This window comes from Macrobrachium rosenbergii, chromosome 13, assembly GCF_040412425.1.
Source record: "Macrobrachium rosenbergii isolate ZJJX-2024 chromosome 13, ASM4041242v1, whole genome shotgun sequence".
NCBI lineage: Eukaryota > Metazoa > Arthropoda > Malacostraca > Decapoda > Palaemonidae > Macrobrachium > Macrobrachium rosenbergii.
The window spans coordinates 43,788,258-43,851,412 of record NC_089753.1 but is presented as its reverse complement, the minus strand read 5'-3'; the positions used below and the strand labels follow the sequence as shown (position 1 = coordinate 43,851,412).

At 36.2% G+C, this 63,155-nt stretch overlaps 1 protein-coding gene across 1 annotated transcript; it reads right to left on the bottom strand.

The window, feature by feature from the left end:
• Nucleotides 1–2,811: 2,811 nt before the first annotated feature.
• Nucleotides 2,812–8,473, bottom strand: LOC136845255 (uncharacterized). The gene is made up of 2 exons (XM_067115370.1): nucleotides 7,212–8,473; nucleotides 2,812–5,160 (listed from the first exon to the last, which is right to left on the bottom strand). Exons 1-2 carry the CDS (start codon nucleotides 7,389–7,391, stop codon nucleotides 3,676–3,678), a joined length of 1,665 nt encoding a protein of 554 aa, XP_066971471.1. The 5' UTR covers nucleotides 7,392–8,473; the 3' UTR covers nucleotides 2,812–3,675.
• Nucleotides 8,474–63,155: the final 54,682 nt, after the last annotated feature.

Genomic DNA, 63,155 nt, shown 5'->3' with positions numbered 1-63,155 from the left:
AGGATTTCTCCGAACTCTGAAGGATTGTGAAGGATTGTTGCACATATTTTTGTTCACACGCTTATGAAGAGTCGATTAAAACATAATCGAGATGAGCTGTAATATGAGATAAGGGCTGCTTTGCAACTTCAGGCATTTGAGCATATCGTCCATTACAAGGCACTGATGATTGTTGTAGAGATTGTACATAACGATACTTGCATGCACACTAAACATTTATATATATATACATACACACATGCATATATATATATTAAAAATATATATATATATATACATATATATATATATATATATATATATATATATATATATATGTATATATATTTGTACTGTGTATTTGTAATATATACTAATACACACACACACATATACTGCATGTATATATATATATATATATATATATATATATATATATATATATACTGTATTTATATGGGTATATAAACACATATATATGTATATATATATGTATATATATATATTTGTATATATATAAACACATTCATATATACATTACATTATCTGAGTATAAGGGAGTTTCGTTAGGCGCACTGATCTAAATTCTCATCCATAAAAAGAGAGGTAGAGTAAAAGGGAAAAAGAAGGGGGAGAGAATTTAGTGTGTTCGCACATGTTCACCCAAATCCTGCCTTTTGAGTAACTGTATCACGTGACATTTACCAAGAACTAAACGACCTTTTAAATCTTCGTACTTTTGCTTGTTCTTGACGCCAGGGGCAACGAAGAATTTGCAATGTCATGTTAATGCCTTCCCTTAAATATAATTTATTACATTAAGTTATTTTATTCGAGTTTAAGATGTCAATTGAGATATTGACTGAGACTGAATAAAAGCAATGTTATGAAGACATTCTGATTTAGGATATTCTAACCGAAAATGAAGGTAAGAAGGACGATAGACGATAATAATAATAATAATAATAATAATAATAATAATAATAATAATAATAATAATAATAATAATAATAATAATAATAATAATAATAATAATTATTATTATTATTATTATTATTATTATTATTATTATTATTATTATTATTATTATTATAAAACGGAAAGAAAAAATACCTACCCTCGGTCTACGTCATCGTTCTCGGGCGAGAGCTGTTAGTCAGGATGCTACTCTGACTCAGACCTTCAACTTTTCAGAAATACGAACTTCTTTTGTGGTTGCAATACCTCCTTCCTATGTTTTTACTTTTTTAAATAATGTCTCCTGTCTCTCGTTTTTTATTGTGGCCTTCCATTTTCTACTTAACCACTTTTAGTAATGTTCCCTCTCCAATTATTAGCAATGTTATCTTTCACCCAGTTTTACCAATATCCTCCTTCCAATACTCTCACTCCTGTTACTGGCATCATCAGCCTACTACTCTCAATTATAGCGCTCCATTTCAAATAGTGATACTATCAAACCTCACCAAATCCATTTGATATAGTAGCAGTATCAGAACTCACCGGGCTCCATTTCAAATATTGTTACTATCAAACTTCACCAAGTAATTTGGATCTTAGAAAGACTGTCTTCACAATTTACTTACAACGAAAAATAAATAAATAAATAAATAAGGAAATTAATAAATAAATTTAGTACGAGAGGAATTAGCTTATCTGAACATCAGTGATAAAGCGTGCTGGCCCTACGAAATCCCATTCCCTAACATGACACATGCTCATGCGTTCTCTCTCTCTCTCTCTCTCTCTCTCTCTCTCTCTCTCTCTCTCTCTCTCTCTCTCCTAGAGATAAGACTTCCTTTCGCAACACCAACATTTCGTTTCCTTTGTAGCAGTGGACGAGCGAATTTGTTTCTCTCTCGTTGAGCCGCTGCCTCGACCGTTGACGGTTGAAAACGAATCAGTCGCGAACAGCATTCTCTCTCTCTCTCTCTCTCTCTCTCTCTCTCTCTCTCTCTCTCTCTCAGGCCCAAGATTTCCAACTGGTTTTCGTTTTTAGGTAATCTCTCTGTCTTTAACAATATATATTTTGTTAATGTTTCTACCTCCCAATTAGACTTGTACTCTGGCGCATGCCCAGAGCTGACATGATTATTTCTAGGACGTTAACTAAAACGTCTTGCAAGCTATGACGTCATACTATAATTCAACGCAATGACGTCACACTGACAAGTCACATGTCTTGATGATATGCCACTTCTGGAAAGAAAGGATGAAAACAATGTCACCGCGTAAAAATACAGTAAATGTAATTAAAAAAACATCAGCCATTGTAATTATCATCGAAGGTCTGGCTAATTAAAACATTTTGGTTCATTCCTCAATGTGTACTAGTGTTTATATGAGTAAAGACAAATATTTAAAATATTTCTGATTTTTATGAATAAAGACATAATTGAAATATTAATTTCTATTGAAAAATATACCTAAAGTGCGTAGTTATGAATTGAGAAATAACTAAGAATACTTATTTCGAAGAATACAGAAATATCCGAAACATTTAGTTCTTTCACGAAAATAAATACAGGAAAAAACTGAGTACTTTTATGAATAAGGTAAACTGTGCAGGTATTTATTTGTGTTTGTAAAAAATCTAACAATACTTTTAGGGTTTTTCTTACAAAAAATTAAAAATATTCATTCTTTGGCGTGCAAATAAATATCGAATATTAACTGATTAGGTAGAGGACAAATTAAACTGTTGCAATACTCAAATTACATTTACTGCAACAGATAAATTGTGTCGTTCTTTAAAGTCGATATTAAAAATCACAAATAATAAATATGGTACCATCATATATATAAGGTATGAAGTTCCACAAAACTCACACATCTCTTAAGTATTCTTTATTCAAAACAAAAGGCACAGCGTCAGTTAGAAATCTAAGCTACCTGTTCAACATTTTGAATCACTATGCATTTTTCAAATCGACTATTCACAAATATCCATAAGTTCCTTTGTATAAAAATTAAAAGCACTGAAAACTTAGTATGATGTTATTCATTTCTGAAGAATATCATTCGGTGACTCACGGAAAATCCAGTCACCAGATGAATATGGTAGTTATTCATTTAGTAACAAAGAGGTCAGCAGACTTTATTGCAACATTTTTAGGTCATCGTTCCTTAGCTCACGACTAACATATTAAATCCGGCATAGAAAGGACACTGGTCGTAATGTAGAGAAAGAGGTCCCTTCACTTCCTGTGAAACTATGAACCTTTTTCTTTTCCTTTCTCCTTTGTTCTTTCACCTTACTTTCCTTCCCCTTCTCTTTTGAGGTTTGCTGGGACATGTGAGGACATGTGTTTCCAAGTCTGGTCAGCTTCCTACAACGGGTACGAAAACTTTTACTAGAATCACTCTTTCTCAGGTTCATGCAGCAACTATCATGAGATCCCAGCCCGAATGGCAATAGTACTTGATGCATAACTTTGGAGAACATACACTGTCTAACAGATACTTTTCTTTCACAAATAACTGTCGCAGTTTTTGAACTTATTACTATAACAGAATATACAGGTCATTAAGCACATTCCTTAATGCTTTCAAGACATTTCGTAGTCTTCTCTTCAATGGCAGTGATTACACTCAAACTTTGCTTTCTCACACCAATAACTGGAGTAACATTGAAAAGCATTTATCATTTATCGACACAAGGAAGCAAAATCTATGACTAAGATCTTTAAAACAATCTCACTTCATTGCTACGTAAGTATTCTCCCTCGCCTGGGGTGGCAAAGTCTCTACCTCTTCGTAGATGACATTCTCTCGCGTGCAAGCAATTGGGGGTACATGAATGAACACACTGGAATCAGGATTGCTGCCTGAGGTGCGATCCAGATCATCGAACTGCTTGGAGGACGACTGCCTGCGTTCGGCACAGGCTGTGTAGGAGGCGAAGGAAGAGGAAGTCAAGCCGGAATCTTGTCGGACGAGGTCTGGGTGGTGTGGTCCAACGTATCCATTGGCGACCTCCTCATCTGTCACGCCAGATCTGCACCGCCTCTCGCGCGCCACAAGTTCGGAGAAGGAAAGAGACGACAGCAATTCATTTGGCCTCTTCCGCCTTCTGCTGCATCTGACAGCGCAGGCGATCACCATCCCGCTCACCAAGCCTACCGCTAGCATCACCGGCATCCAGTACCAATCCAGATTGACGAAACTTTTGGAATCTTGGCTGTTAGATGAAGTGTTTTGGTGCAGACTTACTTGCACTCGAGTTTTCTGAGTGGGTAAAACGTGAAGAGGATAGACAGGCCACTTTGCATTGGTAATTGCTAGATCCAGATGGTCTAACGTCTCCCCTCTCAGCGTAAAATTCTTAAGACTAATGCTCGCAGACCCGCGAAGGACTAAACAAAAATCGGGACCGCTTCCAATTTTGACGTTGTTCAAGGTGGCCCTTCCTCCTGCCTCGATGGATATACCCCCAGCACCAATCTCATTAATGGTGACACTATTCATGACCAAGTGGCTACCGTTGACTACGATTTTTCCTGTTTTCAGTGACCCAATGCTCAAGCCTGTCATCTCGTGAGGAGAGGGGTCGGCTTTTGAAGGGTCTTTCACGAACTGATTAAGAACTATGCCAGGAGACCCCACAACGTTCATGGAACCTTGTTGGACCTGGAGGCTGCGATCAACTTTCATTTCAGTGACCTCCGCCATTCGGGTCTCTTGGATGACTAGATTGTCGGCTGACCCGGAAAACTTCTTGACCTCGCACTGCTGTTTGATGAGGAGGTTGGGAAACAGCCCGTCGATGCTCTCCACTTCACTCGACTGAAGAAGCACCATGCTGAAACCCCCTTGTAGGAGTCGAACCTTCGACTGATTAACAGAAACATTTCTGTGGCAAAGCTGACCGCTGTCCCCTACCCGTCTGGCAGGCTGGTGACCTGCCGTAGCAGGTGCCCCGTCGGAAGGAAATAATATCGGCATCTCTTGGTTAACAGTCTCTACGTTTCGACTGCTTTGTCTGCTGGGGTGAGCAATGGTAGACGGCGCCCTGGGAACGAACGTGTTGACGTCCTCTTTTGGGTTCGATCCCAAGATTGTGACGTTGGAGGAAGTCCACATCACGAGGTTCGTGTTGCAGAAAGAGACCCCTCTGAAGGTTTTGGCAGACTGGACCTTCACTCCCTGGATTCCAGCGTCTATATCTTCCAGAATCACCGGCTGGAAATAAAAAATAAGCACATGAATGAGTATTCCATAAAAAATGTTAAATATGTGTTACTTATCTAACGTTACAATGTCCCTAAGAGATACATTTAAAAAATAGTCCTATATGCAAACAGGCGACTTAATCTATAATGATAATTATTCTATTTACGCTTCATTCACACAAGATAAAAACATTAGTTCTTTCTAAATATATTAAAAGGAACTTATTTAAATATTACATTCAAATGCCGAGGTCCTGAGATATTAAACAGCCACTAAAGGACTATTGTATTTATTGTTGGAAATTAGTGAACGGATAAAAATAAAGAGATAAAGTAAAGAGATAAAGTGCTGTCCAATAATATTGCAACAAAAAATTATTATCTTTTTCTTTCTAATAGCTGTTCTCTTCTCTCTGTATTCCCTGTTATCCTCTGTGACTTCTTTCAAATTAGCACCATATCCTTGGGAAGCCTGAATTTCAGGCCAATGGCCCCTGTGGGGTTCATCCGTGTGAATAGGGGTCCATCATCTGAATAATAATAATAATATTATAAGGGATGCACATCATCAGCTGCCCGTTACCAATAATAAGACAAACATACACATACGAAATATTCATCTTTTACTCTACGTATGCCTTTTCACACATTCACACACACACAGTAAAACACAAAGTATTTAGAAAGTAATCTGAAATACAGAGCAATATTAAGAGAAGAATGTATCTGGGTACAGGGAACAGCAAGAATTCTAATTCTTTCTATATTTGATTTTTTGTTTTCAAAAATTCCACAAATCTCGGAGCCAAATTCGGAGTTTACGCTTTCCACTGACTTCTTATACAGCGGAGACACTTTTAATCTATATGTAAATTTTCGGTTGTGTCTCTCTCCCGACGCAAACCCTTTTTCTTCACTGACCATTTTTCAACACTTTCTCGGTCAGAGCAGATTTGTCAAATATTTCCAATCTATTCAACAAGATTCATTTAAGGTAATCGTTACGTCAAATCTGACTTTTCTTGACTATATCTGAGTAAGGAAAATTAATGAAAATATTAAAAATCTCACTTCTCTTACCTAAATCTGGCCGTGGGAAACTAAGGAAAGAAAAAAACAAACCAGTCTAAGCTACAGTCACCAAGCGACTAATAACAGTTATATGAACTAAAAAAAAATGAGACCTAGAAATTAACAGTAAGACAATACTCAGGAAGCTAAAAGCTTTACAACTGTGGTTGATCTCTTACCCGGAAATATCTACATGTAAACATACCATTTGAAAGGATTATGCAACATGACGGACATAAAAAAAAGGAAATAAATTTCAAAACAGCAATTAACTAGTTGGAAAGAGCAACTTGACAGGATATTAACACTTGTTATATATATTACGATAAAATGAGTCACTTACGAAGCCTCAGCTCTAGTTAAAGTTGGAATGAATGTAATATAAATAGAGAGAGAGAGAGAGAGAGAGAGAGAGAGAGAGAGAGAGAGAGAGAGAGAGAGAGAGAGAGAAACAACATCCATATTTTTTTTAGGATACATAACTGGAGAACGAGAACTTGGCACTCAGATTTTTCTTACGTCTGGTAAAATCTCTCTCTCTCTCTCTCTCTCTCTCTCTCTCTCTCTCTCTCTCTCTCTCTCTCTCTCAATTATACAAACTCTTATAAATATTTCCCTCTTTCTCTCAAATACAAAATCTCTCATACATATTCCTTTCTCTCTCTCTCTCTCTCTCTCTCTCTCTCTCTCTCTCTCTCTCTCTCTCTCTCTCTCTCTCAAAAAGAAAAATACAAAATCTTAAAAATATTTTTCTCTCTCTCTCAAATATAAAACTCTCATACATATTCCTCTCTCTCTCTCTCTCTCTCTCTCTCTCTCTCTCTCTCTCTCTCTCTCTCTCTCTCTCTCTCTTACACACAGCTACACACACACACACACACACACACACACACACACACGTAAAGACACGCAAAGTCTCAAATGAGATAAAAACAGAATGAGTAGTAAAAAAGAAAAAAAATGCAAGTGATCTAAAATCAAAAGTCATACCTGATCCGTATTCTTGAAATTGCAGTCCAGCCTCCGCTCCGCCCTCTTGCAGAAACCCTGGGCTTTCCCCACACGAATAGGAGAAATGGCAGAGTACACAGAGCTGGGGAAACCACTTGCCAAAAGCAGTAAGGTCCACCACACTCCGACCCACGTTATCTTCTTCATGATGATCATCATCAGCGTCGTTGTCGTGGAAACACTCGCTTGTTGCTTTAAACGTCTTAGGAATTCCCTTATCGGTTTTGATGTTATCGTCTACCAGCTTCCTATGAGTGGCTTGAGGCTTCACGGAACAGCTACGCTCGTGTGTAATAATTTTAACCTTGTTATAATATTCTCATGTTCTTCACTTCATGTTCTTTCTATTGTTTCCGCGGTTTCTTGTCGTCTCAGTACTCACTGATTTGCTTAGTTTTATTTTTTTTTAAGAGCGCGAAGCAAAATGTTTGATGTCTATACTTTACATAAATGTAAATAATTAAAACTTACTCCCTATCACCAGCAAACTGCATTGTGACATCACTGGGGCAGTATTTTTTTTTTTTATTTAGCGTCTTGAATATTAATTACACAGTCAGGTTTGAACCAATACATGCCTTCTTTTACATTATATGAAGATTATCCACTCAAAGGAAAAATATTACCTTTAAGATTCACAAACGACATTCAGTCAACAAAAACGCATGAATAATAATGCAGTCAAACAAGAGAAGCGTTATCAAGACTGCCCAGGAACTACCTGTTTTTATGTAAGACCACAAAGTTCAAGAGTCTACCCTGATCTTTTCTTCACATAAATGGTTCCTCAAGCCAGAGACCAAAGGTCAGTTGTTCAGTTGCGCAGAAACGTATGCCATGCTCACACACCATAAAACCTTTTTTCACAAGCAATGGAGACCAGTTCTTCACGCGAGATCCTCTCTCCATATACCTCTTTCTAGTTCAAGACCCAGGAGTGGTAGATGGTATTCAAGAGTTGGAAACGGAAGGTTGGTTCTCAAGCAGAGGGGCGAACCGAAAATGGTTGGTCCTACTTCACAGATAGACCTCGGGCATGTTTCTGTTGCCAAAATCTGAAGGGCACATCCTCGAGCAAAGCACCATACGTCCAGCGAACTACAGCCAGCCTGCCTTCTAACTGTAAGAAAATATATCCTTCGCTGCCATCGCCGAGTGTCGCCAAGAGGAGCCCTTTGAACACGGGAGCGAAACTGCGTCTGGATTGTCCCAGCGGATACCGCGTGTCCTGAAGATGAAGTGACGTGATGTGTCCTGTATCTGACGTAGGTGTCGACCGATAAAATGACTCATTTTCAACCAACGGAAACACGCGGATTACCTATCTTCTGTCGGTCACTTGCGTCGTCTTAGAAATACGTTGAATGCCAGCTGGGCTTATCGTTAGGTATTAAAAAAAAAGGTTAAAAAAAGGAAACCTTTTCTAAGAACTGGTAAACAAATAATCTTCAAAATATTTACTCATTCTGCTTTTTAGAGAAAACAAGGCCCTTTACGAAATGAAGTTTCTATTTCTGGTACTGTGGATATAGAACAATGCTGATTCTTCTACTTGTCTATTGCTGAATCAGAATATCCTTCAGAAATCTGTTGAGATTCGACCTGAAAATTGATACTCTTGAATTTTCTTCTAATTAAAGTAGAAAAAACTTGCTGCTTCTCCATTTGGAAAGTAACATCTCTTCAAACTTGATCTTCCTGATGAAAGTTGCTGAAAATCCTCGCTACTGACACTTGAATTTGCACACTTGAAACTCGGAAACTTATTCGTATTCAAATCAGTTGATTCTTCCTGAACAATGCAGCCTCTCTTGGAAACTCAGCTGCGCTAAAGCTAATTTCTGCTTTCATAAGTCTTTTACCACTTTTCTGAAGCACCTCAGTTGAAAATTTTAGGTAAAAGTGGACGAGAGATCAGAAGTCATTTCAAAAGTGGACGAGAGATCAGAAGTCATTTCAAAATTTAGACAGAATATATAGATAGACCATTCAATTCAGGACGAAGGCCAACCTCTGGGACCTATGAGGTCATTCAGCACTGAAAGGAAAATTGAGAGCAAGGGGTTTAAAAGGTGTAACAGGAGGAAAACCTCACAGTTGCACAATGAAACATAGGTGGCTCTCGTCTAGACTTGTTCTTAACTGAAAGATGCAAATTCTCAAACAACACAGCGATTACCAACTCTCTCATTTTCCCCGATGGAATCGGGAATTCTCCTTTTGCAGATTACAAAAGTAGTGATTCTTTTCTTGAGAACTGGAGATTCTCAGTCGAAAGTCAGACTTTCCTGTGAAATCTGAATATTCTTTCAAACAAACGTGAAGAGCATTATAAATGTTTCGAATCCATAAATTAAAAAATGACATTTAAAACCTGAAAAAATTGTCTTCGTAGAGATTCCTCAATGATACGGGTCACGGGACTTTCCATCTCGATTTCAGCACGAAATACAGTCCTGTGTACTGAACAGATTACGGTTCGAACTTGTGAACGGATATTGCGAAATGACTCAACGTTTGGCTGACAACACAAGTACTTTACTCGACAATGTTGTTGTCATTTGAAGTTTAGATTTTTTGGTAACACCAGGCCTATTTCCCGACTATTTTTTTTTCTTGATGTTTATCTAGAAACCAAAACTCACATTCTTCTCTGCAACAAAACGTCTGTATATATATATATATATATATATATATATATATATATATATATATATATATATATATATATATATATATATATATATATATATATATATAATTTATATATATATGTATGTGCATATATTATATATATACATATATACACTCGTACACATACATACACACGCACACACATAATTTGAGTTTGTTTGCTTTGACATTTGAAGTTTGAGTTTGTAAACTATGTCAGTTTATGAGAAAAAGAAGAAGTATAGACTGATTCAAATTCTTGATAAAAAGAAGATAGTATCTACAAACAATGACAATGACTTCAACAGATATTGCATAAGAGAGAAAATAGCCCAAATAGCATATATATATATATATATATATATATATATATATATATATATATATATATATATATATATATATATATACACACACACACACACACACACACACACACATATATATATATATATATATATATATATATATATATATATATATATATATATATATATATATATAAAAGGCAAATGCCAAGAAGGAAAAAGAAACAATGGAGTGGTTGCTAGGCCTTTCGACACACGGTCCTTTACTAGCAGACTGATGAAAATTATAAAAATAAGTTTACAAGAAAGCCCGTATAATTGACAGATGACGTAAGGATATCCCTGAGGGTGGGGATTGTGAGGAACAGATGCACCTGGAATCCAACACAGCTAAAGAATGAGTGGACCTACCAAAACAAAGGTAAATCTTTTGAGAGGTTTTACAAAGTATTAGGCCAACTGACTCAAAATCAGGGCTGAGTCAATTAAAGGATTATAAAGGGGAAGAGACTAACCACCAGAAATGACCCTGGAATGAATAAGCTGAATTGCATATTTATAAAAGTACAACACATTTTCTCCTTTTGGTAAACAATAACATCCTTTGCAAAATGAAGATTTAAAAAACTATTAAACATACAAATTCATAGAAAAATATATAAGGTAACTAATTAGTAATTAAGTCAGTGATTTTATCTTTAAGGTCATTCTTGAACATTTTACTAATACAGGGATCCAAATAATACATGCAAAGACTAAGGGTGAAATTACAGCTAGAAGGAAGCTGTATAACTGCAGATTCTAAAAGATTCCATGAAGAGAAATCTTTCCCTTTGGCAATCACAATCACAATCACAATCAGTCCAATTGATCCTGTGTGAGTTTTCACTTAAATGAATGAATATTGCATTGGATGTTTGTCCAGTTTTGACAGAATACTTATGCAGCTTAATTCTCACCTCTAAATCCTTACTGGATTGACCTATATAAAAAGAAGAGCAGTCTAAGCATGGAATTTTATATATTATGTTGTTGCTTTCCTTAGGGATCTTTTTTTATTAACATTCCTGTTAGTGTGTATTATGGGAGAAGCAGGTTGACATTAAAAGATTTTAACAATGATTTTATAGTTTCAAACCACAAAAGTGAGGCAGGCTAAGAATGCTCTTAGGGGTTTCTTTCTCCATGTTACTTTCACTATAAAACTTTTGGGGGGGCTTTATTATAGGAAATATCTAGTATATGTGAAGGGTAACATAAACCTGTTCCTATTTTTCGTAACTATTCGATTTCTTGGTCCAAATACTGGGGACTGACAATGGCAATGCTCGTAAAAACATAGAAGTAAAAACGGATATTTTGATATTGGCCTGAATAAAAATGAACATAAGTTGTTGGTTGGTTTCCTATAAATACTGAATTTGCATTGAAATGGTTCTTTGTATTAAAACAGCTAAGAAAGGGACAATTGCCTTTTCTAATTCTAAAGTAAACTGAATGGATGGTACCTGCTGGTATTGATATAAATGATTTACTCTCTAATTCGAATAACCAGGTACCATGCATTCCATTTACTTTATGTATTTTATGTATTTATGTATTACAATTTAATAAGTGTCAAAGTACTTTTTTGATAAAATTATATTGATTGTGCCTTTCAATACTAGGATCAGAAAGACATTAATCACACTGTATCCATTTCCCATGTTGGTTGATAACCAACCCATCATTCAAAAGGGAACAATCAAATATTTTGCATTAGAAGAACACGGTTTGAGGAATGAATTTTGTTAAGAGAACAGAAATATATATGTAATTTTGATAACTAGTACAGAAACACTAATGCATATCCATGTATTCAAGAAATTGTGTTAAACCAAAACCAAGAGAAAAATGTATGTACAACAAAATTTGACAAAAATTTTGAAACAACCATTGTCGATCAGGTGATTTTTGTGTTTTCAATAGAAAATGTTGTAGCTAAAGTTAAATGTCACAACATTACGAGTACTACAGAAGTAAGATTTGAAAATGTTAAATCTTTTACCACATCATGTCAGATAGTTATAGCAAACCAGTTGTATTATTAAACAAACATGTGCCATATAAGGATTACTCACACAAAATTTATGAATTTAAGTTGTCTCAGTTAGAGTTAAAGAAACTTGAGAATATGAACTATGCTGATGAATATTTCTACTATAAAGAAACTGTCTCTCCAGTTTTATCATTGTTCAATCTGATACTAATAGGGGTATTTGCTGTTTTATCCATAATTATAGTAAGAAATCTTGTGATCAGAAAAATATAAGAGATTTTGACAATGTTGGTACGTGACTGAGTGATGTAATGATAACTAAGAATTCTGAATATTCTAACTGTTAATCAAAATAACGAAAGAGAGAGAGAGAGAGAGAGAGAGAGAGAGAGAGAGAAAACCTTCCATTGTTAGACACTGATAATTAGAGAGAAAGAGAGAGAGAGAAACGAGAGAGAGAGAGAGAGAGAGAGAGAGAGAGAGAGAGAGAGAGAGAGAGAGAGAGAGAGAGAATTTCAAAACATCTCTGTGTTTTGGCTATACAGTGATGACAAGGCCAGAACTCAGGAACGCTTAGTCAACCTGAAAAGCACAAAGAGATGTGTAAACTCGCGCTAGAAAAGCAAAACCTGTGTTATGATTATAAAAGCCAAACTCAGGTACGTGTTATGATTATGTTGTGGTTACGAAGCGAATATGACTGTACTTAATCGAGCTGAAAATCAAGAGGAATTCGTAACTAAATGCATGGTGGTCTCAACTGAAGAAACAGCCGGTTCCGGTGACGTCAAAGCACCTCCTTTGAAGGCGGTGCATTTTCCAAAATCCACCCAAAAATGGGACGTCTTTAGATAACTTCAACCAATTAAACATCTACCAAGACAGGACAAACGCAGTTTCCACCTTCGATGGGTGGGACAATCGACTTAAGAAGTCCAATTCTGAGGGGGAGCAGCAAATAAGAGAAGGTAGAAGAGAAAGTAGCGGAGAAAGTAGCAGAGAAGGAAAGACTGCAGAACAGAGAAGAGAAGAGAGAAGGGCATGAGGTTGTAAGCCTCACCGATTGTGTTGATATAAGAAAAAAGGCTTACATTGCCTCACCCTATATTTTGTATTGCAAATTACCTTGTACATCTATTGTAAATTTATTTCTTAAGCCTCCTGGGAAAACTACGCTACTGCATAACGAAAGTTAGAAAGATCAACATCTATAAAGAAGTAATCTTCTTAAACGAATAGCAGATGTAAACAGAAGGAAAGAATAATAATAAAAAGAACATTACATAAAAAGTTTCCACTTCCAGACAAAGGAAGAAATGGATAACGCCGCTTCGTTGGACGGATCAATTAGGGCCTAAAGGAACAGGTAGGTGATGATACGTAGCTTTTCCTTCTTATCTCTCTCTTTCCCCCTTTATGTAGAGAGACAGAAAGAGAAGTGACCCAGGGTAGGAAGGGAGGGCCCCGACCTCCCTCTCTGTCCTTGGCTTCTTTTCCTCTCTCTATCTCTCTTCCTCAGGAATTTCTTGTTTCAGTTATAGTTTTATTTTGTGTTAATTTGATTTTAGCGTTATTTTCAGTTTTAGATTTATTTTAATTTTTAGTTTTATTTTTATCTTTTATTTTTATTTTGATTATTTTTATATTCATTTTTATTGCTTTTGTTTTTATTATTTTGTTTTTATTTTTATTTTACTTTTATTTTGTGTTATTTTGATTATTATTTATTTTTATTCATATCTTCATTTATTTTTATTTGTTTATATTTCTATCTTTATTATTTATATTTTTATTATATTTATTTTTACTTTTATTTTTATTATCTTTAGTCAATTTTATTTTTAGTTTTGGGTTTTAGTTTTATTTTTAATCCTATTTTTAATTTTGGTTTTATTTCTAGTTTTAGTTTTGCTTTTATTTTGAGTATTATTTTTTTATTTTTAGTTTAAGCTTTATTTTTATTTCTGTTTTTATTTTTAGCTTCATTTTTATTTTGTGATTTTTAGTTTTAGTTTTACTTTCATTTTTAGTTTAATTTATTTTCTAGTTTTATTTTCTAATTTTAGTTTTATATTTAATTTTATTGTTATTTCTATTTTCAGCTTTATTTTTAGTTTTATTTCTAGGTTTATTTTTATTTTCATTTTTGGTTTTATTTCTATTTTTGATTTTATTTTTAGTTTCATTTTTGTTTTTATTTTTATTTAGCTTCATTTTTGTTTTATTATTTTTAGTTTTACGCCTTAGTGCTCCTTTTAGTATTTTATTTTTAGTTTTAGTTTTATTCTTAATTTTTATTTTTATTTTTATCATTTTTATTTTTTTTATTTTTATTTCTTTTACTTCTATTATTTTATTTTTTCTATTTTTATTTTTTATTATTTATATTTTTATTATCTTATTTCTATTTTTTTATTCTTTTTATTTTATTTATATTTTTATTTTTTATTTTTATTATTTTCTATTTAATTATTTTTATTATTTATTTTTATTTTTATTTCTACTTTAATTTCTATTATTTTATTTTTTCTAATTTTATTTTTATTATTTATATTCCTATTATTTTTATTTATATTTTTATTTTATTATTTCTATTTTTATAGTTTTTGTTTTTATTTTTATTTATTTTTTATTCTTATTATTTTCTATTTAAATTATTTTTATTATTTTTGTTACATTATTTTTATTTATATTTTTACTTTTTTTAGTATTTTTTTAGCTTTATTCTTAATTTTGGTTTTATTTCTATCCTTAGTTTTATTTTAAGTTTTATTTCCAGTTTGTTTTATTTTATTTTTATTTTTAGGTTTATTTTTAGTTCTAGCTTTTTATTTTTGGTTTTGTATTTAGTTTTAATTTGAGTTTTAGTTTCATTTTTATTTTTAATATATTTTATTTTTACTTTTTAAATTTTTATTTGTATTTTTTTAATTTTTATTTTATTATTTTTTTTATTTTTATTTATTTTTATAATTTTAGTCATATTTTTGTTCTTTTTATTTTTAATATTTTATTTTCTATATTTTTATTATTATTGTTTATTTTTTTACTATTATATTTAGTTTTAGAATTACCTTTTCTTTTAGGTTTTAGTTTTGTTTTTCATTATTTTCATTTTTATTTATTTTTATATTTTATTTTATTCTTTTTATTTCTATTTTTATTTGTATTTATTTTTATTTTTTATTATTTTTGTTATTTTTATTTATTTTTATAATTTTAGTCATATTTTTGTTATTTTTATTTTTAATATTTTATTTTCTATATTTTTATTATTATTGTTTATATTTTTACTATTATATTTAGTTTTAGAATTATCTTTTCTTTTAGGTTTTAGTTTTGTTTTTCATTATTTTCATTTTTATTTATTTTTATACTTTATTTTATTCTTTTTATTTCTATTTTTATTTGTATTTATTTTCATTATTTTTTATTTTATTTTTATTATTATTTCGTATTTGCATTTTAATTTTTTATATTTTTATTCTTATTATTTATATATTTTATTATATTTTAATTTTACTTTTGTTATTTTTAGTTAAGTTTTTAGTTTTATTTTTATTTATAATTTTATTTTATTTTATTTTTAGTTTCATTTTTACTTTGTTTCATTTCTATTTTTAGTTTTATTTTAATTTCATTTTTATATTTAGTTTTACTTTGTTTTTATTTTTATTTTAATTTTAATTCCCTTTGTTTAATTATTTTTATTTACTATTATTATTTTATCTTGATTATTTTTATTTTATTTTTATTTTTAATATTTTTATTATTTATGTTTTTATTTTTACTTTTATTTCTATTATTATTAGTTTTTGTTTTATTTTTAGTTTTATTTTTATTTTAATTTTATTATTTATGTTTCTCTTTTATTATTATTATTTTTTTACTTTCTTTTTATTTTTATTAATTTTGTTTTTATTTTGTTTATTTTCCTAATTTTCATTTATTTTTCTATTTTATTTTTATTTAGATTTGTTAGGAGCCTCGATGGCTCGGTTGGTAGAAGCAGCAACCTCAGACTTCATAGAAGTCTATGGCGAGGGTTCAATCCCCGCAGCCGACCGGTCAGAGAGGTGGACACTTTGCTCTCCGTGTAGACACCCCGGGATTACGTATGTAATCAACGGATAGGTTTGCTGAAAGCAAATGGGTGTTACAGATTAATACACACATAAACAAAGCCACTCCAACACCTTCAAAAACATAACAGACACCTCACACGTCTCGAACTGTTAACCTACTCGCCCAGTTCTCCTCGCTGCTGGGAGAAAGGGAGCTGGGGATTTCGTAACATGTACACATTCGCTACCGGGGTCTAAGCGATGTCAGGCAGGGCAGCCGATCGAGGCTACGGCCTACCCCACCGCCAAATCAAAGTCCTTCAAAATGAAGGCATCGTGCTTACCCCATATAATAATGGGAAAAATGCACGTTAAAGACGAAGAAGAAGATTTTTATTTAGGTTTGTTAATTTTTATTTTGTATGTTTTTAATTTATATGTTTACTTTTATTTTTATTGTTTTTAGTGTTAGATTTTATTTTTAGTTTTACTTTTAATTTTCGTTTATTTTTAATTTTAGGTTCATTTCTATCTTTCCATTTGTATTTTTAGTTTCATTTTTATTTTTAATTTTAGTTTTATTATACCTTTATTTTTATTTTTTAGTTTTGGTTTATTTTTTATTTTAATTTAATATTCAGTTTTATTTTTATTTATAGTTGTAGCTCTAGTTTGATTTTTACTTATATTTTTAGGTTTTTTAATTTTAGTTTTACATTTACTTTTAGTTTTATTTTCAGAATGTTTTATTTTTATTTTTAGTTTGAGTTTTATTTGTAGCTTTAGTTTTTGTTTTATTTTGATTTTCAGTTTCATTTTTATTTTTCCTTTTATTTTTATTTCTAGTTTTTATTTTAATTTGGTTTTATTTATATTTTTAAATTTTATTTTAAGTTTCATTTTTATTTTTTTTTTAGTTTTACTTTTAGTTTTAGTTTAGTCTTTTGTTTTACTTTTTAGTTTTCTTAGTGTTACTTTTAGTTTTATTTAATTTTTATATTTTGATTTTTCTTACTTGTATTTTTCTTTTTATTAATTTTATTTTTATTCTTTTTATCTTTATCTTTATATTTTTTACCTTTATTATTTTAATTTTATTTCTATTATATTTTTACTTTAATTTTTATTATTATTAGTTTTTATTTTATTTTTAGTTTTAAATTTATTTTTGTTTTAATTCTATTTTTCGTTTTATTTTCTCATTTTATTTTTAGTTTGATTTTTGTTTTATTTTTATTTTTATCGTTATATTTAGTTTTATTTTCAGTTGTTTTATCTTTAGTTTTAGTTTTTGCTTTTTATTTTTTATTTTAGTTTTAATTTTACCTTATTTTTACTTATTTATTTTTATTTTTACTTTTATTGTTTTTCTTATTTATGATTTTTATTTCAATTTTTTTTATTTTTATTCTTTTTATTTCTATTATTTTAATTTTTATTACTTTTTGTTCTTATTTTTATTACATTATTTTTTTATATTTTTTTGTTTTATTATTTATGTTTTTATTATATTTATCTTTACTTATATTTTTATTATTTCTAGTTAGTTTTACTTTTAGTCTTATTTTTAATTTTGGTTTATTTCTATTTTCAGCTTTGTTTTTATTTTTAGTTTTACTCTTAGTTCCAGTTTTATTTTCATTTTGCTTTATTTTCAGTTTTATTTTTGTTACTTTTATTTTTATATTTAGTTTTATTTTAGATTTACTTATAGGTTTAGTTTTAGTTGTAGCTTTTTATTTTTGGTTTTATTTTTAGTTTAAATTTTAGTTTTAGTCTCATTTTTATTTTTACTTTTATTTTTATTTTTTATTTTTATTTCTATTTTTATTTTTATTATTTTTCATTTTTTTATTTTGATTATTTTTTCTAAGTATTTTTCTTTTTTATATTTGTTTTTATTGTCCATATTTTTATTATATTTATGTTTACTTTTATTATTTTTAGTTAGTTTTATTTTTAGTCTTATATGTAGTTTTAGGTTTTATTTTTATTTTACTTTTGGTTTTATTTATATTTTTAGCTTTATTTTTATTTTTAGTTTTATTTGTATTTTACTTTAATTCTTATATTTAGTTTTATTTTTAGTTTTAGGTTTATTTTTAGTTATAGCTTTTTATTTTTGGTTTATTTTTAGCTTTGATTTTAGTTTTTTTTTTTATTTTTGTTTCTACTTTATTTTTATTTTTACTTTCATAATTTATTTATTTTTAATTTTGATTTTTATTATTACTATTTTTGTTCTTATTTTTATTTTTAATTTTTATTATTTATATTTTTATTATTATTTTTCATATTTATTTTTAATATATCTATTTATATATTTTTTTTATTTTGATTATTTTTAGTTAGTTTTAATTTAGTTCGTTTCATTTTTTGTTTTGGATTTTAGTTTTATTTTTTATTATTTTCAATTTTATTTCTGTATTTTCTTTTTGTTATTTTTCATTTTTATTTCTATTATTATTTATTTTTTATTTTATTCTTATTTTATATTTTTATTTATTTTATTTTTTAGATTTTTATTTTTACTATTTATTTTATTTTTATTTTTTTAGATTTTTATTTTTACTATTTATTTTATTAATTTTTACTTTTTTATTATTTTTAGTTTCCTTTCCTTTTAGTTTTAGGTTTTAGTTTCTGTCCATAGCTTCTTTTCCTCTCTCTCTCTCTCTCTCTCTCTCTCTCTCTCTCTCTCTCTCTCTCTCTCTCTCTCTTTATGTAGAGAGAAAGAAAGAGGGCAAGCAGCCTAGGGCAGGAAGGGAGGTCCCACCCCTCCCTCTCTGTCCTCGGTTTCTTTTCCTTCTCTCTCTCTCTCTCTCTCTCTCTCTCTCTCTCTCTCTCTCTCTCTAGAGAAGAGAGAGAAGAGGAGAAGCTGCCTAGGGCAGGAAGAGAGGTCCCACCTCTCCCTCCCAGTCCATAGCTTCTCTTCCTCTCTCTCTCTCTTTCTCTGTCCCTATCTCAACCTTCCTCTTTCTGTTCCTCTCTCTTTATATAGAGAGACGGAAAGAAAGTAAGCAGCCTAGTTTAGGAAGGGAGGTCCCACCCCTCCCTCTCTGTCCTCGGTTTCTTCTCTCTCTCTCTCTCTCTCTCTCTCTCTCTCTCTCTCTCTCTCTCTCTCTCTCTCTCTCTCTCTCTCTCTTCTTTATCATGAGAGAGAGGAAGAGAAGTTGCTTAGGGCAGGAAGGAAGGTCCCGCCCCTCCCATAATGTCATAGAATTAACAGTCCATTCCAAAGCAATTGAAAACAGAGATAAGCAAGAGGCGAAAAAGTGGGGACCATATGGAAAATACAATTTCTATAGTAAGAATATAAAATGGTCAGAAATAAATGAAGAATTAAACCAAGACTGGGAAAACATATTCGCCAGTGATAATATACAGGTAAATATGGATATATTATATAAAATATTAGAGAAAATAGTGGATAAATATATACCAAAGATGAAAAGTAAACATCAGTCATGCATACCAAGAGACAGAAGGATCTTGCTCCAGAAAATCAGAAAGTGGAAAAAAGGTCTTGCAAAAGAAAAGAATGCATGGAAAGTGATGAAACTAAAAAGTAAGATAGAAAATGCAGAACAAAAGATTGTACAATCAAAAGAAAATGAAAAACGGGACTTAGAAGAAAAGACCCTACAAAATATCAAGCAAAACCCCAAAATATTTTACTCATATGCAAAAAAGATGAATAAAAGAAGAGTAGAAATAGGCCCTCTAAGAATTGAAGGGTGATTAACAAATGAAAAAAAGGAAATATGCAACCTATTAGTAGAAAGATATAAGAGAGAATTTACACCTAGAATTGATAATGAAGATAATGATACAGAAGTAAGAGATGAAAATAGTGAATTTTATCGGACAAAGATATTAATGAAGCCGATATTGTGCAGGCTATTAATGAAATTAAAAATGGATCAGCAGCCAGACCAGACAGCGTCCCTGCCATTTTGTTAAAGAAAGTAGCTCATTCTATCGCAAAGCCGCTCGCAATATTATGAAGACAAAGTGTAGATAAAGGCAAGATTTATGATGAACATAAATTAGCATATATTGCCCCTATTTTCAAAAGTGGATCAAGACTAGTGGCAAGTAATTACAGGCCTGTGAGTCTAACATCACATATTATGAAAGTGTATGAAAGGGTAATGAAGAAAAATATAATGAAACATTTAATGAAAAATAGTTTGTTTAATATAGGACAACATGGTTTTGTATCCAGAAAAAGTACACAAACCCAACTGTTAGTCCACCATGAAAACATATATAAAAATATGATAAACGAAAAAGATAGAGATGTGGTTTACCTAGACTTTGCAAAAGCTTTTAATATTGTGGACAAAGTAGGAAGGTGGATGAAAGAATTTTTGCAAAACAGAAAACAGATAGTAATTGCAAACGATGAGAAATTGGATGAAGCTAAGGTAATATCCAGTGTGCCACAAGGTACGGTGTTAGCTTTATTGCTGTTTGTTATTATGACTGCAGACATAGACAGTAGTGAGAAGTTTCGTCGATGGCACAAGAATAAGTAGAGAAATTACTTGTGATGAAGATAGGAACTCGCTACAAAGAGACCTAAACAAAATATATGAATGGGCAGAGGTAAATAGGATGGTATTTAACTAATAAATTTGAATCAATAAATTATGGTGATAAAGAAGGAATGCTATATGCATATAGAGGACCTAATAATGAGACAATCACAAATAAGGAAGTAATTAAAGACCTTGGTGTGATGTTGAATAGGAATATGTTATGCAATGATCAAATAGCAACACTATTGGAAAAATGCAAAGCAAAAATGGGAATGCTGTTCCGGTACTTCAAAACAAGAAAAGCCGAACACATGATTATGCTTTATAAAACGTATGTACGTAGTCCACTTGAATATTGGAACCCACACTACCAAAAGGATATTGCACAAATAGAGACTGTACAAAGGTCCTTTACAGCTAGAAAAGAAGAAGTTACGGACCTTGACTACTGGGAAAGACTACAGTTCTTAAAATTATATAGTCTCGAAAGGAGAAGAGAACGCTACATGATAATACAGGCATGGAAACAGACAGAAGGAATTACCGAAAACATCATGGAGCTAAAAATATCAGAAAGAGCAAGCAGAGGTAGATTAATAGTGCCCCAAACTGTACCAGGAAAACTAAGGAAAGCACACAGGACATTAATCCATTATGCACTAGCATCGATAATGCAGCGTCTATTCAATGCATTACCAGCTTATCTGAGGAGCATATCAGGAGTGAGCGCAGATGTGTTTAAGAATAAGCTCGACAAATACCTAAGCTGCATCCCATACAATCCAAGATTGGAAGATGCAAAATATATCGGAAGATGCATTAGCAATCCTCTGGTAGACATCAGAGGTGCCTCACACTGAGGGACCTGGGGCAACCCGAACTGTAAGGTCTCTCTCTATAAAGGGAGAGAGAGGAAGAGGAGAAGCTGCCTTGGGCAGGAAGGGAGGTTCCACCCCTCCCTCCCTCCCTTTCCCTAGCTTCTTTTCCTCTCTCTCTTTATACAGAGAGAAGGGAAGAAGGTAAGCAGCTTAGGGCAGGAAGGGAGGTCCCATCCCTCCCTCTCTGTCTCTAGCTTCTTTTCCTCCTTTTTTATCCCCATCTCAATCTTTCTCTTTCTGTCTCTCTCTTTATGTAAAGAGAAGGAAAGAAGGTAAGTGGCCTAGAGCAGGAAGGGAGGTACTAACCTTCCCTCTCTGTCCTCGGTTTCTTTTCCTTCTCTCTCTTTCTTTTTATGAAGAAAGAGAGGAAGAGAAGCTGCCCAGGGCAAGAAGGGAGGTCCCAACCCTCCCTCTCAGTCCCTAGCTTCTTTTCCTCTCTCTCTCTCTCTCTCTCTCTCTCTCTCTCAATCTTTCTCTTTCTGTCTCTCTCTTTATGTAGAGAGAAGGAAAGAAGGTAAGCGGCCTAGAGCTGCAACGGAGGTCCCACCCCTCCTTCTCTGTCCTCGGTTTTCTTTTTCTTCTCTCTCTCTCTCTCTCTATCTTTCTCTTTATGAAGAGAGAGAGAGAGGAGGAGAAGCTGACTAGGGCAAGAACGGTGGTCCCACCCCTCCCTCTCTATCACTAACTTCTTTTCTTCTCTCTCTCTCTCTCTCTCTCTCTCTCTCTCTCTCTCTCTCTCTCTCTCTCTCTCTGTCCCATGTCTCGACCTTCCTCTTTCTGTCTCTCTCTTTGTGTAGAGAAAAGGAAAGGACAGCGGCCTAGGGCAGGAAGGGAGTTTTCACCCCTCCCTCTCTGTCCTCGGCTTCTTTTCCTCTCTCTCTCTCTCTCTCTCTCTCTCTCTCTCTCTCTCTCTTTGTGAAAAGAGAGTGGAAGAGATGAAGCTGCCTAAGGCAGGAAGGGAGGTCCACCCCTCCCTCTCTGTCCATAGCTTCTTTTCCCCTCTCTCTCTCTCTCTCTCTCTCTCTCTCTCTCTCTCTCTCCACCCCTCCCTCTCTGTCCATAGCTCTCTCTTCCCCTCTCTCTCTCTCTCTCTCTCTCTCTCCCCTGTCGATCTTTCTCTGTCTGTCTCTCTAAGTAGAGAGAAGGAAAGACGATAAGCGGCCTCCCTTCCTCTGCCCTAGGACACTTCTCTTCTTTTAATCTATGGTGCGTCACTATATTGTGACTAGAAATAAAGAGTAAAAAGCCACAATGTAATGAAAGACTGTATTTTCCAAAATACAAAAAGACTGGGGAGCTTTCGACCGTTTGCACAACGGTCATCTTCAGCCAACTGAATAAAAATACGTTTTTCTTAAAAAGACAAATTGAAAAAATGGCTGTTTCCCCGTGTCTCTGAGCCAACCTTTGCCATCTTCTTAACAGCTGTCTCTCGCTCGTATGGTGCTCTTTACTAGTGACTGGGTGATTCGTTGGTGGTGAACGACTTTCAGCATTGGTGCCTGTTGTTTCTGCGACAACTGCCACTTTGACAACCTGTGCGGGAGAGATGAGGGAGACAGTATCAAGGGCCTCGAGACACCCCTTTGAAATTTAAATTTATGGAATGACAGGCTAGCCTGTCTGTCCTCCTATAAATGCTTTATTACCATCTAATGTGTTAGAAATATTTATCAAAGCCTCCTCCACTACTCTTTTACGGCCTGCTTGACTACTTCTATATAGTTTTAACTCCCTCCCAATCCATGATTTGATCATTCTCCCAACAATGTTTGGCAATAGCGCTGTTCTGAGCGAAGTCCCTAACAGCTTTTTTATGTTCCTGTAGTCTTATGTCCTTCCCCCTACCTGTCTCCCCAAAATAAAATAAATTACAGAGCTTGCATTTTATAAAATATACTCCTCTATCTCTCTTGTTGTTACTATCACTACCTATTCTGCGGCTATAATTCTTACTGAATTTGGATTTGATTGAATTTTTATATGTGAAAGCTACTTTAACATTACCTGTAGTATTGATTAACTGGGCTGTTGAAAGCCCCTGTTTTTAACCCCCTTTTCGTATTTTGGAAAAATACTGTCTTTCATTTACATTATTGTGGCTTTTTACTCATTATTTCCAGTCACAGTATAGTGATGCACCATAGATAATCTTAGCTATTGCCTAAAAACATGCAGCACACATTTTTTAACACTGACAGTGATGAAGGTCTGAGGAGATATCGACAACTTGTAAAGAAATGGACGCAGTTATTTTTGTTATGGACGAGGAATCAAGCCAAGTTCTTACACAGCTGTCTACAAGAACAAGTCATTCCATTGTTGTCATGGATAAAATTTATTATAATATTAAAGCATTAGATTACTAGATGATAGTAATACTTACATTAGGCTGAATATAGTGCCTTCTATCAATGCACTACAAAATTCATTCAACAAAAAAGTTAGAGATGTTGCAACTGGAATTTCCAATGAAGAGTTACGTAAAGTCATACTCAGCAAGATATTAGGCAAAACACCTAACCTTCCTTACTTCTACGGGATCCCTAAAGTACATGAAACTGGATTTCCCTTACGACCCATTGTGGCTACGTGTGGTGCCCCCAATCCATGTTAGCTGAATGGCTTGCCAAGCAACTTTCCCTTTTGGTAGGCACGATATCCTCGACACATATCAGACACGGATGATTTCATTCAGAGATTAAGGGCGTTGGATGGCTCTTCGGGGAAAATGTATAGTTTGGATGTCTACTCCTTATTTACTAAGTCCCTCCTCGTTATGTGATTGAAAAATTACCTGATAAGTTTGATAATGACCCAAGTTTATGCCCACTCCCCACTGAAGTATTTCTTGACCTCATTAAACTATGCGTCGAGTCCACAATTTTCACTTTCAATGGCGATGGTTATAAACAAAGATCTGGAGTATCTATGGGATCCCCCAACCACCCACTCTCACCTGTTTTGGTAATAGCTGCATGGAGTTCATTGAGGAGACTATTCTAAGTTCTTGCCCGTCTCGGTTTAAACCAATATTTTGGGTCCGCTATGCGGACGATATTTTCATGCTTTTCAATAATGATGACAATTTATTCAATGAACTAGTAGAATTTGTTAACAGTCAGATACAACAAATCAAGTTCACATATGAAAAGGAATCAGAGAGCAAATTACCTTTTCTGGATGTCCTAGAGTTTCACAATCCAAACACGAAGAAGTTAGAATTCTCGGTTTGCCGAAGGCCGACTAATGCAGAATTATATGTTCATTTTTATTCCTATCACAGCATTCAGATAAAGAAAATATCATTGTTAACATGGCTGTCAGGGCTCTTAGTGTTTGTGACCCACAATATTTAGATGATGAAATGCCCATATTCGAAATACTTTTAGTAAGTTGAGTTACCCAGCCCATTTTATTGAAGATGCTTTGTCTAAGGCTAAGAACAAGTTTTACAACCCCTCACACAAGAGACTGATCACAGCAAGAGATACACAACGCTTCCATACCACGAAGATTTAAAATCAACAGCCCAGTTAATCAATAGTACAGGTAATGTTAAAGTAGCTTTCACAAATGAAAATTGAAAATTCAATCAAATCCAAATTCAATAAGAATAACAGCCGCAGAATTGGTAGTTACGGTAACAACAAAAGAGACAAAGGAGTATATTCTATAAAATTCAAGCTCTGTAATTTATTTTATTTTGGGGAGACAGGTAGGGGGATGGACATAAGATTACAGGAACATAAAAAAGCTGTTAGGGACTTCGCTCAGAACAGCGCTATCGCCAAACATTGTTGGGAGAATGATCGCATCATGGATTGGGAGGGAGCTAAAACTGTATACAGAACCAGTCAAGTAGGCCGTAGAAGAGTAGTGGAGGGGGCTTAGATAAATATTTGTAGCACATTAGATGGTAATAAAGCATTTACGCAGGAGGACAGACAGGCTAGTCTGTCATTCAATAAATTTACATTTCAAACAGTGTCTCGAGGCCCTTCATACTGTGTCTCCCTCATTTCTCCCCCCACAGATTATCGAAGTGGCAGTTGTCCCAGAAACAACAGGAGGCACCGATGCTGAAAGTCGTTCACCACCCACGAATCACCCAGTCACCAGTAATGAGCACCGTACGATCGAGAGACAGCCGTTAAGACGATGGCAAAGGTTGGCTCACAGGCACGAGGAAACAGTAATTTTTTCAATTTGTCTTTTTAGGAAAAACGTATTTTTATTCAGTTGGCTGAAGAGGACCGTTGTGCAAACGGTCGAAAGCTCCCCTGTTTTTAACACCCTTTTTGTATTTTGGAAAAATACAGCCTTTCATTTACATTATCGTGGCTTTTTACTCATTACTTCTCTTCTTCCCCTCCGTCTACAAAGAGAGAGAGAGAGAGAGGCTATGGACAGAGAGGGAAGGGTTCCTCCTTCCTGCTCTTCCTTTCCTCCTCTACAAAAGAGAGAGAGAGAGAGAGAGAGAGAGAGAGAGAGGAGAGAGAGAGGGAGAGAGAGAGGAAGCTATGGACAGAGAGGGAAGGGGACCTCCCTTCCTTCCCTAGGCCGCTTCTCCATTTTTCCCTCTCTCTCTCTCTCTCTCTACATAAAGAAAAAGAGAGAGACATAAAGAGAAAGAACTGAGATAGGGACCGACAGACAGACAGACAGAGATGAGACGCCAAGCAGCAAGTACTCCAGGGAAGATGCTTCGCTACTGGCAAGTAAACATTTCGATAAATGTTAATGAGAAAAATATCTCAAAACAAAAGATTCAAGGAGAATGCAGGCTTTGGTCGATCGAGTGGGAATTAATAATAATACTAATAATAATAATAAATTAATTATTATTATTATTATTATTATTATTATTATTATTATTATTATTATTATTATTATTATTATTATTATTAAATTCACAAATAAAAATGGCGTTATCATGCTGACCAGAACAGTCACATGAAGACGGTCAAGAGATTTCCATTAAAAAACTCTTCATTTGTCTTCAATATTGTTTTGATACCAGAAAAACTTTTTAAATTAACCTACCCCGCCTAACACAATTTCGTCTGTAATTCTACAACGTATATATATATATATACTATTAGTATTGCATAGTTTAATGGAACATCGCCAGTCGCAATAACAAAGCAACAGTCGCGTCAAAATTTGCAATATAGTTTAAAATCTGTTCAATTTTATTCCAAAGAGAAAGATTCACTACGAGTACCTCATTCATTAAACATTCAAGCTGAAATGGCATCCGTTTTCTTTTATTATCTCGACGAGTCTATTAGTCACTAAACCCTAGGAAATGATGCAACCACACACACCTCTATTTAAGAAAGACCTTCGTCTACCCAATGATATTTCTGAAACCTTCACTAAGTGTTTATGTGTTTGTGTGTGTATTCTACTGTACTTTAGTTCATTTCATATTAGCATTGCAGAGCATGGATGGGTATGCTCTGTCCGCAGAGTTTCTCTAGTGGTCTAATGCCCTTAGCCCCTAAGTTTTGTCCTAATTGACATGACTTAAGTTTTGTCCTAATTGACATGAATCCCTGTGTATCATATCAGTGACAATTTACTTAACGATTTCACATACCACTAAATAAGTCTATTTTTCTCTGTACTGCGAGACATTGGTGCCTGTTACACTAAAGCACGGACCCGTCATATCTCGCGTTCTGAGATGACGCTTCAAGATAAATTTCTTCGACGAATGTGATCGAGGACGTAAGGACGCTCCACCTTCCAAAACTTCAGGTAAGAATTTTGGTACTAAGAGATGAGAAAAATCTCGGATGTGGCAATGACAAAATTTTAATAACGAACGCATCATAGTCAGAAGATTTCATGTGTTTGTGTCGCTCAATGTAAATGCAAGCGTATACAATACCCTCACAGTAATAACAGATAAGGACTATATGGCTCAACAAAGGATAAAAAACACACTGTTAAAGTTGTAGGTAATCGATGCAGTACAGGTGCATGTCACAACAATCTCAAGAATAATAATAATAATAATAATAATAATAATAATAATAATAATAATAATAATTGTTGTTGTTTCAACGGCATTTAGCTTGTAGAGAGTCTCCTCTCTTCTTCTTACATTCTTCTCGTCTGCAGGTAGGTGGTATGGTACATTTCCAAGGTACATGGAAAGACATTCTGCTTTTGTTGTCGCCTCGACGCACACGCAGGTGGTCATCTAATTTCGAACATTCTCTCACGAGAATGTACGAAATTCTTCTTATTAATGAGAGAATGTATGAAATTAGATGACCACCTGCATGTGCGTCGAGGCGTAGGAGTAAAGTAATCGACAAAAGTAGAATGTCTTTCCATGTACTTTGGAAATGTATTATACCACCTACCTGCAGCCGAGAATAATTTAAAATGAAAAGAGGAGACTCTCTACAAGCTAAATGCCGCTGAAACAATTGTTTTTAATAACACTGCCCTAAAAGAGGGACTTGTGCCAAATAATAATAATAATAATAATAATAATAATAATAATAATAATAATAATAATAATAATAATAACAACAAGAAGTAGTTAAGGAGTGTACCAAACTAAAATTACTCATGCCCTTTCCTGGGAGACATTTAAACACCCAGAGATTCTTAAACAGCTGTAAATGACGATAGGAAAATTACTAAAAATATTTATATAAAAATTAAATTGGCGTTAAATAATCTGAGGGACGTGTGAATGGAATTCTCGCGGATTTTGTGAGTACTAAGATCAAACGGAAGACATTCAGATGTTCCTGCTGGCTGTGCTTTCGAAAAACAATCAGCTATTTATATCAAGCTTACGGTATATTTCAAGTCTTTTTTTTACAAGCATGTGGCATCATCCAAAAGTCTATTCTTCAATAGCAAAAATAATCTCGTCCTTTAAAAAAAGTAAGTACACACCAATAAAAGCCGAGTTTCGATTACCTACTGTTTCGTAAAAATAAGAGCGATAATTATGACAACATGATGAAACTATAGCAAATGCCTGAACAGGAAACGATAAGTTGACAGCATGTTTCCATGAAAATCATCTGCTTCACACCGTTTAGTGTGCACATGCGCACGAGCGGGCGCTTTTTATTCATATGTGGGTTTGCAAGAGATTTATGGGTGTTCTTAAAGTAAATGAAGTGAAAAACAATGAAATAAAGATTTTAAGGGTCTTCGTTAGCTAAATGAAATGAAAATCAACGAGTTAAACTAAAAAATTTTTGAAAGTAAAAAAAAAAAAAGAACTCAGATATGCGCAACCGATATAAGTTTCAACGGGTTCAAGTGGCTCTCTCAGTACATCGAGTACGAAATATAAAAGAGGAATTAAAAATAGAAATAGCGATTGACGCCACGTCTGATATAGATATCAACAAGAGCAGCTCTTCTAAGTTTTAAGTTTCACGATTATAAGTTCCTACTGTAAATGCACTTGACAACTTAATTATTACAATATGCACATTCAAGAGCTCTACATAGTGTGTTCCCGAGATAGGCCTAGTATAGGTGCTTTTAGTTACATAATCCCTTCTTTACTTCAGTAGGTTTTGTCTTGAGTCTCATCGAAAGGTTTTATATTACAATAGACACTAGACTTACATTCAACCACTCTCTTTTACCCGGGCTTGGGGTTGGAAAGAGAAAGAGGCCAAAGATTCCCAAGATTCCTGTCAATATACCCTATTACCCACCATATAGCAAGCGTAACCTTAACCATTTTAGCAAAAGGAAAAAGATGGCAGATTTAGAACGTAAATATACACTCGATGTAAAAGGACTACTCCTTATCGAATATCTTTTCTACTGAAGATGACATCTGTCAAGTGTTTCTGACTAAAGCTTAATATTTTCTAATTATACTACGCTTTTTGAGAGAAGTTGCAAGGCTCAGTTCAACTGAAGTCTAATTTTCCCCTCAACTTATATAATGATTCATACCAACTTTCGCTTCAGTCGAAACATTATCTTAAACTCTATTTATTCTTCGAAGTTATCATAATAACAGTTATAAAGATATTCATTCAATACCTTATCTCTTAAATATTTATCCCCGGCCAACCACTCTTTAAATTTAGAAACACGCCCATACCAAGCTTGAAGTCTTTCAAGCTAACCTTAGGAATAGGGCAAGGTGCCACACTACTCTCTTCCTGATCAATTCTATTCCCTAAGGAGGAGACAGCTCGTCACTGTGGATCCTAAGCGTGCACTTACCACAGAGAGAGAGAGAGAGAGAGAGAGAGAGAGAGAGAGAGAGAGAGAGAGAGAGAGAGAAACTAGGTTGCCAAAGCATTAAAAATTAAAGTGCACACTCATCTCAACTCACAAACCGGTCTAAGAATACTTGGCATCTGAAACAGATGCGAACGCTTACCCAAAGCAGAAACTTGACTTCCTCTAATGGGACTAGAAACCTAAACCAAGTAATGGCGCTTGTGCTTGCGTAATCAGTCCCTCACGGCCTACGCTTTGGGACGCATGGCAACAAATGCAGACTGAGTTCTGTTGTTGTTTACTGAATGGTTACTATAAATAGTCGGAACAAGCAGTATCCCATTGGCTGGGATAATGCGCATTTATCGTCTGCACGTTTATTCGGAAGACACGGTTAATACACGTGAACCGCTGACTTCGGTCTCTTCTGTATCAAAACCTTGTTTATTCGGTATAAACTAGACGACAATCATCATATTCTTATGTAAAAACGAAATCAATTTAAAATGCATGCGGTAAAGGAGAAAACATCCAAAAGCACATACAGACACAAACACGCATACAAAGTTATCGAAAAGACATTATGCATCCCAAGGTCTAAAGATGTCTACATCCTATCTCAATTCTTCCTGTAGTGTTGAGAAAGACACAGATATGGCCTTGGGCGAGTTCTTACCCTCTAGGACGCATGCGCGCATACATACAGACACACACATATATATCTAAATGTATATATATATATATATATATATATATATATATATATATATATATATATATATATATATATATATATATATATATATATAAATCATCCGTGTGAGAGAGTGCTTCATCTAATAAATGATGGGCTATGCTCAAGAACATTTGTATCCTGAAAAGCAATAGTCTTACAAAAACCCAGCATCAAGTTTCATGAATAAACACACACACACATATACTAGAGAAGAATAAGGAAAAAAACTGCTTTGTTTACATGGTGCAAGCTACCCGCCAGCTTTAGCCGCCAAGGTCAGACAGCGCCCTGAAACCAAATATCTCGACTGTCTGACCCAGGACTAATGCACTTCCTTTTCCTGAATTCAAATGCATCGATATATCCACATAAATCCATTATTCTTGACGTCCTTTTAAGGTAATACTGGCTTAATGAGACACCGTGAACAAATCTGAGAGTTAGTGCTGGTAACATTGTAAAAAAAAGACCATGCATTTTTTATTTCACTGAATGTAACTTTAGCCAAGTAGTTTCATTATATGAGGGGTAATATATATTCATGTACCCTGTGGCTTATGCGTGAGAAGCACGTTTCATCTTATAAGAGGAGTCGTATCTTAAATAGACTCCATAAATTATTCAAGATTACGTAACCTTGTCAGTTAGAGCAACTTGTACGGCCTAAAACAGACTCAGGCTCGCACTGTTACCAACTGCAGTTTTTCAACCTTGAACTTTCGCTTAAAATAACCATAAAAAATACTTTTTTCATGAGAAAAATGTGGGTTGGTTATCATCTCAGCAACCTGTTGTGAAACAGATGCGTCGTTTGCCGTTCGTGTTTTCAAAAACGTTACACTTTCCAGGAGCCTTCACGCGCACAGTAGGATACTACAGCGATTTTGCTTTTTATGATGCACAAAACTTACCGCTAGTTTCGATGCTGATTCAGACCCTCTTATGACCGAAATCTTTAAATTATTGAAAAGTTTGATTCCATAAAAGAAATTTATAATATGACGACTGTTCAACATTCAGTTATATAGCTTTGAGCAACATACGCTTACTTTGGCGATGACCGTTACTACTCGTATCGATATTGAAGTTAATTGTGATTAGTGTAATAAAGACTCACTCTTAACTTTTTTTTTTTTACGAAAACCCTTTATGTAAGGATGACATTTTTGGATATTCATCATGATAATACAGCACTTGGAAATACGTCGGCTAGTTTAAAGCAAGGCTGATAGACACAAGCTTCACAGACTGATACTAACTGCGGAAATTGCGTCAACACTCTCTCTCTCTCTCTCTCTCTCTCTCTCTCTCTCTCTCTCTCTCTCTCTCTCTCTCTCTTTTTCTCTCTCTCTCTCTCTCTCTCTCTATATATAGTATATATATATATATATATATATATATATATATATATATATATATATATATATATATATATATATATATATATATATATATATATATATATATATATATATATATATATATATATATATATATATATTTTATATATATACATATATATATATATATATATATATATATATATATATATTATTTATATGTTTAATGGCTGCAATGATCTCAAAATTTTCCGGCTTCTTCACACAATAAAGCCTTGAATCCGAAATTTATATATATACCTATATTTATACATATATACATATATATAAAACATATATGTGTGTGTGCGTGTGTGTAGCTTAAATACAAATTTTGATTGTTAATAGACCTATCGGCCTTCACGTTAATATTCTGTAGAAAATCATTACAAGTTAAAATATTCTCTAACACTATTTGTTCTACAACACAGAATAGAAACTCAAATTATTCTACATAAAAGTCTTAGTAACAATTCTATTTACAAAATTAATCCACTCAACAAAACGCTTAAATATATAAGATAAAAAAAATATTTATTTCAGTTGTAAACATCTCTGGTACAAACCTGAATCATACTTTCGAAGCTGAGTCTTAAGTGAACGGTTTTCATAACAGTCCTCAGATAACAATGATTTCACAAGGCAATTCTGTACTTCAGTCGAAGCAGTCAGCATGACGGATAAGTGTGCCTTTGTTAGTGAACTTTTCAGGTATATATGTGTGTATATATATATTCTTTATATACTTAAATATACATATACATTTATATAAATTTCTGAGTCACATTGGGATCGAAACCCATTCTCTACAATGAAAGGCCAGAGTGCTACCAACTGACCCACACAGGTCATAAAAAAGTTGGAACTTAAGTACTTCTGCACTATAGGTATATATATATATATATATATATATATATATAAGCTCTTTCTCCCTCTCTCAAACACTGAAATAATACATGATATCCAGGTTAGCATTAATCACAACACGGATCAGTACTTCGAGGCGTTTGATAACGTAGAGAGCAAAAAATGAGGAGACTGGTTGGAGTCGAGGAAGCAGATCAGAGAAAACAACTGGACACCGGGGATCAAAATACTATCTACACCCATTTCTGTATTGTGTGGTTGACAAATTATATTAATAATAATAGAAATGGGTGTATGTAATACTTTGGTCCCCGAGGAGCTAGTACTAAACACGGCGTTCAAAGGAGCCACCGCCAAGGGCGGATGCCCGGATGCCAGGATCACTAGAGTACTCCAATCCTGGGAAGATATATACTGTACATGGTTACCGAGTCACTCATCTACCACTTGATTCACCTTTGTTTATCATTCATGATCTGTAATTCTCTGTTCTTTGTTTTCTCCATTCCATAATGACGAAGCTTACTTTGCAAACGATAATATGAACAATATTGACGTTTTCTTTGCGTTTTGGAAGTCTTCCTCGTACGTTTGGCACGGAAGAGTTCCGCCGGCGCTAGTGAGTTCATAACAAAAACAAGCAGCGTACAAAGATAGAAGGTTGAAAACTTTCCTTTCACAGCCAAGTTATCGGCAACGCTACTTGTGGGTTGTAACGTCATGATGACAAAAGCACTTGGCATAACAGCAAGTGTGTGATGAGGCGTTCTTTCAGACATCGGTAGTATTTAATTTTGGATTCGTTATTCACTCTTTTAACTTGCAGGGGATATGACTCACGCTAGTACCACTTTTCCAATTTTGTAAATTTGTCAGTTATATGATTATTATCCCTTGTTTCCCTTCACCCATAGACTTTGGAATTCTCTGTTCCTTTAGTTTCCTCAAAAGTCTATGACGTTCCTGGACCTAAAAAAAAAAAAAAGCGAGTCATCTAATATTCCTGTTAGCAGCTGGGTAATAAACGCCTTCCTCAGTCGCTAAGCTAATAAGTAAGGTATAAAATACACACATACATTATATATATATATATATATGTGTGTGTGTGTGTGTGTGTGTGTGTGTGTGTGTGTACCTATTTTAGCATGAACACTAACATCTCTAAGGCTAGCTTACGAACCACCAGTTCTCAGAATAAAAAAAGAAGAAAAAACTCAGTCACTAGAGATACATTTGACAAAGCGGAAAACCCCACTGTTCAGAAAAAGGAATGACAAAAACACAATTCAATCACTCTGAAAGACAATGAGTTACGCGATTCGTCCATTAACAGGTGTTCTTGATCTCAAGGGAAACTCATTTATATTAATTTATATTAACACCCGTAAGATATCAGACGCACTCTATGTAATAGATTAAAATAAGTTCATAATATATTATATATATATATATATGTATATAATTATATAAATATATAATATATATATTGTATACACATAAACATATATATGAATATATATAATGTGTGTTTGTTTGAGAGAGAGAGAGAGAGAAAAAGACCCAAAGTATCCTCAAACTATTTCAATGACAAAGACCCGATGTCTTATTCCCGTTGTTATATTAGTACCCTTCTCTCCTCTGACAGGTCACATGCACCCCGTGAAATGGACCCAAGGCATGAAGGCAGCTATCAACGATCCGCTTTCGTCAGTGACACTTGACAACTTGAATTATCAGCTTCGTTCAATTTTATGCATTACTCTCTTTTCCTCTTGAGAAACTCTCAGTTCGAAGCGCGACGCTTACGCAACAGTAGCTTTTTCACAATTTTTATTCGATAAATATAAATTATGAGTGCTGTGTGTGTGTGTGTGTGTGTGTGTGTGCAAAACAGTTCACCAAGTTGGAGAATTTCTCCGTTTAAAATGTCCAGGCTTTAAAAGATGAAATTAAAAGTAACTTCAGTCACCTTTTTCTCTTTAACCACACCTTAACGGGCTATTGAGGAATGTCTGTTTATATATAAGAAAGCAGACAAATTATGCCTTCTCCACTTCTTGTACAGTCTTAATTTCCTAAACTAACTTTATGTCACAGTACAGACTATGGGTGTCAGGAATCTGTTCACTCTTTATCAATTAAAATCCTGTCATATCCCTTCCCTGGTGTATTTAATCATGTGAAGCCACTGTGATTTCCAGTCGACCCTATCACCTTTACTTTTATACCACTGAACAATGATTCCCTTCATCCCTTCCTCTGAAACCTTTCCTTCATCCATGTACACCTTATAAAACCTGGTCAGCCATTCAGTCATACTACAGTGTCAACACTGAACTGCAGCATGTTACTTCTAACCTCCTAAATCTCGACCTTACATTAACCGCTATCATTCTTACGTCAGTCAGCGCCACCTCCCGCCGCGTTGTCTTCCACGTTCAGTGCATCTGCATAATACTGACTCCATCTACCCATACACTAAAAAACCTGATAGTTATTTTGATCTTAGGTTTCAGTCCGTTCACAATAGTTTTCATCATACAGCATAGCACTGATTACTTCTTAAAATAAATGTGAAACTACAGTAGTTTACTCACGCTGTAAAATATAACGATAAAGACAGAGCCGAAACAGCTAGACCTAGTCATAAGGAAGTTATTAAGTATCTCCTCACATCTCAACCCCAAGTACTTTCCTTGTCTAAATGAGGAGTCTATCTCTCGAGGACTATGTTACTCATAAAAAATTATAACGATACACGTTGTGCTTCCGCAATAGAATTATTCAGGGGCAGACTAACTTACCGCCAACAACTGTTCAAACGATTACTAAGAAAAAATAGACTGGCTAATGAAGTAAAATTAACGTCGTGTGTTGCCTTAATTTTGAATGGCAATAATCTCATGCCTTTGCAAGCTTATCAAAACCAAAATACCTCCGTATTTTTCAGAAGAATGAAGCAAATGTTATGGCAGTTTTGACTGCCATAACATTTGCTTTATGCTTCTGAAAAATATGTAGGTATTTTGGTTTTGAGAAGCTTACAAAGGCATGAGATTATTGCCATATACCACTTTTCATTCTCGTGATGGGTACACACACACACACACACACACACACACACACACACACACACACACACACACACACACATATATATATATATATATATATATATATATATATATATATATATATATATATATATATATATATATATATATATATATTGAAATGGGATCTCTTCTCACAACCTCATCTGTTTTTACATTTTTGCAACATAGTTGAAAAAGGAATACAAAAAACATTAATTACTAGAATTGTGGTTTCAACTCGCCCCTTCATAAACTCTCTTCATCCTGTTTCTAGGTAACCAGTTGGTTCTTAGCCACGTAAAAATAAATCTAATCCTTTGGGCCAGCCCTAGGAGAGCTGTTAATCAGCTCAGTGGTCTGGTTAAACTAAGATATACTTTTTTAACTCCAAAAAATGGTAAGCATAACCTCTCTCTCTCTCTGTTCAAAGAGACTGCCTTTTAGACCTAATTCCTGGTACCCCTGCATCCAGCACGGCAAGGGAGGAGCCAAAAGAGAAAGTTGCCCCCCCCCAACACTCTGAACTTTCCACGTGGGTTCCTGCTGCCACGTGGTCGACCTTATAGGAAAACGTGACAAAAATTGACCCTTGCACCATCTGGAAGAGAAGCGGTGCGTAATCCTCGAAGGATATAAATAGACACCGCAACAGGAATCGAGAGAGACCGCGCACAGCATGACCCGAGGACAGACGTCCTTGCCTTGCCTGTCCTTTTGAATCAACTACGTGTTCGATCCTAGGGCTCGAAACCTACTTTGTAGTGGCATTATAATTCCCTCTTTCATCGCCAGTGCCTTATCAACAACAACCCGTCATCTTGACGAAGATAATGTGCAGGATTAAGGTCCTTTTTAACCAGTCACGATCCCTGTTATTTCTCTGTCTAATGTTTCTTTTATTTTGCCATTGTGTGATCACCTTCAGTAATTTGTCTTGGAGCATTCAGTGTTAATGTAATTATGCATTAGTGTTGAACTGAGTTATCTGGCACTGTCTGTGCATTCCTCAGTTTCCCTTTGAGCGTCTTATTATTATTGCAAGTGACTGTCCTGTGGAATCTCTTGGCCGATCCATGTGCAGTTCCCCCTTCCACTACAATGTTCTCTGTTCCGAAGACACCTTCAGCGTAGAATATTTATTCTGTGTAGGATTCATTATTTTAGCAGGCCCTTGTTATTACCTGGCAGTAATTCGTCATTCTTCTGATTTGAGTTATGTAAATATAATTAGTTAAGAGAACCCTTGAGTTTACGTAATTCCCTCACATGAAGAAGGCCCTAAGCCATAGATTTCCTTTGTTTTGTCTACGAATTGTCCAAATATTGAGTCACATATGTAATAAATAAAAGGAACTCCATTGTGTTAACCGTTGCCGCCCAGAGTCAAGTAAGTATCCCAGGACATTCATAGAAATATATATATATATATATATATATATATATATATATATATATATATATATATATATATATATATATATATATATATATATATATACATATATATACCCATCACGAGAATGAAAAGGGATATATGAAAAGAGTATATGGCCATAAAGAAACTGAACATGGAATGCCATAACTTTCGTCTTTACTCTAGGGCATTCTCAAGCAAACTACAGAAAACAGAACAAAATTACATTACAAAGACGAGTTTGGTAAAAAAAAAAAAAAAAAAGAGACAAAGATTGATAAAATATGAAAGCCTTTCAGTGGACACAGGGTTCATCGAATTCAAGGTCGATGATCTTCAGATAAGAAACAGCTTTCCTGGATTAACTCAGGTCCTGTATTAACCAGTGGGAGACTAAGGCCATCAACACAAGATACTGACAATCTCTTTAGTTTCCCTTCTAAATCTTGCAAAGGTTGGGGCTCAAGAGCATCTATGTCTAAACTCAATCAACATTATACCTATTTTAGTTGTAACTATACAGCTCCCAAGAGGTTTTTGGAGAAAATATTATTTAGAGCTTTATTCTCCTGAACAGTTCTAACTGAATATTATGCTGATTTATTCTGTCAGTAAATTCCTTACTCGTCTGGCCCAGATAAAGTGCATCATAGTCCATTTGGACGAATGAGGGACTAAATGTCATTAAATCAACAGAGATATTTAGTCTGAACTGGCTATAAGTCTGATGTTCTCTGTAGCACCTAAGTGAAAAATCACCTAGAACTATTTAAACCCTAGTAGCGTAATAAAAAATTGTAATAATAGTCTTGAAAAAATCCTCAGGATCTGCATTAATAAAGGTAACAAATAAAAATCTTATGTCAAGGGATATCGTATCTACTATGCCCTCACTTTTCAGAAGATGCTCAAAGAAAATTTAAAAGCGAAACCAAAGATTATCAGTAATTCGCATTGAGGTTAATCCCTAGTTAATTCAGTACCTGGGTTAATCCAGGATAGCTGTCCCTCATCTGAAGATCATCTTCAAATGTGATGACCTTTGCATGCAAATGGTTTTATATTCCTTTAGTTTCAGCTTTTTAACGATGCACTTCTTGGTAATCATTTTTTTCGGGCTTTAGGTAGTTAGCGTGTTCCACTCCTCGAGATTATATGTATATGTATGTATGTATGTAACACACACACACATACATATATATATATATATATATATATATATATATATATATATATATATATATATATATATATATATATATATATATGTGTGTGCATTATATATATACAATTCACAAAATGAAAGCGACTTCAGCAGAAGTGAAGTACAGCACGAAAGAAAATCCAAGGATCAAGTAGTGCTTGCAGTTAGTGGATACACCATTAGTGTCTATCAAGATAACCCTTACTTTGCACGCCCCTAGAACCCCATGATAGGCTATGCTCAAGAAACAGCATTTTCCCCAATAAACTTATGCAAACTTATACATAGCTAAACCACACAAACATTCAGTGTTGACAGTGCATGATGGTACCGATGTAGCTCACGCGAGCAAGTGTTAGCCTAACGTAAGCCCCAAGCCGAGAAGTTCAGTCCTGTATCCCTGTCGTCCTTCTTACAAACATAAAAAACAAAGCATTACTGTTTGAAATAGTAACCGAATAAAATATAAAAAAAAATAAAAATATCTCACAGGATTATAACACGCGTTTCACGGATGATATTGTATTACAGTACTGACATAGGCCTATGGTGAACAAGATTCGTTTAACGAAGTCAGTTTCAAAGGGTGATATTAGGCTGTGTATGACTTTGAGAAATTCTATAAATCTAATCAACGACAAATATAAAATCTATTTTTACCAGTATGATCAACAATATCGGGCCAAATAAAATTGATAGAGCCACCGAGTTAGCCTACTTACCGCTTAACATAACTCTTCTTGGGTTTCCTCCTTCTGCCGACTAAGTAGGAAGATTCTTAAAGTTCACAGCATTAAGAACATCAAGACTATATTGCTTTCAACGCAAATTTGTTTACATCCACAGTTGAAGATTAACTAAACACACTATTTGAAAATTGGACCGTGAAGGGTAACTGGCATTTCCATAGTTGCCATTTTCTCCCTCTCTGTCTCTCTCTTTGTTTTTGCTTTTTTCCAGGTAACTGAATTACAATGAGACATTCTTATGCAGTTGGTGACTTCACAAAATACTTGTATTATTTGTTGCGTTTTGCATTCCATTCGCTCATTCATCTAATGGTTCATTTCGGTAAACAAAGAAGGCGTAAAGGTTCTTCTAGGTAGCGTTCAGTATGGTAACTGAAATGTTAATCAGCAAATTACGTACCCCAAAACTACAAAATTCATCGTCAAAGATAATTTTTCTGTTAACCATATACGATCAATCAGTTACTATATCATACCTATACAAAAAATACATATATGGTCATGTGTCTGCAAACCATAGTTTCTGCATTGTCCTTCATAAGCATTGCAGTCAAGTTCCCTTGCTTCAACATACGCCTTAGCGATCTTTCACTTTTCTGTCGTTAATTATCCATATAACAGCAGGCTGTGTGAATTGCTGCGTATTAGTTTAATGCATTTATTTTACCTCTTAATTATATTAATCTGTTCTTTTTAGTTTTATATGTGGTCATTATAATCAGTGGATGTTTGAAAAGTTAAGTCCGACGTCGGTTGATTAGTCCCATACGGCCGAATGTTATTATTTATGATCTCTAAACGGTAAAACTTAATGTTTATCCATATACTTGTTTTTCACGACAGCAATAGCAGAATCAAATAGAATATTGAATTTAGGTCAAAGGCTAATTGCTGGGACCTATGAGGTTATTCAACGCAGAAGGAGAAATTGAGAGTGCAGCAGTTGGAAAGTAAGGCCGGACACTCATGTCAGATCGGATTTGTAATGCCTGGTCGAAGTGGGCGGGGCTTAAGCACGTTTAGGTGTGCGTAGGGTGTTTTTTAGTCAGGGCTGATCTGATCATGCCCGGAAGTCCAGCGGGATCAACAAACCTGGCAGTTAAGACTACGTCACACATTGGCGATTCAAGACCGCGACCGTCATAATGGCTGGGTTTGGCTACAGATCAGCATCAGTCGAGGGTCTCAAAAAAAAAAAAATCAGCTGATTACGACACCACGACGCCGTACATAATGAACATTTACAAGAGCAGTGCGCGCGTTGAGATGAGATTGCGAACGTCCATAGTCGTAGGCACCGGTCGCCGATGATTCAGCCCGCGCCCACATTTAATTGGTACCTTTTTCAGGACGTTTAGTCAATTATATTCCAAGATAAAATAAGAGTAAAAAAATAAATTGAGGTCATAGCCTAACAAAATGAGAATATATGCTGAAAAGCTAATAAATGATATATTATTCAACGTAGAATTGGGGATACTGAATCGCAACTGTCATATCATAATTGAAGTTATGACACCTCAAACCCTGATACCCAGACCCCATCATTCTCTTGAAGTAGTGCTGAATATGAAACACTGTAGCGTAATGACCGGTTACACAGTAACGATTTATTACCATTTTACTTTCATAATTTTATACTTTAATTTTATACACTACAAACTGGTTTATGTATATTTGTAGAAGAGTCACAATTAATCTGAGTTTCTAAATGCAAGTTTGCATTTTTTATTAAAGATACAAATATGTCAATTATTTTTGTTTATCGTCATGTAGTCTTTGCAGTGTTATCCAAATAGCGTGACACGTCTCTGGTATGACTCTTCCGAGAGCTTGGGGGATATGGCCACACTCAATTTCATAACTTGGTAAGAACAGCAAGACGCTAATAGCGTAATGTGGTACTTACCCCACACTATGGATTTCCTCATACATGTGTCCCCCTAGTTTAAGACAAGTAAGGAAACACACTGACATAAATTCGAGAACTGAAACTCTGTTACTGAAATTAAACTCTTCAAAACAGAGTTAAAAACACAAGAGACGCAGGACTGGAAACGTCAGCAGATGAATTAATGAGTTTGAGTGCGTCTACGAGAGAGAGAGAGAGAGAGAGAGGGAGAGAGGAGGGTTACTAGTTTACAATTAGCGCTCTACACAAGATTTATAGAGAGGAGGGTTACTTGTTTACAATTAGCGCTCTACACAAAATTTATAGAGAGGTGGGTTACTTGTTTACAATTAGCGCTTTACACAAGATTTATAGAGACAGAGAGGAGGGTTACTTGTTTACAGTGAGTGCTTTACACGAGATTTAGAGAGAGAGAGAGAAGTTAAGTATACCTTAGTTTAACCAGACCACTGAGCCGATTAACAGCTCTCCTAGAGCTGGCCCGAAGGATTAGACTTACTTTACGTGGCTAAGAACCAACCAACTGGTTACCTAGCAACGGGACCTACAGCTTATTGTGAAATCCGAACCACATTATACCGAGAAATGGATTTCTATCACCAGAAATAAATTCCTCTAATTCTTCACTGGCCGGCCGGAGACTCGAACTCGGGCCTAGCAGAGTGCTAGCCGAGAACTCTACCAACTCGTCTAACGAGGAACTAGAGAGAGGAGGGTTACTTGTTTACAGTGAGTGCTCTACATGAGTTTTAAAGAGAGAGAGAGAGAGAGAGAGAGAGAGAGAGAAAGGAGGGTTACTTGTTCACAGTGAGTGCTCTACACGAGATTCAAAGAGAGAGAGAGGAAGGTTGCCTGTTTACAGTGAGTACTCTACACGAAATTTAAAGAGAGAGGGGGGGAGGGTTACTTGTTTACAATGAGTGCTCTACACGAGATTTATAGAGAGAGATAGAGAGAAGGGTTACTTGTTTACAGTAAGTGCTCTACACGAGATTTAAAGAGAGAGAGAGGAGGGTTACTTGTTTACAGTAAATGCTCTATACAAGATTTAAAGAGACAGAGAGAGAGAGGAGGGTTACTTGTTTACAGTGAGTGTTCTACACGAGATTTAAAAAAAGAGAGAGAGAGAGGTTGCTTGGGTAAAATGAATGTTCTATACGAGAACTAGGAGAGAGAGAGAGAGAGAGAGAGAGAGAGAGGCGACAGAAGTCAATGATATATCCAGTCAAAATTGAGTCTGACGTCCAGTGAAAGTTTTTGAAGACACGAATAAGAAAGCGTTTTATCTGTCGATTCTCCATATCGTCTTTTTCCTAATAACTACAGAATAGTAGAAAATAAAAAGAAGAAATCACAGTTTTTCAGGATTCGAGTTTCAAACTTCTTTAAATAATTTGTCGTGCCACTTTTATCAAATAAAAGACATTTGCACATTCTCATTGCTATTTTGCACCATGTAAGAAAATTGAAATAGGACTTTAGATGTGTCAATTAAATATCAGACATTAAATAAATAGATAGCGTGATCCCCCACAGAAGAGCTTTCAAAATAAGAACATTCAAGTAATGAAAAGCAACAGTGACCTACTTTACGATTATTGTCCAGCAAGTTGGGAAAGATGAAAGATATGACAATTAGGAACAGGCAATAATAGCCCCAGAAACTAATAATCAGTTATATATGAAGAGACTCGCGTAAAAGGAACAAAGAGAATTATTATTATTATTATTATTATTATTATTATTATTATTATTATTATTATTATTATTGTTGTTTAAAAAATACTCATAGTAGCATGAGTCTTAAAATGGAGAAGCAAATCCACAGTTATGTATATGTACATATATTTGAAGATAAATCAATACAGATAGCTTTCGGGAACTTGTTCAGATTGAAAAGGGGAACCGAACAAGTTTCCGAAAGCTATCTATATTGATTTATCTTTAAATATATGCACATATACATAACCGTGGCTTTGCTTCTCCTTTATTATTATTATTATTATTATTATTATTATTATTATTATTATTATTATTCTTCAGAAGATGAAGCCTATTCACATGGCACAAGCCCACCATAGGGGCCATGGACTTGAAATTCAAGATTCCAAAGAATATGTTTATTATTATTATTATTATTATTATTATTATTATTATTATTATTATTATTATTATTATTCAGAAGATAAACTATATTCATATTGCACAAGCCCACCAGAGGGGCCATGGACTTGAAATTAAAGCTTCCAAAGATTTGTTATTATTATTATTATTATTATTATTATTATTATTATTATTATTCAGAAGATGAACTCACAGGGCCACTGACTTGAAATTCAACCTTCCAAAGAACCTGGTGTTCATTAGAAAGAAGTAACAGACCCTGTTCTGAAAATGAAGGGATCGCAGTGAGCGAAGAGTTGCATAAACTTGAAGGTTACTGAACTTAAAGGTTACTAAAGCCAAGTTACAAGGTTTATACAACATTCATAGACCCTGAGGATGGAGGGATGGAAATGAGGCCGACTGTGAAGACCGTTGAAATCCTTCAGACTGGATGCTAATAGAATTGGTTGTAATGCTTTATCTAAAAGGTTATTCTGTTTGTAATGTTAACTAACCTAGAGGGTGTCTTCAGTCTTAAAAATGCTAGCTTCTTGCCTTTATCATCTTCCATGTTCTCATGACATTCCGTGTGGCCATTTGCAAAGATAAGATGACCAAATGTGACTGATCAAAATCATAATAAAAAAATTTTGTGAGATTCAAATTATGAAAAATAAACAGTAGTTTGAATTATACCAAAGTTACTTTGACCCCTAGATGACGCGTTTCGCACCACATAACTATTGAATATATAATATCGAAAAATCATTATATTACACACATGTACACAAATATATATATATATATATTATATATATATATATATATATATATATATATATATATATATATATATATATATATATATATATATATATATATATATATATATATATATATATATATATATATATATATATATATATATATATGCTGGAAGATTGAGTCATCTAGAACGCCGAAGACTTACCAGCAATAGAACAGCAAACCTCCATCGTACAACCCTGTAAATTTGTTTGGCCAAATTTTCGAGACTACACGTCTCATAGAAATTAAGAATCGACCAGTTAAAAAACTTACAAAAGCCTAAAACATGGAACTTGAACTAAAACAAATATAAAAGAAACATTCAAACATAGTGAAAAACCTAATATTTAAAACAAGTAAATAAAAAAATATATATGTATATAATATCATAACGTTTAGTACCTAACTCTATGGCAGCTACGAACAGAGTGGCATTCACAGTGCTCAGAGGACGACGTCAATTCAAGATATATATATATATATATATATATATATATATATATATATATATATATATATATATATATATATATATATATATATATATATATATATATATACAAAACAGTGGAAGAGGTCTGTCTGTTTAGGGAAGGAACAAGCTGCTTAATACTTATAAAGATTCCAGGATGGACAGAGAGTGGTCATTGGGCACTTGGCAATAATACTAAAATCTTCATAACAAAACGTTATCTTGCATTTTTTACAATGATCTCTTACGTTAGAAAATTCTCTTGTTTTTAATTGACGTACTGTTCGGTGACTAACTCCAAGATGAGAATCAACTCTCACTTTGAGCAATCTCTTGGTGGCTCCGATATATTTCCCAACTTTACATTTTGGGAAAGTAAAACAATAAACCACCAAAGACCGCATCAAAGCGAGAAGCTTATCCTTGTGGTGAAACAATGACCCAATGGTCTTAGGATTTTTTTTAACACAATCTAATATCCAGGGCTGGAAATGCACTACGAATTGAATTTTGCAACGTCCTCCTGTTGAGAACTGTGAATGCCATTTTCTTCTTAGCTACCATAGAGTTAGATACTAAACGTTCTGATATTATATACATATATATTTTTTTATTTGAGTTTTTTAAACATTAGGTTTTTCAGTATGTTTTAATGTTTTTTTAATATTTGTCTTAGTTTAAGTTCCATGTTTTAGGCTTTTATAAGTTTTTTTTAACCCAGTCGATTCTTAATTTTTATTCTTTGTATTTTACAGGCCTGGTGATGAGACATGTAGTCTCGAAAATTTGGCCAAATAAATTTATAGGATGTTACGATGGCTGTCTGCTGTTCTACTCTGGTGTGTGTGTGTGTGTATGTATATGTATATATATATATATATATATATATATATATATATATATATATATATATATATATATATATATATATATATATATATATATATATATATATATATATATATATATATACAGTATATATATATATATATATATATATATATATATATATATATATATATATATATATATATTTATATATATATATATATATATATATATATATATATATATATATATATATATATATATATATATATATATATATATATATATATATATATATATATATATATATATATATATATTAAAGTACTATGTCAAACTTCTGAGAAATATGAGGTAAGATCCACTACGAGATGCATAGTAATATCTATTAAAAATATATATGTACAAAGCTTGTAACATTCGTCCAATTGCTGTGGACTTCATCACTAAAATCAAGTCCACAACAGTTGAACGAAAGCTATAAGCTTTGAAACGCATGTATTTTATTACACTATGTTCTGTAACATGCCTTTCATTGTGTGTCTTACCTCACATACACACACACACACACACATACACACACACACACACACAGCCTCACGTATGTATTCCTCCCAGATCGCCCTGAGGCTTCAGTGGAATCTTGTGCCTTGATGCCAAAGACCTTCCAACAGAAGAAGCCGATATCCCTTTTTTCCTCGGAGCCAGCGAAGCTTCTCTAGCGGCTCCAAGGAGCCTATAGTGGCTTACGGGAGACAAGTGGCATTTTTTAAAACATGGGTTCTCTCAGATACGTTTTACCAGCAGACAAGGAAATGTTTTGTGGAATATTTTTGAATTTGTCTGTGTTATTATGTGGCCTTTTTAAAGGATTATTTTTATATCATAATATATTCGGGAACGCGCAGAATTCTGCATTCGTTCCAACACTTGTGGAAAGGATTAAAGTTTTTGGATTCATAACACGGAAGGTAGAGGAGAAGAAGGCTAAGGAAGAAATAAAGAAAGTTAGGCAAAAGTTCATTGACGTTCTGATATCGGAAATTACGAATCTTGACTGCTGTATTTTGAATATACCGAAGAAGGAACACTTGAATGCTCACAGGCTAGAACTTCAAAACACGAAGAAAGCACAGGAAATCCTCTGGGTTATGGATTGCATTTACCATTGCTGTCCCCATTTGCAAGACCGAGTGGATTCCTGCGAGGGAACGAACGAAAAAAAACTGAATACAGCAATGAAATTCCGAGAAGACACTGAGCGTACGGAAAAGGTTGAAATGAGAGAGCCAGGGCCTCAGAATAATGATGTCGACCCTGATGAAAATGGCCAGCAAAGTCGAGATGATGCTTCCACCGAGGCTGAGGACGAAAATGGAAGTCTCCTCAGAGGACTGATGGAAGTCTTCGACAAAAAGATGGCGACTGTCAGGAAAGGGCTACGACTGGTTTGTGACGAAAAGAAGTCGAGCCGTGAGTTCGCTCTGATCGGGACTAGCGGTGCTGATTTGCCTGCTGAAGAACCACATGTGAACTCTGACGAATCGGTTATGGAAGGTGAGAACAAGATCAGGGAAGCTGCCATGGATGAAACACGCCAGGAACTGTTCCGGTTAAGAGAAGCGCTCGGTAAGGAGAAGGAAGATTTTGCAAAGGAAAAAGATTCCTTTTACTGTGAAAAACAACATTTCAGGAAGGAACAGGAAGCCTTTAATCAGCAGCAGTTGGACTTCGTGAAAATGAAGGAATCTTTCCTAAACGAAAAACTGGATCTCCTCATGGCAAAAGAAGAATTGAATAAGAAGAGGGAATTGTTTGAAAAACAAAAACAAGAATTTGGCCGGTTAATGGAGTTCCTCGACAGTGAGAAAGAAGCTCCCTCTGAGGAAAATGATGCCTCTCTTAAGAAAAAAGACGTCCCCATAAAGGAAAAAGAAGAGACATTAAACAATGCCACGGAAGAGAACAAGGTCCAAAAGGAAATAATGTTACAAAGCATTGCTAACATGAAAAACAGGGATGGAAAAGGCAATGTGCATGTAACCACCGTTAATGGATGGAAAGTTTACTTGAACAAGGACGTCTTGACTCTTGATGATAAACCTTACATGGACCTATTGCCTGTAACCAAGATGAAGACCAAACCTGTCTTCCAGGACCAACTTCAGGCAGTAGTAAGCTCTACTAGCATGATCAAGGCCGAAATCAATAACAATTTCAGGGGAATTGGCCTTGCAACATGCGAAATGAGCTGTTATTCCATAATGACCCTCGACGCTGCCGTGGATTTAGGCCTTGACAAGAGCATAAAAGAATTGACGCCTTCCGCAGTCGAAGGCCAAATTTTCGGCGATTTAGCAATCATAGGCGTCATAGAGAATGTGGAAGTCATTCTCGACGACAAAATACGAGTCGTTGTTGATTTCTATGTTCAAAATAGATACATGTATCCGAATATCTCACTCGGCAGAGAATTGCTGTGGCGTTATGGGTTCGTCCGCCAGTTTGATGCTGATGGATCTAAACTCTTCATTAAGAATGATGAAAACAAGGCTGGGAACCTCAAATATCCAGGTTTTCCCCTCACATTTAATGTCTACCTTGAGCCCTCAGGGGGTAAAGAGGCTATCGTCCATCTTAGGGAAGGCGAGAGGAACCTTGTGAGGTCTCAGTTCCTAAAAAAGAAAAAAAATGTCGATTATCCAGTGCCAGCAATGGGGACAGTAGGACCTTTCGTAGACTCTCTTCTTATAAGTACCAAACATGGGACGACAATCCCAGTGAAAATGGCTGTCACAGATAACATACCCCAAGGAAATGGAGATATATTCTTGGGAACAAATTTCCTCAGTAGGGTCAATGCTATAGTGGACTACAGTCAGAAATTTATGTATGTCAAGATTAAAAGGAAGTACTGGTACCGTTTCAATCTGGGTGAGTAACTCTACCACATAAAACCTTGGAGATTTAGCTGAAAGCTGATGGATGGCCGTGGCGCCCACAATACACTGGATGTGATCAACTATTGTGGGCATTCAGAACTGATGGCAACACAGCCAGGAAGGCGTTGTGACTGGCTGGTGCAGCATTTGCATCATGTTTGCTGGATCCTTGGGTTTCTCCTGGCTTGCCACCCGCTGGTCCCCTGGCTGTGGGTGGATACCTGCGTCTGCTGGGGTCAGGACATTGGAGCATGGGCCTAAGGCTTGTTGGGAAACAAGAAGGTTGTGCCGTCTGGGTGCCATACCTTCAAAGGTGTTGCACCGGTGGGCAGGCGGTACAGCTTCAGAGAGAGAGAGAGAGAGAGAGAGAGAGAGACTCTAGTTTCTCTGCAGGCCTTCTGGTGGGGTTGCTGGCCCATGCATCCTTTGTCTGGTCCCCAGTGGACACTGGTGCCCATTTGCAGCTAGGTGGATTGGCGAGTGGTAGGCTGGGAGCAGTCCAGGGACCTGGTGGATGTGGTGTAGGTGGTACATCACTCAGCTTAGATGAATGGTTGGTGGGTGGCCCTCGCACCCACAATGCACTGGATGTGATCGACTATTGTGGGCATAAGAACTGGTGGCAACACAGACAGGAAGGCACTGTCACTGCCCGGTGAAGAGTTGGCATCATGTTTGCTGGATCTTTGGGTTACTCCTGGCTTGCCACCCACTGGTCCCCCACCCCCTGTGAGTGAATGCCTACGTCTGCTGGAGTCAGGGCATTGAAGCATGGGCTTAAGGCTTGTTGGGAAGTCAGAAGGCTGTGCTGTCTGGGTGCCATACCTTGAATGGTGTGGTACCGGTGGGCAGGCAGTATGACTTCTGATTTCTCTGCAGGCCTCTTGGTGGGGTTCTGGCCCATGCATCCTTTGTCTGGTCCCACAGTGGACGCTGGTATCCATTTCCAGCTGGTGGACTGGTGAGTGGTAGGCTGGGAGCAGTCCAGGGACCTGGTAGATGTGGTGTGGGTGGTACATCACTCACTTTAGATGAATGGCCGGTGGCTGGCCCTGGCACCCACAATGCACTGGATCTGATCGACTATTGTGGACATTTAGAACTGATGGCAACACAGACAGGAAGGCGCTGGACGGGCTGGTGCAGCATTCGCATTATGTTTGCTGGATCTTTTGGGTTACTTGGCTTGCCACCATGATCCCCAGCTGTGGTGGATACCTGCGTCTGCTGAGTCAGGACACTGGAGCATGGACCTGAATGGGGAAGTCAGAGGGCTGTGCTGTCTGGGTGCCATACCTTGAATGGTGTGGTACCGGTGGGCAGGCAGTATGACTTCTGCTCTGCAGGCCTCTTGGTGGGGTTCTGGCCCATGCATCCTTTGTCTGGTCCCACAGTGGACGCTGGTATCCATTTCCAGCTGGTGGACTGGTGAGTGGTAGGCTGGGAGCAGTCCAGGGACCTGGTAGATGTGGTGTGGGTGGTACATCACTCACTTTAGATGAATGGCCGTGGCTGGCCCTGGCACCCACAATGCACTGGATCTGATCGACTATTGTGGACATTTAGAACTGATGGCAACACAGACAGGAAGCGGGCTGGTGCAGCATTCGATTATGTTTGCTGGATCCTTGGGTTACTTCTGGCTTGCCACCCTGATCCCCCAGCTGTGGGTGGATACCTGCGTCTGCTGGAGTCAGGACACTGGAGCATGGACCTAAGGCTTGTTGGGAAGTCAGAGGGCTGTGCTGTCTGGGTGCCATGAATGGTGTGGTACCTGGGCAGGCAGTATGACTTCTGATTTCTCTGCAGGCCTCTTGCAATGCATCCTTGTCTGGTCCCACAGTGGACGCTGGTATCCATTTCCAGCTGGTGGACTGGAGTGGTAGGCTGGGAGCAGTCCAGGGACCTGGTAGATGTGGTGGGGTGTTACATCACTCACTTTAGATGAATGGCCGTGGCTGGCCCTGGCACCCACAATGCACTGGATCTGATCGACTTGGCAACACAGGCAGGAAGGCGCTGCATTCTTATGTTTGCTGGATCCTTGGGTTACTTCTGGCTTGCCACCCGCTGATCCCCAGCTGTGGGTGGATACCTGCTGGATGGAGTCAGGACACTGGAGCATGGGCCTGAGGCTTGTCGGGAAGTCAGAGGGTTGTGCCGTCTGGGTGCCATACAAAGGTTTTGGCATTGGTGGGCAGGCGGTATGACTTCACAGAGAGAGAGAGAGAGAGAGAGAGAGAGAGAGAGAGAGAGACTCTAGTTTCTCTGCAGGCCTTCTGGTGGGGTTACTGGCCCATGCATCCTTTGTCTGGTCCCCAGTGGACACTGGTACCCATTTGCAGCTAGGTGGATTGGCGAGTGGTAGGCTGGGAGCAGTCCAGGGACCTGGTGGATGTGGTGTGGGTGGTACATCACTCAGCTTAGATGAATGATTGGTGGCTAGCCCTGGTACCCACAATGCACTGGATGTGATCGACTACTGTGGGCATAAGAACTGATGGCAACACGGACAGGAAGGCACTGTGACTGGCTGGTGAAGAGTTGGCATCATGTTTGCTGGGTCCTTGGGTTACTCCTGGCTTGCCAACTGCTGGTCCCCCAGCTGTGGGTGGATACCTGCACCTGCTGGAGTCAGGGCATTGGAGCATGGGCCCAATGCTTGTTGGGAAGTCAGAGGGCTGTGCCATCTGGGTGCCAGACCTTAAATGGTGTGGTACCGGTGGGCAGGCGGTATGACTTCTGATTTCTCTGCAAGCCTCTTGGTAGGGTTGTTGCCTCATGCATCTTTTGCCTGGTACCCCATGGACGCAGGTACTCATTTGCAGCTAGGTGGACTGGTGAGTGGTAGGCTGGGAGCAATCCAGGTACCTGGTGGATGTGGTGTGGGTTTTACATCACTCAGATGAATGGCTGGTGGCTGGCCCTGGCACCCACAGTGCACTGGATCTGATCAACTATTGTGGGCATTTATAACTGATGGCAACACAGCCAGGAAGGTGCTGTGACTGGCTGGTGCAGCATTTGCATTATGTTTGCTAGATCCTTGGGTTTCTCCTGGCTTACCACCTGCTGGTACCCTGGCTGTGGTGGATACCTGCGTCTGCTGGGGTCAGGACATTGAAGCATGGGCCTAAGGCTTGTTGGGAAATAAGAGGTTTGTGTCTTCTGGGTGCCATACCTTCAAAGGTGTTGCACCGGTGGGCAGGCGGTACGGCTTCAGAGAGAGAGAGAGAGAGAGAGAGAGAGAGAGAGAGAGAGAGAGAAACTCTAGTTTCTCTGCAGGCCTTCTCTTGAGGTTGCTGGGCCGTGCATTCTTTGTCTGGTCCCCAGTGGACACTGGTACCCATTTGCAGCTAGGTGGATTGGCGAGTGGTAGGCTGGGAGCAGTTCAGGGACCTGGTGGATGTGGTGTGGGTGGTACATCACTCAGCTTAGATGAATGATTGGTGGCTAGCCCTGGTACCCACAATGCACTGGATGTGATCGACTATTGTGGGCATAAGAACTAATGGCAACACGGACAGGAAGGCACTGTGACTGGCTGGTGAAGAGTTGGCATCATGTTTGCTGGGTTCTTGGGTTACTCCTGGCTTGCCAACCACTGGTCCCCCAGCTGTGGGTGGATACCTGCACCTGCTGGAGTCAGGGCATTGGAGCATGGGCCCAATGCTTGTTGGGAAGTCAGAGGGCTGTGCCGTCTGGGTACCAGACCTTAAATGGTGTGGTACTGGTGGGCAGGCGGTATGACTTCTGATTTCTCTGCAAGCCTTTTGGTAGGGTTGTTGCCCCATGCATCTTTTGTCTGGTACCCCATGGACGCTGGTACTCATTTGCAGCTAGGTGGACTGGTGAGTGGTAGGCTGGGAGCAGTCCAGGTACCTGGTGGATGTGGTGTGGGTTTTACATCACTCAGATGAATGGCTGGTGGCTGGCCCTGGCACCCACAGTGCACTGGATCTGATCAACTATTGTGGGCATTTAGAACTGATAGCAACACAGCCAGGAAGGTGCTGTAACTGGCTGGTGCAGCATTTGCATTATGTTTGCTAGATCCTTGGGTTTCTCCTGGCTTGCCACCTGCTGGTACCCTGGCTGTGGTGGATACTTGCGTCTGCTGGGGTCAGGACATTGGAGCATGGGCCTAAGGCTTGTTGGGAAATAAGAGGTTTGTGTCGTCTGGGTGCCATACCTTCAAAGGTGTTGCACCGGTGGGCAGGCGGTACGGCTTCAGAGAGAGAGAGAGAGAGAGAGAGAGAGAGAGAGAAACTCTAGTTTCTCTGCAGGTCTTCTGGTGAGGTTGCTGGCCCATGCATCCTTTGTCTGGTCCCCAGTGGACACTGGTACCCATTTGCAGCTAGGTGGATTGGCGAGTGGTAGGCTGGGAGCAGTTCAGGGACCTGGTGGATGTGGTGTGGGTGGTACATCACTCAGCTTAGATGAATGGTTGGTTGCTAGCCCTGGTACCCACAATGCACTGGATGTGATCGACTATTGTGGGCATAAGAACTGGTGGCAACACAGACAGGAAGGCACTGTCACTACCTGGTGAAGAGTTGGCATCATGTTTGCTGGATCTTTGGGTTACTCCTGGCTTGCCACCCACTGGTCCCCCACCCCCTGTGAGTGGATACCTACGTCTGCTGGAGTCAGGACGTTGAAGCATGGACCTAAGGCTTGTTGGGAAGTCAGAGGGCTGTGCTGTCTGGGTGCCATACCTTGAATGGTGTGGTACCGGTGGGCAGGCAGTATGACTTCTGATTTCTCTGCAGGCCTCTTGGTGGGGTTCTGGCCCATGCATCCTTTGTCTGGTCCCACAGTGGACGCTGGTATCCATTTCCAGCTGGTGGACTGGTGAGTGGTAGGCTGGGAGCAGTCCAGGGACCTGGTAGATGTGGTGTGGGTGGTACATCACTCACTTTAGATGAATGGCCGGTGGCTGGCCCTGGCACCCACAATGCACTGGATCTGATCAACTATTGTGGACATTTAGAACTGATGGCAACACAGACAGGAAGGCGCTGTGATGGGCTGGTGCAGCATTCGCATTATGTTTGCTGGATCCTTTGGTTACTTCTGGCTTGCCACCCGCTGATCCCCCAGCTGTGGGTGGATACCTGCGTCTGCTGGAGTCAGGACACTGGAGCATGGGCCTGAGGCTTGTTGGGAAGTCAGAGGGTTGTGCCGTCTGGGTGCCATACAAAGGTGTGGCATTGGTGGGCAGGCGGTATGACTTCACAGAGAGAGAGAGAGAGAGAGACTTCTGGTTTCTCTGCAGGCCTCTTGGTGGGGTTATGGTCCATGCATCCTTTGTCTAGTGCCCAGTGGTTGCTGGTACCCATTTGCAGCTAGGTGGACTGATGAGTGGTAGGCTGGGAGCAGTCCAGGGACCTGGTGGATGTGGTGTGGGTGGTACATCACTCAGCTTAGATGAATGGTTGGTGGCTGGCCCTGTCACCCACAATGCACTGGATGTGATCGACTATTGTGGGCATAAGAACTGATGGCAACACGGACAGGAAGGCACTGTGACTGGCTGGTGAAGAGTTGGCATCATGTTTGCTGGGTCCTTGGGTTACTCCTGGCTTGCCAACCGCTGGTCCCCCAGCTGTGGGTGGATACCTGCACCTGCTGGAGTCAGGGCATTGGAGCATGGGCCCAATGCATGTTGGGAAGTCAGAGGGCTGTGCCGTCTGGGTGCCAGACCTTATATGGTGTGGTACCGGTGGGCAGGCGGTATGACTTCTGATTTCTCTGCAAGCCTCTTGGTAGAGTTGTTGCCCCATGCATCCTTTGTCTGGTACCCCATGGACACTGGTACCCATTTGCAGCTAGGTGGACTGGTGAGTGGTAGGCTGGGAGCAGTCCAGGGAACTGGTGGATGTGGTGTGGGTGGTATATCACTCAGATTAGATGAATAGTTGGTGGCTGGGCCTGGCACCCATAGTGCACTTGATGTGATCGACTATTGTAGGCATAAAATACTGATGGCCAGGAAGGCACTGTGATTGGCTGGTGAAGAGTCGGCATCATGTTTGCTGGATCCTTGGGTTACTCCTGGCTTGCCACCTGCTGGTCCCCCCACCCCTGTGAGTGGATACCCATATCTGCTGGAGTCAGGACATTGAAGTATGGGCCTAAGGCTTATTGGGAAGTCAGAGGGCTGTGCTGTCTGGGTGCCACACCTTGAATGGTGTGGTACCAGTGGGAAGGTGGTATGACTTCTGATTTCTCTACAATCCTCTTGGTGGGGTTGCTGGCCCATGCATCCTTTGTCTGGTCCCCAGTGGACGCTGGTATCCATTTCAGCTGATGGACTGGTGAGTGATAGGCTGGGAGCAGTCCAGGGACCTGGTAGATGGATGGCTGGTGGCTGGCCCTGGCGTCCACAATGCACTGGATCTGATCGACTATTGTGGGCATTTAGAGCTGATGGCAACATGAACAGGAAGGTGCTGTGACTGGCTGGTGCAGTGTTTGCATTATGTTTGCTGGATCCTTGGGTTAAAACCCACTGGTCCCACTGGTCCCCCAGCTGTGGGTGGATACCTGTGTGTGCTGGAGTCAGGACATTGGAGCATAGGCCTAAGGCTTGTTGGAAAGTCAGAGGGTTGTGCCATCTGGGTGCCATAACTTGAATGGTGTGGTACCGGTGAGCAGGCGGTATGTTATAATTATTATTAAAACATAAGGCTGACCCGAAGGAGCAGGCGGTATGAAAGAAACAGATATGGCCTTGAGTGATCTCGTTACCCCCTAGCATTCATGCACGCACGCACCCACACACACACACACACACATATATATATACATATATACGTATGTATATATGTATGTATTCGTCCGTGTGAGAGAGCAATTTATCTGATTTAGTAGATGAATTTTTCTGTTACAAAGAAAATATTTCACTAATACTGTCTCTATTCAATTTGGTCATAATCATAATTGTAATAATAGTGTTTGCAATTTTCGTCAAACGTAGTAATTTCAAATATTGAGAGGATTATAACAGAAATAAAAAGGGCCAATGGAGAGTAAAATGGTCTGATACACATAATTTACTGCTGAATTCTTTGTATATTATTATTTGCATTATGTGTTAAAACAGTTAACCATTTTTACAGTATGGTAATTCATTATATATGTATATGTATATATGTATCTCTTTTGATTCATGATATAATATGTGAATTTTCTACCATATATTCTTAATTGATTTTTTTGCATCAGTACATTGACACAGTTTGTGCATTTTAAATATTTTTTTTGAGAAATTACTTGATGGGTAATAATATAAATACTTTATTTTATTTGTGTGATTTTGCAATCACCCATTGAACTGCATTCTTTTCGTCACACTGAGGTCAGTGTAAGGTAGCGTGACCGAGTGATGTTGTGGTGTAGAATAGATAGGGAAATTAGATAGAAAAGAGAGAGAGAGAGAGAGAGAGAGAGAGAGAGAGAGAGAGAGAGAGAGAGAGAGAAGTAAGAATAAAAAGAGAGGCAAAGAACACAGTGATAACGCCCAAAAGCTGTTGTTGTTATCATGATTCCAATACGCTGATCGAGGCAGGATGTTTGCATGAACCATAAGCAGTATATCGTGTTGAAGCCATAAAAACAGTTGTAAAAGTGAGAAATAATGGCCTCACGATTAAGCTAACCAATTCATGAGTCAGCACAGCCTAAATGCTTACAGCAGCTGGTTCTATAACCCTGCCTTCTCAGGAGGCGTTTTCATGGAAATTCCAGGAAATTGGGGGCTGAACAAAGTGATGTACTTCTACAACCTCCAGTCAAACATACTAGGGAGGGGTCTTTCACACAACCTCCTAAGATCACCTCCAAACAAGTCCTCTAAGGAGAGATTTGAATCACACCCACTACAGTCCTTCCAATCAGCTACTTGAAGGGGAGCCCTTGCTGATAAATCCTTCCAATGAGGCTAGAAGGAGGTGGAGATTGCAGATAACAAGAATTATAGGGGTTCAACAGGCTGGAGAACTCCAGGGAGAAACAGATCAGAACTGTGTCCTTCAAGGGAGAGTACGTCTCCCCTCGCTTCAGTGTTCCCCATATAGACTGAGTCAAGTTATTAGCAGAAGAGTGATTTCGTTTTCTATCATTGTAACTTGGTAATTTTGAAGTGATCCTTATAGTACTAAGTACTAATTAAAGTGAAGAAATTACTGATCTCGTCTCTATACGCCTTTCTGAGAGATATCACTGCTTAAATTAATTAATATAAAGAAGATAGCACATCATCAGTGAAGCGATGCTGATGGACACATCGAGAAGAAACCAAGGTAAGAAGTGAGAGACTAAAATCATACAACAGAACAGAAAGAGGACAAAGATCCCCTTTATAACACCATAGCGTGAATGGTGTGGTACCGGTGAGCAGGCGGTATGTTATTATTATTATTAAAACAGTTCAACCAGACCACTGAGCTGACTATCAGCTCTCATTAGGCTGACCCGAAGGAGCAGGCGGTATGAAAGAAACAGATATGGCCTTGGGTGATCTCGTTCCCCCTAGCATTCATGCACACACACACACACACACACACACACACACACATATATATATATATATATATATATATATATATATATATATATATATATATATATATATATATATATATATATGTATGTATGTATGTATGTATGTATGTATGTATTCGTCTGTGTGAGAGAGTAATTTATCTGATACCTGATAGGCTATGCTTAAAAACATTTGTAACCTGAAAAAACATTTGTATCCTGAAAAGCAACAGTCTTACAAAAACCCAGTATCAGCTTCGATGAATAAACACAAGTGCACACATATACCAGACAAGAATAAGGAAAAAAACTGCTTTGTTTACATGGTGCAAGCTACCCGCCAGCTTTAGCAGCCAAGGTCAGACAGCGCCCTGAAACCAAATATCTGACTGTCTGACCCAGGACTAATGCGCTTCCTTCTCCTGAATTCAAATGCATCGATATGTTAACATAAGCCCATAATTCTTGACGTCTTTTTAAGATAATACTGGCTTAATGAGACACCGTGAACAAATCTGTGAGTTAGTGCTGGTAACATTGCAAAAAAAAAGACCATGCATTTTTTATTTCAATGAATAAGCCAAATAGTTTCATAATATGAGGGGTAATATACATTTATGTACCTTGTGTCTTATGCGTGAGAAGCACGTTTCAACTTCACAAATTATTCAAGATTAAGTAACCTTGTCAGTTAGAGCAACTTGTCAATGGCCTAAAACAGACTCAGGCTCGCACTGTTACCAACTGCAGTTTTTCAACCTTGAACTTTCGCTTAAAATAACCGTAAAAATGTGGGTGGGTTATCATCTCAGCAATCTGTTGTGAAACAGATGCGTCTTTTGCCGTTCGTGTTCTCAAAACCGTTTTATTTTCCAGGAGCCTTATCATGCAAAGTAGGATATTAGAGCGATTTTGCTTTTCATGATACACAAAGCTTACCCCCAGTCTCGATGCTGATTCAGACCCTCTTATGACCGAAATCTTTAAATCGTTGACAAGTTTGATTCCATAAAAGAAGTTTATAATTTGACAACTGTTCAACATTTTTACATAGGTTTGAGCTAACTAGGCTTACATTGGAGATGACCGTTACTACTCGTATCGATATTGAAGTTAATTGTGATTAGTGTAATACTCATATTCTTAACTTTTTTTTTACGAAAACCTGTTATGTAAGGATGACATTTTTGGATATTCAGCATGATAATACAGCACTTGAAAATACGTCGGATAGTTTAAAGCAAGGCTGATAGACACAAGCTTCACAGATACTAACTGTGGGAATCGCGTCAGCACTCTCTCTCTCTCTCTCTCTCATATATATATATATATATATATATATATATATATATATATATATATATATATATATATATATATATATATATATATATACACACATATATATATGTGTGTGTGTTTAATAACCACAAATTATCTCAAAATTTACTGTATATCTATCTACCTATTTATCTATTTATTATATATATATTATATATATATATATATATATATATATATATATATATATATATATATATATATATATATATGTGTGTGTGTGTGTGTGTGCATGTGTGTAGCCTATATATAAATTTTGGATGTTAATAGACCTATCGGCCTTCACGTTAATATTCTGCAGAAAATCATTACAAGTTAAAATATTCTCTAACACTATCTGTATCTTATTTTAGTTTATATGAATTTACAGCGTCAAACATAAAGTGGGCTCTAACAAAATTCACAAAGAACGATTTCATCTCTTAAAATACGGCTTCACAGGATATTATTTTGAACTCACATCTATGCAACAAGGAAAAATTTACAATCTTCCACATAATGAAATTAAACCTTAAACTTTCATATAAAACTAATAATTTACTGAATATTTTCTATTTGACCTAAATGATGAGATCAAGTTACCCTAAAATTGACACTGATGACCTTATAAGATATTCAGTTCTACAACACAGAATAGGGACTCAAATTATTCTATATAAAAGTCTTAGTAACAATTCTATTTACAGAATTAATCTACTCAAGAAAACACTTAAATGTCATGATGTTTCCACCAAATGGTATGATGTCCTTTTCTTTCTTTCTTTTATAGTTGCTTTATCGTTTCTAACTGTGTTGTTAGTTGTTTGAGTCCCAAGAGGCTTAGGAAGACACCGTGCAGTTTTTCTTACTTCATAAACACACTTATAAAATATACAGTATTTAGGCCTATACAAGTTAAGTGAATCAAAGTATGAGCCTTTCTTTCTTGTATCTCAACTCACACCTGGTGAGGCTCTTGACCTCACTCCTCTAAGGCTCTTTGCTTCTCTATCTCTCTTCTATCTGCTTTTCCCTCTTCTATCTTTCTTTTTGAAGGTTCTTCAAAGGAAAATGTCCATCCCACAGTAGGCGGACCATTGCTTCCGTTCCGCCTTGTAGTTGTCCTTTAGTGGTTGGATATTATCTAACATCCCTTTGGCTGTGATTAAATGACTTAATTCCCTCCTTCGTGGGTGGGACTAATAACGCCACCGGAAGTCTTCAGGTTCCAGCAAAAGTTGAAAGGTCAGCTCACAGGTGAGATGGGTAGGCAGCTTTTAATGGTTTCGTTTAGATTACTCCCATCCCAATGTTTTGGCTACGTAATCACGACACAGGAACTGTCGTTACTCTCTCTCTCTTTCTCTGTCTATCATTTGTCTATTAATGTTCTTTCTCGTTTCTTTTTCTCTCTTTTATATTTACGCTATTCCTAACTAATATTCTCCTAGCTATCATTACATCATTCAGTCACCTACCAAACATTGTCTCCAATGTTTAATTAAACATAATTAAATGGATACAATAATAATAATTAAATTGGCAATAAAATGTAATAATGGATATAATAAAAATTGTTTCTCCAATTGTGGAGGAAAGACATAAGTAATTAAAACATTCTTAAAAAATAATAATATTAAAATATCAAATATATCAAATCATAACTATATTAATTCATAAGTATATTAAATGAACATTTAGAACAATAAACATATGAAATTATTATCATGTAACGAATAATGTTAACATCAATTGTCAATTATTGCTATTATTGAGTTCTGTCAATAGCCTTTGTATTTTTCTGATAATAAGATTTCTCACTATTATGAAAAACAAAATAACAGTTATTACTATTACCACCAGATTTACTAATGATAAAATCGGGGAGACAGTTTCTTTATAGTAGAAATATTCATCAACATAGTTCAAATTTTCAAGTTTCTTTAATTTTAACCGAGACAACTTAAATTCATTTATTTTATATGAGTAATTGTTATATGGCACATGTTTGTTGAATTTATATGCTGTGGAAAGATGGGGTTCATAATATAATTGGTTTGCTATAACTAACTGACATGATGTTGTAAAAGATTTAACATTTTTAAACTTTATTTCTGTACTAATCTTGTGACATTTAATTTTACCTACAACAGTATTTAGTAAAAATACAAAAATTTCTTGATCAATTATCAGTGCTTCAAAAGGTTTATCATCGTTTGTGGTACATACATCCTTTTCTTGGTTTTGGTTTAACACAATCTCTTGCATACAGGGATAAGCATTAGTATTCTTGTACAGGTTATCAAAATTACATATATATTCCTGTTCTTTTAACAGAATACACTCATTAAATTGTTTACCAGTGAAGAATGACAATAGTAGAGCGTGTTCTTCTAATGCAAAATGCCTGATTGTTCCCTTTTGAATGATTATTTGTTTATTAATTAACACAGGAAATAGGTACACAGTGATTAATGTGTTTGTAATCCTAGTATTGAAAGGTACAACTAAAATCATTTTATCATAAAGCACTTGGGCACTTATTAAATTGTAGTACGTGAATACATCTTCCACAAGTGGCTGAAAGTGTTTTTCCATGACGCAAAACTTAATAATGTCTTCTAATTCTTTAGGAGTGATTAATGTTGGGCTCAAAATACCTTTATAAGCAAGCAAAATGACATTTCATGTGTTTTTATGTTCCTGTAATATCACTTCACTTTCTAGAGCAAATGTATTAAAAAAATGTATGTTTTCCAACTTATTGAGTTCTTTTGTTACATTCTGATTGACTTGATTTATAAAAATTTTCAGTTTTTCTATTTGTTCTGCATTTTGATTGTGTGAGGTAAACACTTTATTTATCACTGTGCCTCTTGCTGCTGCCCATTTTCCAGCTTGTCTATTCTTTCTTTATATAGAGGTTTCACTACATACATTATATATATATATTTATTTTCAGTCCAACATCAATATATACATACATATATATATATATATATATTAATATATATATATATATATATATATATATATATATTATGACATATACACACATATTTCTGTAGATTATATATTCTGTTTACAACATTATCTACAGCATTTTCATGTCTTATGTTATCTATAACTTTACTGGACCATGGATCTGTTTTTACTACTTTTATGATTCCAGTGAACTACTTTTTCCTTTAGATCACCTTCATTAATTACTCTATATTTATTTAATTTTAACACTTCTACAACTCTATATGGTCCAGAAACCTTTACATTTGGACCTTCTTGAACATGATTTTGTACATGAATCTGAGTACCTACTGTAATGTCTGGTTTAATGGTACTTTTATTATAATATTTGACACGAGTGTTATGAACCCCTTTTAATTTTGCCCTTGTTTTCATGATTGTCTCGTAAGTACGTCTGGTCTTCCATGCAACATAGTCATCATAGTTATATCTGGGTGGTGTTGCATCATCTAATAATGTGTTAGGCATTCTTTTCTGATAACCATATACGAAATAATGTGGAGATTCTCCTGTTGTCTCATTTACAGTATTATTCAATGTGAACTGTACGTCTTCTAGTGCTAAGTCCCAATCTTCTGTCCGTGGGTTCACTAAAGTTTTCAGGATATCCTTTATTTTACAATTAGTTCGTTCTACTGCTCCATTAGAACTTGGTTTATAAGCGGTTATTTGACACTTATTTATTTCATAAAATTCACATATTTTCTTTAAAAGATCACTAGTAAATTCGGCAGCATTATCAGAAAGAACTTGTGGACATGAATGCCTTGTGATGATTCTAGATTTAAGAGCTTCTGCAATTATAGCTGCATCTCTGTTTCTTACTTGTACGATTTCTACATATCTAGTTACATAGTCTAAGACGACTAATATTTGTTTATTTCCTCTAATAGTCCTTGGAAATGGACCTAAAAAGTCCATAGCTACTACTTGAAAATGGATTTAATTCTGATGGATATTTTTCAAGTGGAGCTTCAAGATTTACGTTACCTTTCTGTTGATTACAAACTATTCAGTTTTGTACAAAGTTTTTGGCATCTTCACTACAATTTGGCCAAAAATAATTTCTGGTTATGGTTCTGATTGTCTTTTTAATTCCTGGATGTCCTAAAACTTATATAGTGTTTTTTTGGTGGTAGTTCTAAAACCTCCTGATTAGTGTTTTTGGGACTACCCGCCCAGTTCTCCTCGAGAAAAACCATTTCTTCTCTGTTCGGTACCGGGGTCTAATCGATGTCAGGCAGGGCAGCCGGTTTATACAAAGTCAATCCATTTATTAAAACGAAAATCAGGTTTTATATAATTCATCTTGAAAATCAGTTTTATTCATCTGTACCTACAATTTGTCTGATTTCTGCATCTTTCTCTTGTTGTATTTTTACTTTTCCTAGATCTAAATTTACTACTTGACAATGAAAACAAAAGGTATTAGTGTTAATACATTTTTCTGTTTCTTCTTGAGATCTGGATAATGCATCTGCCAAGGTGTTAAATTTCCTGGAATATATCTGAATTCCGGAGCAAATTCTAATACACTAATGAACCATCTATTGAACTTCGTGTTGTTGGTAAAGGCTCTCTTTTTAAATAAGTCACAAATGGGTTTGTGATCAGTAAGCACATTAACCATAAGTCCTAAAAGTATGTATCTAAATTTCTTTAAACCCCAATATAAAGCTAAACACTCTCTTTCTGTGGTACTATAGTTTCTTTCTGCTGGGTTTAAAATTCTACTAGCATTATATACTGCCCTCATTCTAGTTTTGGCCTTTTGTAACGATACA

Coding starts and splice junctions, on each gene's coding strand:
- LOC136845255 (XM_067115370.1), bottom strand. CDS start 7,391: ATGATGATCATCATGAAGAAGATAACGTGGGTCGGAGTGTGGTGGACC. Junction 5,161..7,211: donor ATTTCAAGAATACGGATCAG/GTATGACTTTTG, acceptor TTTTATTTCCAG/CCGGTGATTCTGGAAGATAT.